Source organism: Bidens hawaiensis, unplaced genomic scaffold (assembly GCF_021521415.1).
Source record: "Bidens hawaiensis isolate Kalapana, Puna unplaced genomic scaffold, B.hawaiensis_p1.1 tig00023470_1, whole genome shotgun sequence".
Taxonomy (NCBI): domain Eukaryota; kingdom Viridiplantae; phylum Streptophyta; class Magnoliopsida; order Asterales; family Asteraceae; genus Bidens; species Bidens hawaiensis.
Genome location: NW_027493691.1, coordinates 214,213 through 284,976, shown reverse-complemented (window position 1 = coordinate 284,976; position 70,764 = coordinate 214,213). Strand labels below are relative to the sequence as shown.

The 70,764-nt window shown below is 35.6% G+C and overlaps 7 protein-coding genes across 7 annotated transcripts; 3 read left to right on the top strand and 4 right to left on the bottom strand.

The window, feature by feature from the left end:
• The first annotated feature begins 9,099 nt into the window (after positions 1 to 9,099).
• LOC143567638 (sucrose nonfermenting 4-like protein) lies at positions 9,100 to 14,089 on the top strand. Its single transcript, XM_077054010.1, has 12 exons — positions 9,100 to 9,126; positions 10,064 to 10,236; positions 10,453 to 10,560; positions 10,654 to 10,713; positions 11,091 to 11,180; positions 11,306 to 11,440; positions 12,422 to 12,557; positions 12,641 to 12,814; positions 12,901 to 12,964; positions 13,043 to 13,112; positions 13,266 to 13,383; positions 13,785 to 14,089. The coding sequence occupies exons 2-12, from the start codon at positions 10,153 to 10,155 to the stop codon at positions 13,874 to 13,876; spliced, it is 1,131 nt and encodes a 376-aa protein (XP_076910125.1). The 5' UTR covers positions 9,100 to 9,126; positions 10,064 to 10,152; the 3' UTR covers positions 13,877 to 14,089.
• A 7,843-nt stretch (positions 14,090 to 21,932) lies between these two features.
• On the top strand, positions 21,933 to 22,286 carry LOC143567660 (nuclear transcription factor Y subunit B-5-like). Its single transcript, XM_077054029.1, has one exon. It carries the CDS (start codon positions 21,933 to 21,935, stop codon positions 22,284 to 22,286), a length of 354 nt encoding a protein of 117 aa, XP_076910144.1.
• Positions 22,287 to 27,897: 5,611 nt separating this feature from the next.
• Positions 27,898 to 32,195, bottom strand: LOC143567647 (serine/arginine-rich splicing factor SR30-like). The gene is made up of 13 exons (XM_077054020.1): positions 32,090 to 32,195; positions 31,889 to 31,954; positions 31,729 to 31,803; positions 31,541 to 31,637; positions 31,413 to 31,459; positions 31,111 to 31,168; positions 29,804 to 29,853; positions 29,610 to 29,666; positions 29,370 to 29,470; positions 28,795 to 28,887; positions 28,146 to 28,494; positions 28,011 to 28,073; positions 27,898 to 27,940 (listed from the first exon to the last, which is right to left on the bottom strand). Exons 1-11 carry the CDS (start codon positions 32,171 to 32,173, stop codon positions 28,464 to 28,466), a joined length of 759 nt encoding a protein of 252 aa, XP_076910135.1. The 5' UTR covers positions 32,174 to 32,195; the 3' UTR covers positions 27,898 to 27,940; positions 28,011 to 28,073; positions 28,146 to 28,463.
• Positions 32,196 to 34,663: 2,468 nt separating this feature from the next.
• On the bottom strand, positions 34,664 to 36,975 carry LOC143567637 (serine/arginine-rich splicing factor SR30-like). Its single transcript, XM_077054009.1, has 10 exons — positions 36,891 to 36,975; positions 36,697 to 36,762; positions 36,546 to 36,620; positions 36,353 to 36,449; positions 36,204 to 36,250; positions 35,950 to 36,007; positions 35,729 to 35,778; positions 35,600 to 35,656; positions 35,382 to 35,464; positions 34,664 to 35,297 (listed from the first exon to the last, which is right to left on the bottom strand). The coding sequence occupies exons 1-10, from the start codon at positions 36,972 to 36,974 to the stop codon at positions 35,117 to 35,119; spliced, it is 798 nt and encodes a 265-aa protein (XP_076910124.1). The 5' UTR covers position 36,975; the 3' UTR covers positions 34,664 to 35,116.
• Positions 36,976 to 39,726: 2,751 nt separating this feature from the next.
• LOC143567646 (serine/threonine-protein phosphatase PP1-like) lies at positions 39,727 to 41,910 on the bottom strand. Its single transcript, XM_077054019.1, has 3 exons — positions 41,724 to 41,910; positions 40,584 to 41,143; positions 39,727 to 40,037 (listed from the first exon to the last, which is right to left on the bottom strand). The coding sequence occupies exons 1-3, from the start codon at positions 41,908 to 41,910 to the stop codon at positions 39,819 to 39,821; spliced, it is 966 nt and encodes a 321-aa protein (XP_076910134.1). The 3' UTR covers positions 39,727 to 39,818.
• Positions 41,911 to 47,431: 5,521 nt separating this feature from the next.
• On the top strand, positions 47,432 to 51,253 carry LOC143567645 (dihydrolipoyl dehydrogenase 2, chloroplastic-like). The gene is made up of 15 exons (XM_077054018.1): positions 47,432 to 47,794; positions 48,126 to 48,272; positions 48,468 to 48,602; positions 48,722 to 48,839; positions 49,044 to 49,168; positions 49,387 to 49,512; positions 49,592 to 49,672; positions 49,767 to 49,829; positions 49,919 to 49,993; positions 50,076 to 50,154; positions 50,243 to 50,343; positions 50,435 to 50,548; positions 50,636 to 50,749; positions 50,874 to 50,945; positions 51,043 to 51,253. The coding sequence occupies exons 1-15, from the start codon at positions 47,477 to 47,479 to the stop codon at positions 51,088 to 51,090; spliced, it is 1,716 nt and encodes a 571-aa protein (XP_076910133.1). The 5' UTR covers positions 47,432 to 47,476; the 3' UTR covers positions 51,091 to 51,253.
• Positions 51,254 to 52,758: 1,505 nt separating this feature from the next.
• On the bottom strand, positions 52,759 to 59,612 carry LOC143567644 (cysteine-rich receptor-like protein kinase 10). Its single transcript, XM_077054017.1, has 8 exons — positions 58,832 to 59,612; positions 57,814 to 57,951; positions 57,411 to 57,529; positions 57,101 to 57,311; positions 56,653 to 56,890; positions 53,497 to 53,647; positions 53,227 to 53,394; positions 52,759 to 52,910 (listed from the first exon to the last, which is right to left on the bottom strand). Exons 1-8 carry the CDS (start codon positions 59,610 to 59,612, stop codon positions 52,770 to 52,772), a joined length of 1,947 nt encoding a protein of 648 aa, XP_076910132.1. The 3' UTR covers positions 52,759 to 52,769.
• Between the last annotated feature and the right edge of the window lie 11,152 nt (positions 59,613 to 70,764).

The window sequence follows — 70,764 nt, the reverse complement described above, 5'->3', positions numbered from 1 at the left end:
ACCTTTGCATGTATAAAGCTATTATAAACATAATCATGATCAAGGTTTTGGGCTATACCCCTGACTATGGTCTAAGCCATATAATATAACAATAAAATAATATTTAGGCAGAACCCCTACCTTATGCGGTATTTGGAGTTTATATGCCTAAGCAATTCGACTTTCTATCGCGTATTGAAGCTCAAATCGTCAGAACTTTAGGGCTTGGAACGCACTTCGAGGTCGGCACGCTTCTCGATGCTAAGTGTGTGTGAGTGGTGGTGTTTTGGTGTGAATGGAAATGTCGTGAGCCTCCCCTTTTATAGCCGATTTTGGGAACCATCGCGTAGCGCGATGTCAGGTTTTGACGCGTGGCATGTTGACTCAGCCCTAGCTTCTGCCACGTGTCCCCCGTTGCGACACGTGTCTGGTGCGCGATGGTGATCTTTCTGGGCTCATCGCGTAGCGCGATGGGTCCTGAAATCCGATTTTCAACTTTTGGTCCCTCGTCTTTGATAACTTGTCACTTCTTGATCATACTTTCATTTCCAAAAATACTAAAGCGGCCCTTATGCGGCTCGCGGCGATGCGAGCGTGCGAAGTGCAAAGTGCGCCATCAAAACGCCACATTACGCCCATCGCCCGAGTCCGAGTCCGTGCGCGTCGGGTGCTTCGCACCCTCCGCTAGGACTATGGAGAGTGGTTAGCCACATTAAAACATTTTTATGGAAACTTGCTTCCTTATAAAGAGCTTCCATTTCTTTGTTTGTTTCCATGTGGGATGAAAATTCCATTTCTTATTTATACCCATGGAATGCTTCCCTTTTTCTTCCATCTATCCATGTGGGATGGATTTTCCTACTTCCTTAAACATAAGATGCTTAATTTTTCCGTATCTCATTTTTCCCATTACTTGGTTTTGAGGTTATTTTAATCCTCCAACTTTCAAAGTTGACATTTTTAGTCCAAAATAAATATGGATTTTTCTAGGATGTTACATGGAAAATGATTTTTATAAGTATTGGGGCTGAATTGGTTGTCGGTTACTCAAACGGGTCGGTACGACGCGCATTCGCGTTTATTGAATAGTTGGTACGTTGTACTTGCGAGTTACCGACCCATTTGACTCGTGTAGCGTCGTGTGGACTTGTTGGCTGTGAAATTATCATAATGAGTCCAGACGAGGCTGAGTTGGATGTTAATCTCCTAAACAACTCTTAAACGCGCATGCTGGTGCCACCTAGTGCTTCCGGGGGTAATTTGGGAATTCTTTATTCCCGGGAGTATCTAAGGATCGTGTTGGTGAATGTAAGGCCCCGGCGGGCTGTTGTGATTGAGTTTGATGAGGTCGAGGCTTTAGGTAACTCGAACCATGTTAGAACGTCTCGTAGGATAAACGAGTCATCTCGATGTCAATAGTGTTGATTGTATGTAAACCGACAGGAGTTTGAGTTGTGGGGCTACATAGGGATCCTCTAGCTTGTGGTGAAATCATACCTTGTGTCAGGTGAGTTCATGATGCCCTTTTTAATCTTTTTATGTTTTGGGCTAGCATACACACCTTATTACAAATTTTACCCGATTTTAAACGCTTAAACTATTTGGATGGTATTACGTGGTCTTATTCGTGATTGTGCATTTTGAAAGCTATGTTTGAATTATTTTCTATGCCTTAGGATATTTTAGACTCATTTACGGTCTTATATTCCTTAAGGTTACATACATTATTTATGGTCTAGGCTCGAGGATACTATTAGGCCTCGTATTAATTCCAAGGTTATCCATTATTTATGGATTGAATGTGATGATATGGTTTAGTTGAATGCTTGAATTAGATGTTGGTAAGTGTGTATGTGGATGTGTATGTGTGGGTAAATTGTAACCGGGTCAAATATATTACTCGGGGAAGACCCGGGGTGAGGAGGCCCGTGTTGCATGTTTATGTCCCGGCGGGTCAAATATATTACTTGGGGATGACCCGGGGTGAGGAGGCCCGCCGTCCTGCTAAACCGTGGTCGGGTTAAATATATTACTTGGGGAAGACCCGGGGTGAGGAGGCCCGTATCACGTGTTTAGGTATGTTAAACCGTGGCCGAGTCAAATATATTACTCGGGGATGACCTGGGGCGAGGAGGCTCGTGTTGCGTGATTTTTGTTTTATTAAACTGTGACCGAGTCAAATATATTACTTGGGGATGACCCGGGGTGAGGAGGCTCGTGTTGCATGATTTTGTTGGTTTTTGTTAAACCGCGGCCGGGTCAAATATATTACTCAGGGAAGACCCGGGGTGAGGAGGCCCGTGTTGCGTGTTTGATCAAGAAAAGATACTTATTATTTTATTTATTTATGATTTGATTAAGAAGAGTTATTAATGATTTTATTGACTTATGATTTTACCAAGGAAAGTTATATATCTATTTGCTTATGATTTTCTCCTACGTTTTATACCTATGGAGTTAATTGTTTAATGGATGTTACTTATTGAAAACTTGAACTCACTCAGCTCAAGCTGACTTTGTGTGTATGTTAGATTGATTTTCAGGTTGAGGATTGGGATTACCGCTTGGACGTGCTAGAGACTACTCGGACGGTTGAAGGCATATCTAGTCGAAGAATTAACAACGCAAACTGTTTCTTTTAATTTATTACTATAAGTATTTAAATTTTGGTTTTGGGCACTTTTCCTGGTTTTTGGGAATTTTGATGTTTATTATTCCGCTGTTTATTACTCTGAATTGATTTTAATAAGATGAACATGTTTGGTTTTTAAATTTTGAGAATTTTGGGATATGATTACCAACTGTAGGATTCCCGAGGTTCGGGGTCTTACACATGATAAACGCCAATCAAGCTCAAGTCGCAAACGACGTTGTGAAGGGTATGTTTCTAGTGAACGAACATTTGGCTTCAATTTTATTTGACACTGGTGCCGATAGGAGTTTTATTTCATTAAAATTTGAGTCTATACTTGCCGTACCTTGCACGAAACTCTCTAGACCTTTTTCCGTCGAAGTCGCCAATGGAAATTCCATCACAATCAACTCGGTCATTCGTGATTGTATTCTTACTCTTTGTAAGCGAAAATTTTCGATCGATCTTATCCCGATGCAAATGGGAAGTTTCAATGTCACAGTAGGCATGGATTGGTTATCTTTGCACCGTGCCGAAGTCATTTGTTACGATAAAATCATTCGAATCTCGCTTGTAAACGGTAAAACACTCAAGGTCCACAGCAAGACTACTCCTAAAAGGCTCAACCTTATGTCATACTCTCAATCCCAAAAATATTCGCGCCAAACGTATGTTCCGTTCCTAGCTCAAGTGGTGGTTAAAGACCTTAAGGAAAGAAAAATCCAAGACATCTCCATCATCTGTGACTTCCTCGATGTCTTTCCCGAAGACGTCACCGGTCTTCCACCCATTCACCCGGTAGAATTCCGAATCGATCTTGTGCCCGGAGCAATGCCCGTAGCCAAAGCTCCTTACTGTTTAGCCCCGTCGGAAATGCAAGAGTTATCAAACCAACTCGAAGAACTTTTCGACAAAGGCTTTATTCGTCCAAGCTCTTCTCCTTGGGGCGCTCCCGTCCTCTTCATGAAAAAGAAAGATGGTTCGTTTCGTATGTGCATCGATTATCGTGAGCTTAACAAACTTACTATTAAAAATCGTTATCCTTTGCCACGAATCGACGACCTCTTCGATCAACTTCAAGGCGCAACGTGTTTCTCAAAAATCGATCTTCGATCGGGATATCACCAATTGCGTATTCGCGAAGAAGACATCCCAAAAACCGCATTCCGTACTCGATATGGATATTTCGAATTTCTAGTCATGCCTTTCGGTTTAACAAACGCACCCGCGGTATTTATGGATCTCATGAACCGTGTTTGCAAACCGTTTCTAGATAAATTCGTCATTGTCTTTATTGATGACATCCTCATCTTTTCCAAAACCAAGACCGAACATGAGTATCACTTGCGTTCCATTCTCGAAGTCTTAAGAAACGAACGACTTTACGCCAAATTCTCAAAATGTGAATTTTGGCTAGAGGAAGTTCAATTTTTGGGACACATCGTCAACGACAAAGGTATTCATGTTTATCCCGCAAAAATCGAAGCCGTCAAAGATTGGAAGACTCCGACTACACCCACGGAAATTCGATCTTTCCTCGGTTTGGCCGGATATTATCGGCGTTTCATCCAAAATTTTTCCAAGATCTCTTTACCCCTCACTTCCCTAACTCACAAAGGAAAGCCTTATGAATGGGGATCCAAACAAGAAGAAGCCTTTAATACTCTTAAACACATGCTTTGCAATGCTACCGTTCTAACCCTTCCCGATGGAAACGACGACTTTGTAGTATTTTGCGATGCTTCTCATCAAGGTCTCGGTTGCGTTCTCATGCAACGAGGTCAGGTTATCGCGTATGCTTCAAGGCAACTCAAAGTCAACGAGAAGAACCACACGACTCACGATCTTGAACTTGGTGCCGTTGTTTTCGCATTCAAAATTTGGAGACATTACCTTTACGGAACGAAATGTGTGGTTTTTACCGATCACAAAAGCCTTCAACACATTTTTGACCAAAAAGATCTCAACATGAGATAACGACGATGGGCTGAGTTACTTAGTGACTACGATTGTGAGATTCGCTACCATCCCGGTAAAGCGAATGTCGTGGTCGATGCCCTTAGTCAAAAGGTTAATGTCAAATCCGTCTTGCTTCTTAGCGTCACCGTTCAAACCGATCTCCAAGCCAAAATCTATCAAGCCCAACGTACTTCCGTTGACGAAGGCAACATGTACGACGAAATGTCATGTGGAGCCGAGCTTCAACTCGAAACAAAACCCGATGGCTTATTGTATTATCTCAATTGTTTATGGGTTCTCGATCGCGATGACCTTCGTACTCGCATACTCGACGAAGCTCACAAGTCATGATATTTTGTTCATCCCGGTGCGGATAAAATGTATTTCGATATTCGTTCTACCTTTTGGTGGCCGGATATGAAGAAAGACGTAGCAACGTACGTTTCGAAATGTCTTACTTGCTCTAAAGTCAAAGCCGAACATCAAAAACCCTTTGGGTTACTCGAGCAACCACCGATTCCCATATGGAAATGGGAAGACATTGCTATGGACATTATAATGAAACTACCCACTACTCAAAAAGGTAACGATAACATTTGGGTGATTATTGACCGATTAACCAAGTCAGCTCACTTTATTCCAATTCGAGAAAAATACTCCGTTGAGCAACTTGCCCAAATCTACGTTCGCGAAATCGTGTGTCGCCACAGTTTACCTTTTACTATCATCTCCGATCGCGATGCTCGATTCACGTCTCATTTTTGGCGATCACTTCAAGAAACCTTGGGAACTCGTTTTGATCTTAGCACCGCTTATCATCCTCAAACGGATGGACAATCCGAACGTACGATTCAAACACTTGAGGACATGCTTCGAGCGTGTGTACTCGATTTCGGTGGGAATTGGGATTCTCACATTCCTTACATTGAATTCTCTTACAATAACAGTTTCCATTCTAGCATCGGTATGGCTCCTTTCGAAGCTCTCTATGGTCGCAAATGTCGTTCCCCGATTAGTTGGAACGAAATCGGTGAAGCTCAAATTACTGGACCCGAAATGGTCCAAGAGGCCACCGACCGTATCGACCAAATCCGCAAGAACGTACTTGCCGCTAGAAGTCGACAAAAGAGCTACGCCGACAAACGGCGAAAACCGATCGAATTAAATGTCGATGATCTCGTCCTTCTCAAGGTATTTCCTTGGAAAGGAGTTGTTCATTTTGGAAAGAAAGGAAAACTAGCTCCCCGTTTCGTAGGCCCATTCAAGATTCTTGAGCGATTTGGAAAAGTAGCCTACAGACTTGAACTACCGGAAGAACTCACCGGTGTTCATCCGACCTTTCATGCTTCAAATCTCAAGAAGTGCTTAGTCGAAGGTAATCTCCATATACCTCTCGACGAAGTACATGTCAATGAATCAATGATCATTGTTGAACGACCCGTTGAAATCACGGACTGCAACGAAAAGAAAACCAAACGACGTCGCATCAAGTTAGTTAAAGTTCGATGGGAATCACGGCGTGGCGCGGAGTTTACATGGGAACGAGAACACTCGATGAAGGAGAAATATCCACATTTGTTTACATCATCTTAATTTTGGGACGAAATTTCCTAAAGTAGGGGATACTATGACATTTGTCAATTTCGGGTTATTTTATACTTGTATTCTTAATGTAAACCCGACCCGTTTTGTATCCCGAACCTTTCGATATTATCAAAATGATGAATTTTATGTTATATATTTGTTTTATAGTTGTCGGATCTAAAAAAAAAACCTTTTCGGTTCTTAAAATGCCCCGAAAACGCTCAAAACGAACTCCAGGGACTAAAACTACCAAAATGAAGACTTGAAAAACCCATTTGTAGTTTGTGCTTTCTTGGGTCTATAACCAACCCATTTTTATGAAACACCCTTTATGAAAGACCCATTTAACTTACCCTATATATACACACCCATCTTCTTCATTTGTGCTTGCTCATTTCCTCACTTCTCTCTCAAATTCTTGAATTCTATGGTTGTTCTTCATAGTTTGACTCTCAAGGTCAAACTAAGCTAATATTTCATTTTAACTAACTTCTCGATACTTAAAGCTTGATGTTACAACATATATATAATATACATTCCTTGTTTACCTTCGGTCTTTCATTTCTCCGGTCTCGGCCGGTTGAAATGTCGGGCTAGTAAGGCAAGGTTACATGGAGGACTTTGTAGTCCTAGTTTATATATTTAACAAATCTAACCATATAACTTGTTATACTTGCTTAACTTCTGCATATTTTAGTTTATTGTTCATATTTGTCAAGTTCCATGGTATCGGGTATGTGGTGACTAGCCTCGGATTCATCCCGAGTTGAGAACTGAACCAAAAGCGAACTTTCGTTTAAAAGCTTTATTGTTAACTTTTTGAATGTAAAACTTGAGTATTATTATTTATAAGTTATTTTACAAGTTCCATGGAAATTGGGTATGTGGTAACCATCCTCGGTCTTATTCCGAGTCAAGGACCGAACTAAACCGAGTTCACTCGCTTAAGACACACAAGTTTGTTTTTAGCCACCAAAACTCATATTTTTCTTCAAGATTATATTTTAAATCAATTTTAGTTAATTTCTAAACATACTTGGCATGTCGGTAACCAACTTGATCTTATAACAAGTTCGGACCGATAAAGTCGTATACTCGCTTAACGAACGTTAAGGTTCTTCACAATAGAACGACATACTTGGTTAAGTCTATTTTGATTTTATTGAGTTATCTCATAACATTTATTATTTTGGGAAGTTAACTTTGAGCTTGGTAAATTATCAAGTCTCGAACCGACAAACCTGAACACTCGTTTAAACCTCGTTTTGGTATTCTTATAACCCAGGGTTTTTCAATATTGTATTTTAACCCACATTATTACTTAACATAGGTTGAGTAAAAAAAGAAAAAAAAAACTAATGAATAGAATACCGAGACCCGGTTTCGAGTAAACTTATTTTACAAAACTCGTTTCTTTAATTTATCAAATATTTACATTTTAAATCCTAAACTTTATTTATTTACTTTATTTGTCATGTATTTTATTTTAAACCCTTCCAAGACTACCTACTAACACAAGACCCGTTTAAAATAGGTCTTGCTCGTTAAACCGATCTCTCCGATTATTCACGACACTATCTTTCAAGTTACTTGTTAATGTGAGTGCTTTTTCATTCCCCGTTTTCATCTTTCATTTTGGGGGTGGCATTGCATACTTATTCAAATTCAAATGATTTATACTTGAGTCTTAAACTACAACACTTATTGTATATGTTTACTTAAATAAATGCTCGATTTGGTGTTATATGCGTTACATGATTATTTGCAAATTCTTGAATGCTAACGCGGGTAGCCTCTTGAATGCTATGGCGGGTAGCCTCATCAAAGTATGATCATACGTTAATTTCGAGTATATATGGTATCCCCATATAGAAAGATGTCGTCAATGTATTCCTCTTGACGATTTCATTATTGTCGTCAATGTATTCTTATTGACGGTTCGTCAATGTATTCTTATTGACGGTTTTACTATCTAAATTGTCGCTATTATTTATTGTTTTCATATACTAGTTGTGGATTTCATACTATATACTTATTGTCCAAAACTATGAAAATTGCTTACCAACCTTTGTGTTGACAAACTCTATTTTATGTAATATTACAGGTTTGATGTTAGCTTGATTGGATTACTTAAAGAAACTTATCATCTTGGCTTTAGGATATTAGAAAATGAAAGAACAAGTTATTTGTTTATCTATCTATTTGACATTTTGTATGAACAATTGTTGTGTTATTTATGATGATATGGATTTAAATGAGTTGTTTAAATATTGTAACTTTGTAGTGTCGTTGTGCAATGAGCAATCATGTCGCGCCTCGACGTTTCCGCATTCATTGGTCGGGGTGTGACATATATTGTTTCAAGACCCTCTCTACATATATCGATCAAGAAAACAAGAAAGATAGAGTTTACAAAGCCCACACAAATAATATTTAGAGCAACGAACTTAAACACCTTAAACTTAGTAGTCAAAGGAAAAGAAAACAAAGACAGGTTATTGGAGAGCAATAAGCTGTTGTGCATCTATTACGTGAAAAAAACATGAAACATAATAAAAATACTACGGACCATTTGGATGTTTACTTAAGACGAAATTGAAATTCCTTGAAATTTATTAAAAAAAAAGGCAAAAATCATATAAGTTTGATTAGGTCATGAGGAGAATAGTTAGAATTAGAATGAGAATCAAAAGCTGCCTATAACACTGTTAAATTGACCATATGATATGATATTATTATTATTACGTTGCATTCTATTAGGTAACACTCGACTCCAATCTCCAAATCCCCAATCTTCTTCTTCCTTATAATATATATATATATATATATATATATTTATATATCATCATCATCATGCTTCTCGATTATACGCCCTAGAATCAGTCAATCAATCAATCCTGCTTTCAATTACAATTGCAATCACACCTTCTTCTTCTTCCTTACACTCGTTGTTCATTGCTTCAATTTCTTCGGTTAGAATACCTAATTTAATTCTTTATTTTTATCTCAATTTTGTTAGCAATTTGTCCTTGCATTCGTTATTTTAACAAGTTATATTATTAGGGCACGTGTTGAGGTTTAGAATTATATTTTGGGAATTATTATTTTACAAATTGAAGGTTTATCTATCTATCCCTGACTGAATTGATTGCAATTAGGTTAGCTTAGCTTAGGTTTTTGAGATAATAATATTGAAGGCAGATTCTGATATAAAGATTCCACTTGCATAAGCTAAATTCATCTGCTAATTGTTACCTTTTATTTCCCTATTTGTGAATAATCATTTGTAAAGTGAACGAATTTGCCGGTTTCATTCAAAAACTCAAGGAAAGACATGAACTTGAATCAGTTTTCTGCTTGGTTTCATTAATTCCAAAACAACTGTAAATACATGAAAATAAGCAACGTGCAGATGCGTACTATACCACTACGTAGAGACCATGGATGATCATGACTAGAATGCAAAATAAATGGTTTGAGTTAACCCCAATCGCATATCCGGGTCGGGCTGTATCAGTGTGGTTCTGCTTTGGAATTGAGTTGCTAAGAATTTCTTACTATCTGTTTAGTTTAAGAAATAAGTTAAAATTATGGTGATCTATCATAAATATTGAAACTTGTGATGAGTTTTCAAGAAATTATGCATCTAGGTTTATAGCTAAAGTGTTAGGTTTGAGATTTGACTCTAATAACTAAAACATTTATCATCATGTAAGAAAACTTATATATGCAGTCTCTGTTTGATGATTGATTATTGGTACCCAATATCCTATAGCTCTCGTTATTAATAACTTGGTTGTAGAAGTTTAATGCTTAGTTATCTATTCATATGTTTTACAAAAACTGCATTTGAAAATTGCATGATAGATGCTTAAAAGGTTTACGCTTATATTTGTGAATTCTGTGCAGTGCATTTTCTTTGTTAATGGATGGTAAACTGATGGACAACAGTCCTTGATACTGTATTGAGCACAATCTTTGTGGGCAGAGAGTTTGATATGATTCCTCGGTTTCCAGTGTCGAAAACTCCTGGCCTTAGTGGAGATAGTATGGAAATTGATGGTGATCCTTTTCATCACTCAGTAAGATTATCTTTCTATAACTGCCAATCTTTTTATGGGTTAAAGTATTAATCTTTCCAATCAACTTGTTTAATTATTTCATGGTATTCGTGTGATCTTTCTGTTCTAAGAGATAGTCTATAATGCATTTTAACTTACTGTTCAATTCAGTTTTATATTATGCTATATAACATTATATGATATGCATATGTATGTTTGTGTATTGATACTTTACAGGAGGCGGTTCCAAAGATACTGGATGCTGATGTGGAGTTATCTCGCCATCGCATATCTGTATTTCTTTCTACACATACTGCATATGAGTTGCTCCCAGAATCTGGCAAGGTTTATTGTCTGACATTCCCTCATTGTGAAGTTATTTTGATATATTTGGACTGCTGTTGTAGTTGTTGAGTGTTTGCCCTTTGCATTGTTTAGGTTGTTGCCTTGGATGTCGCCCTACCAGTTAAGCAAGCTTTCCACATTCTGTATGAACAGGTACCACTGCATAAATCATATTTTTGATACTTACATAGAACATTGAACACAATCTAGTTGCTGCGTGTGCCAATGAGACATTGCATTAGCATATTGATAAGTTGAATATACAATGACTGCTAAAATACTAGGTGGTAGACTTATGTGTTTTATAAATATAACGTATTGTAATTACACAATCGAATACCATTTTACAGAAAACACAATTTATAAACCATCTCCAGAGTCCAGAATCCTTTAATGGCAGTAAAGTAAAATAACACATGTCAGTTGCGATTTCATGATTTCATCATGTTCCACTGATTTTTTATATCATTTGCATTCATTTGAGTAAAATTGGACAGTTATATCTAAATTTTGAGCATGTTTATTAACAGGGAATATCAGTTGCCCCCCTTTGGGACCATGATGTTGGTCGATTTGTTGGAATACTTAGCCCGTTAGACTTCATCTTGATACTTAGAGAGGTATAAAACTTTCCAATTAGCTTGTATACAATATCACAATTGCTCTTTCATGATGATTTTGCATAATCTTTTCACATAAATTGGGTTCCATTACAATAACAAAGTGTGTTTTTATTAATCTTCAGTTGGGAAATCATGGATCGGACTTGACTGAAGAAGAGCTTGAGACTCATGCCATATCAGCCTGGAAAGAGGGGAAGTTACAGCTTACCAGGAAATTTGATGGTAATGGTTCTTTGCATCCAAGACGCCTCATTGATGTAAGTCCCCCTTTTGTAATTATTATAATTATTCACTTACTAGGGGTTTAAACAAGCCGATCTCGGCTTGTGAGAATTTTTTCAAGTTTGAGCTTCGCTTCTTATTTATTAAATCATTTATTTGTTTTATTCGTATACACGTATCACTTATATATATATATATATGGTTAAAGTTATATGTATAGCATAATTTATATTAGGGGTAGCTTCACATAACAGGTACTAAGTTTCTCAAGTGTTCCACAAGTTACTCAGATTTTTTTGTTCTTCTGAAGTCACTCAACTTTTATTAGGTGTTCAAATCCTAGGTAATTATTTTATAAATGTTAAAAAGGTTTAAAATTAAGTGAGGCAAATGAAACATATATGGGTCTTGGTTACTATTTAGTGGCTATTTTTTCCAGTTGAATTAAATTTAACAGTTATGAAACTTGGTTATTATTTAATGAAAAATTTACTATTATCTCATACATCAAGTTAATTGGAAATTGGTTATGAATTTTTCGGTAACGAAGATTCATATATATTCCATTTGACTCAATTTTAGAAAAAATACATTTATAAAGCATTACATAGGATTAGAATATCTAGTAAAAGTTCATGACTTTAGAGGGATAAATAACTTCGAATGACTTTAGTGGAACACTTGGGAAACAGTCACTAATGAGCGAAGTTTTCTCTTATTGGTGGTATTTTTATCATGATTATTTATAATAATAGTATAGTATTTATTATTTAGTTATGTATTTGTTTATATAAAATATAAATAATAAGCTTGTTTAGCTCAAGTGCCTAGTAGCATGGTATACGGAGCTTGCGCTCAAGGTAGTTCATTAAATTAGCTTTGATTTAGGCTCGTGCTTGTTAAACTCGGCTCGGTTCAAGATTTTAGTGAGGCAATCTTTACAAGGGGCTTGGTTTGTTTACACCCCTAATTTACACTAAGAATGATTACAGGGCTAAACTAGTGTTTTCATGCAGGCTGGGCCTCACGATTCATTAAAAGACGTTGCTTTGAAACTGTTGCAAAACAAGGTTGCTAGTGTTCCAATAATCACACATGATGGTTCGGTCCCTCAGCTGCTACATTTGGCATCCCTAACTGGTGTTCTAAAATGTTAGTTTCGTTATGAATGCTGGTTAAATACATATGTATATGAATATGATACGTCTTTACTAACAGAAAGCAACCAATTTCAGGCATCTGCAGACATTTTAAACATTCACCTGCCTCTTTGCCAATTCTACAACAGCCAATCTGTTCAATCCCGTTGGGCACGTGGGTCCCCAAGATCGGGGAATCAAATGGACGACCCTTTGCAATGTTGAGACCAAATGCATCACTTAGTGATGCCTTGTCTTTATTTGTTCAAGGTGCTTATTGAAGTATACCTATTAAGTTTTTTTATTCAGTATTCTATATATTTGCAGTTTTCTTTAATCTTTCTTTTTTATCACAGCTGAGGTGAGTGCAGTACCTATAGTGGATGATAATGACTCCTTGCTTGATATATACAGCCGCAGGTAAAGTTCTGTGTACTTTAGGAATGCCTGAGATCTTGTTTCTATTCTTGATGCATTTTTGGCATTTGACATTGACAGTGATATCACCGCTTTGGCAAAAGACAGAGCATATGCACAAATTCACCTTAATGAACTCAGCATTCACCAGGTAAGTAATTCAGGCTCAACATTAATTTTAGAGTCATTTAGTTCATGATTTGTGGCTCTGTATAATTAATGTCTTTTGTAGTGTGTGTTCCATTCAAAATGCAATGCTATATCATGTAGGTTTATATCCTAAACATGTACCCTGTATATTCAGGCATTACAACTCACTCAAGAAGCAAGTGCAACACATGGCTTTTTTAATGGACAAAGATGCCACATGTGCTTGAGATCTGATCCACTGCATAAAATTATGGATAGGCTTGCTATTCCTGGTAATTTATCTCAGTAACCAAGTTTAAAATCCTCACCTCAATATTGATTTAACAATTTCGACCCATTCACATTCACCTATAAATGGGTCAATTATGACTGTATTTCATATCAAACTGGTCAACTCAATGAGTTGGGTTAAAATGAGAATGGGTCGAATTGGTTATTAGGCACCCATTGCCCATTTGAAAGCACACAACCTCAAAAGATTTATGCTCGAGTAAACATAATTTACACATGACAAATTTATAAATGTTCCAAGGTGCATATGCGTGCTCATGGGTCAACCCCAACCATTTTTGAGTAGTACTAAAGATGACCCATATCTGTGCTCTACTCAGATGTTTTGTTTTTTATTTTTTATTTTCTCATAATCTCATTGTTTTTAATCAATTACTTTCAGGAGTTAGGAGACTTGTTATAGTGGAAGCAGGAAGCAAGCGTGTAGAGGGCATCATTTCCCTAACCGACTTATTCAGGTTTTTGCTTGGATAATCCAACAATCGTTGTAGTCCTCATCATAACCGCTAAAGGAAATCAAAGTTGTTTGCTATGATGAGTTTTCGGTTGGTACAAGTCTTGAGACGTTTTCTTTTTTAATTTGTTTTTTATTTATTGTACTAGTTCAAACAGAAATTTCTGTAAATTTCAACAAGATTCAATGTTTTTTGTTGTCCTGGCTTTAATGCAAGGCATCATTGTCAAGTCAACTTTTTTTAATTTTATAAGCAATTTCTGTAAATATCAAGAGGATTCAACTTTGCGGTTTTTGGTTGATAATTGTTTTGCAAAATATTATTAAGATTGGCAAAACGGTGGGTCGGCTTAGGTAACGGGCTGAAAGGGGTTGGATAAATTTGGTCTGAGTTGACATTGTTAATGTTTGCTAAGTATTGTTTAGATTAGATTACGGTCTCTTTTGTTTCTACTCATAAACCGAGACGGGAAAATCCAAATGGTACTTTCAGAGTAGCTTTTTAAGTTTTTAAACCCAGTAACGTTTATATGATAAACCGGAATAAAAATTCGATTTATATTAGTAAAAAATCAAGTCTTTATCATATAGATACAAATGCTACTATTTCTTATCATCAAAATAACAATAACGTTAGAAACTTTATATTGTTTGTATGTGATTCAGTGATTGTGTTGATTGAATGCAACCCATCTTGTGTTGTGTTTGTTTATTTTCTATTTTAGTTGTATTTGGTTTTTAGCTGTTTTGAATGCTAGCAATTTCTGTTGTAAAACCAAATGAAATGGATCATTGCGAAAAAGAATTAAAAAAAAAAAGTGTTTGGTATGGAAAAAAGTGTTTGGTTGCTTAACGGAATGAAATCATCTATTACTTCGTCTATTCCGTTCCCTCTAAAACACCTAAAATTCACTCCCCCCCAACTTCTTTCACCATGCATCACCTCCACTATCTTCACATCACCACTATCGACCACTGCCTGTTGCCCCCCCACCGTCACACAGCAGCGCGACCTCCATCACCCCCCACCACCACGAAACCATGAGTACTTAAGCCTCAAACCATATACTTGGGTCTATGTGTTCATGGACAAAGTGGATGATTCCGAGGCTCTCAGGTATGTCGATCCAAAGAGAAAATGTAGATGACTGATTACATGTGTTATGCCTTATATGTTGGCGTTGCGAATCCAACGGTCCAAAGTATGACTGAGGATCGAGTTGAAGGAAATGTTCCAACAACAGACTCGTTTAGGGCGCTTTACAACCATGAAGACTTTTACTTCATGTCAAATTAAGGAGGGTAGTTATGTAAGCTCTCATGTTTTGAACACGAAGAACCACATTAATCATCTTGAGAAATTCGATCTTCCCTTAAGCATTGAGCTAGTTGTGAATTCTGAGTTCTATGACAAGTCATATTGCAGTTCATTAGAATTACATTATGAAAGGTTGGAAAGTATGTCTTAAAACTTTCTTAATGGGAGAAATAGAAAGCTAAATGCCAAGAAAAAAAGGTAACAAAGACAAGCGCATAACAGTTATGTAACAACCCAAGTAAATCGTGTTAGGATATTGCCTGCTTTGCCCCTGATGGGTTGCCCATCGTGGAACTCATGGCATCCCGCAACAGTCATATAGCTGAGCTTATAAAGGGACCAATTGGCCGGTTAAGGTACTGAGGTAGGACATAGTTGTCATCAGAGCCATGACCAAAGCTTCCTCAAGAAGCTTGAGCAGGCAAAGCAATAATGAATAACAAACTAGTGATCAGTAACTTCGTTAGGGTGTGTGAACAATTATAAAAGAGAATTAAAGAATGCGTTAGCTCAATTGTTGTTTGGCCTGAGAAAAGACCTTCTTAATGATCAAGCTAGGGTTATAGGTTTCTTATTAGTTAAGTTTTAGTTAACATTATAAATAGGCAACTGAGTTAGAGTTAATCAAAAGAGAAACCGAGTTATGGCCTGAGTGACTATAATTGAAGTTTTGAGTTATTTTTTTGGTAATAGAATTGGAGAGTTTATTCCAAAATTAATCGTTTGACTCAAATGCGTTTATATCCGTTCACCACAGTGAGAGTAATGCATACATGTATTGATCTTGCATTCTATTCCACAAAATTTATGAATGTCCTTTATCATATATAAATTACTTGAAGTAAGTTTTAAGTTGGAAGTTAAATAGCTTTCTTTCAGTTCAACTAATTCTTTCCTGCATTTCCCTCCTATTTACTATAAAATCACACATGCCTCTCACATATGCTCCTTTCTGTGTTTCCGATCAATAGAAAATTCGACTGACTAAGCTAACAGTAACGTACAACCTAAAATTAAAGTTCAGATTGTAATAAACATATCAGATTATATGCAGACTTTTAAACAAACATACATTTTCTAGCTTGTCTAATTCAATGTATATATAGTTACATTTTAGGCTTCTTCATTCATAAAATTGTAGGCGAACGTACTTAACACAACTCAAACGTGCAATGCCATACGATAAAAGTAGAACAAAAATCTTGCTTGAACATCAAAATGGGATCATATATTCATATCACCTAGATGCACTATATGATATATGATAAAATAAATAGCCAAAAAATAGACAAGAAATCTTTGTAAGAATAAAGCAATCCCTATTGCCCAAATCTTAATAGATGAAGTTGTTGGTTATGAGGGCTTTTTTTTATGAGATATTGAATGATAATTCTTGATCCAATATTCGCTAAGTACTTAAGCACATGACACTAATTAAAGTGACAGTATTTAATACTAATGAAGGTTCTGGGCGATATGGGAATAATCTCTTTTAGAGTATCCAAGATTCTCAAAATCTCTCTTCATTACAAAAGCTAAAATAAAAAATCATTTGAGAAGCACTCACTAAGAGATAAAGGTTATCTATAATGAGAATGATTTCCAGAAATCTCAAAATTCACGGTAACAACTGTAACCAAAGGCGGCGGAACATGCCGAGGTGTAACGATTGTCCATAAGCACATGACACTAATTAAAGTGACAGTATTTAATAAACTCATTTCATTTCACAACATCGAAAATATCACATAACAATTATCCATAAAATAACCATAAACAAGATATCACAAAATATGGCAAATTTGATATTGTTCATTTTTACTAATATCCTAAGATCTTTGATGTCGTTTTCTTCACAATCATAAATCAACCAAGATGCAAACCTGCAACATTTCATAAAATAAAGTTTGTCAAGACAAAGGTTGGTGAGCAATTCATAAGTTTAATCATATTAGTATATAATAAAGATAGCCACAAAACTTGCATACGAAACGATAAATAAAAGTGGTAATTTGGATAAATAGATATCGCTAAACACATTAGCGACACCTATCTATAAGGGGATGCCAAATAGTCTAGGATTTTATAGTTATCGTTAATTGCATTACGTTAACGACACCTTGCTATAAGGGGATGCCAAATAGTCTAGGATTTTATAGTTCCACCAACCAAAAGCGATAAACACATAGGCATATAAGCATAGAACACCAAATCGAGAAATTATTTAGGTAAAGTATACAACTACGTTTGTGATTTAAGATTCAAATATAAAGCATTTTGTTGAATAAGTATGAAATGTCACCTCCAAAATAAAAGATGGAAAATGGGGTATGAAGTACTCACCTTCAAGTAGTAAACTTGAAAGATGATAATTTGGAGATTTGTCGGAACGACGAGTTTAACGCACAATGCCTAAAAAGAAAAGAAGTCTTGAATTTAGAAAGGTTGTCTTGAAGGTCTTTAAACAAAATAAATGTTGAGAAATGTAAATAATTAAAGTTCAAGGTTTAAAATGTAACTATTTAAGAATTTATAATAATAACCCTTTAAAAATGTAAGTTTGTTCGAAACCGGGTTAAAGTATCTAACCTTAATATTTACTCAACTTATGTTAAGTAATAAGGTGGGTAAAATGCAAGAATGCAAATCCCTTTGGAATAAAGATACTAAAACGGTTTTTTTTTTATCGAGTGTTCGGGTTGTCGGTTCGGGTCTTGATAATTGGTCAAACCCAAAGTCAACTTTCCAAAATATTGAATGTTATGAGATAACTCAATAAAATTTAATAAGACTTAACTAAGTATGTAGTTCCATTTTTTTAGAACTAACAACGCACGTTAAGCGAGTGTTCGGTTTTGTCGGTCCAAACTTTGTTATGAGATCAAGTTGGATCCAACATTTCCATGTACTTAAGAAAATATTTAAAAATCAATTTGTAACTATTTTTAAAGAAATATACAAGTCTTGATGACTAAAAAAAAACACACTTGTGTGTCTTAAGCGAGTAAGAATCGGTTTGGTTTCCACATGTCCAAACACTAAAAAACTTGTATAATAATGTACAAATAAAAAAAATACTTTAAGTTTTACAACCAAAAGTTAACAATAAAGTCTTTAAACAAAAGTTCGGTTTTCGGTTCGGATCGCGTTTAGGGTTAAGACCGAGGTAAGATTCTACAAACCCATAACCATAGAATTTGTAAAAATGATTTTTAGAAACTTATATCTAACAATAAGTATGTTTAAACAATTATTTAACAAAACTAGTAACAAAGTTCGGTTTACGGTTTAGAGCTATTTACGGTTAAACCGAAGCATAGACTCTTAAAAACCCATAACCATGGAACTTGTAAACATGAACAACAAACTAAAATAAGCAAGATTAATATGTATGAACAAGTTATAGAGATGTATATATATCAAGGACCGAAGTCCTCCATGAAGCCTTGCCTTATAAGGTCCGAAACCTCACCGACCGGAATCGGAGAAGTAACTACCAAAGGTAAACAAGGGGTGTGTATTATATATATGTTGCACAACCATAAACAAGTATTAATAAGGCTACATAAACTAATTAAGATGAAAGACTAAAAACTTTCAAGAACACTTAAGAAGATAACCTTGAATCTTTGATGTTTGAGAGAGTTTTTTTTTTTTTTTTGGAGTTGTAGCAAGGGAAAATGAAGAGGAAAGGTGGTATATATAAGGTAATGTTGGTGGTCAAATATGGGTGTGAGACACAAGAGTTTTCATGCAAAATGGATCAAGACAAAAACACAAAACAACAAAAAAATAATAATAAAATAAATAAATAAATAAATAAAAATAAAGGTAGGATGTTTTCAAGACCCAACAAGTGTGAAACAATATTGTAACATAAATCCATCATTTTGATTATAACATAAGCTTCGGTTTACAAATCGGGTCGGTTTATATAATAAACAAATACAAAAACGAATACAAACAAGACCCGAAATTGACGAGTGTCACAATTTTAAGAGCGTCCCTTTCGGTTTAAAGAGACATGTCATGCGGTTAAATCTATCTTGGCTACCAAGTATTGGATGATTTGGTTATCTAGAAATGACAACATTTTTAAAACGTGCCTTTCATGCACTCTAAAATAGTGATTTGACATCAAGGCAACCTCATTCTTATGGGTGAAGCAAATGAGCAAAAGATTAAAAAGATGTCGGTTTAACTTCGTTAATTTTCCATTATAATTAGTTGTTCGGTTGGGTTGCATTGTGTTTTGTTACGCTTCTTTTATTTGGGCTACTTGCCTCTTGTAAATAGTCTCTCTTTTGGTTTTAAATAAAATCGGCCAATCAAATTAAAAATTGTAACACAACAAATTCATCGAATATTATGCAGCTGTAAATAAGATACAAACTTTGACACATAACTTAATTCCTCTTTTGCTTCTTTGCAAATCAGGAATTTGAACCAAAGGCAATTATTTCATTTAGCACATTAATTTGTTTACATGATTTATGTAGAATAGTGCGTGTACATGATTCATGTTAAAATAGTTAAACCTTTCTAAAGACATGATGCTTTGTAATCATGAAAATCTGTTAAAAACTTAGTGGACCTTGTCAACACTTGTTTAACCTATGGATCATCATGTAAATCCCAACTTACACCGGGGCATGTGGCTTTCAAAGGTTATGACAGGAAATCGTGGGAAACAAATTCGAGCATCTTCTATAGGAGAACATAATGTTTACTAATTATGATTTGACCACTCTTTTAGTGTAATCGTTTGGATGTTTTTAATGTTATTATATAGTAATGCAATTCGCATAAAGAAATTTTGGAATTTTGACAATACTGCTATGCAAAATCATTATTTCTAAAGGGATGTGTCAATGAGCTTAGCTCAACTGACATTGGAGTGGAAGTGAAGATTTGGGTGAAGACCGTAGGGCTTTAAGTTTGAATCCAATTTTAACTGGGTTTTACCACAGTGGGCTTACAGGTGACGGGTTTTTTTGAAAACAGAAGATGATGGGTTCGGACTACCAAACGCTGTCTGTGATGTATAAGTCAAACTTTTATTATTAAGTTACTCCAGATAGTCGAGCTTTATTAATTAGTTAAGAAAAGAAATTCTAAATGGATGCGTAAATCTAGTATTATAGTCATTTAATAGATACATAATTATGTTTCATTGGTATTGTCACAATTGTTTCACCAATCACATGCTGTGTATGTGCAACTAAAAGGTGGCTAGCAAGTGATGTGCTGACATAATTAGTTTATATGATATAGCAATCTCATCTAGCTAGGATCATATCTTTATAACCTAATATAAATCTATTAAAGGAATTCTTTGTTCCCATATTTAGGGACAAAACCCTAAGCAAGCCTATGTTGATTTTCATATATCCATTTAGAAAAAGTACACATATGTTGGTGGACATTTCAGGTCCACACACTTTGGTGTTAAAGAAGTATAAGAAAATTTATAGGTAAAGGGTGTATGCTCACCTTTATCCAATTAGCTGATCATACTAGAAAGACCAAACAACTTACCCTGAAATCATGAGAAATTAATAGCCTAATTTACATAGTTATCTTTTCATTTACTTAATTTTCATAATCATATTTGTTGGTGCAGGCTAAATAATGTTTTCAAGAGTTGTCAAAGCGGATCGACTGACCATCAAACGTCATCCGTATGGGCTGTTAAAACAGCAAAATCTTTAAGTTAAGTTATAACAATAATAATTATAAATTAATAGTGACATGTATTCATGTAGTAATGCACAGAAGAAACACATGCTGGAAAAGAGTACTTTAAATTCATGTGTAGCCCTATTAGCACTACAAGCTCAAGATCTTATTTGTTTACCATGACACCCAAAAGTAAACTAAGAACATCATCACTTTTTGTATGCAGTTTAAATGGTTACCAAGGAGACAGGAATATAATAGAGTAGTGGAAATGATGACCTAAGTAGCTTTGGACACATACATATTAAGGAATGTGATTCACATATAATTCTCTTTTAGTTAGTGTCATCCTCTTTTTTGTCGTTTAAGCATCTTTAGATTTATATATCACAACTGATTAACTCGTTTAGGGTTAGTCTGTTTTAGATCAATAGAGTTCCTTATTCCACCTAGCTAGTCATTGTTTTCCTCTCTATTACATATTTTACTCCGAGTTATGCTAAACGTATTCTCATAATTCTATCATCTGATTTATTCCAATTTTTCAAAGCACTTATATGCCCACATACCACTTGCATGTACCCGTATAATACGTACCCACATAAAAGTGCCATGCTCCCATATACATTTTTCGTATGCCTACCGATGTGGCACAACAAGCACATATAGGGAATATATATATTTCGCTAAAACCTTTTCTAGATCTCCAAGAAGACAAATACACTTGCTAGTTGGTACTCTTCTATTATATATTCAATTTTCTTAAGCAAGGCAACAAGCTGTATATTTTAATTTAAAATTCGTCTGTATAGCACAAGAGAATATATATGTGGCCTAAAGAGACCCGTCAAACATGACAAACAGCAAATCTATAACGCACATAAAATACTTCAATACATATATATGTGAAGATACCCACGCATGTACATAACAGGCCGGTATCCATGTACACTATATAAGCAAGTAACATGTGTGCATGCGTTTTAAAGATCTAGAGAGTAGAGACTAAATCTAGATAAAAGATATATATGATGAATGAGCATGATAAACTGCTGCCCATAGCAAATGTGGGCAGAATCATGAAACAAATCCTGCCACCCACAGCCAAGATCTCCAAACAAGCCAAGGAGACTATGCAAGAGTGCGCCTCGGAGTTCATAGCTTTCGTGACCGGGGAGGCATCTGAAAAGTGTCGCAGGGATAATCGCAAGACGATAACCGGAGATGACTTATGTTGGGCTCTTGCATCTTTAGGGTTCGATGACTGCTCGTATGCGGTTATGAGATACTTGAATAAGTTTAGGGAGTTTGAGAAGGATAAGGCAGCTGCTACCCAAATCACTGAAGAACATATTAATGAAGCTCCTGCAGGACCAGCTTCCAACAGCTGCAAGGAGTTAATATCATTCCATGTAACTCGTCATTATCTTTGACAAGGATTCAGTCCTTGAACAAATTCATCAATAAGGTAAATGCGCAAGTTCTATGCTATTAAAACTTAAATGTACACTCCATCAAGGCACCCCCTTAATTTGACCGAGCTATCATTTTCATTTTCATGTTTATTGTTAGAAAATGATTCTACGTGCATCTATAAACGCTGACTTCCACAAACCGCTACATCATATTCCAAACTAATCTCAAAACCTCTCATTTTCTTCCACAACACTAAAACTTCACAAACCTCATTAAAAAATATTATAATTGTATATGTATAATATATGCATGTGAGAAGGAGGACCCACCACTTTGTCTGCCATGAAGTTTGAAGACAAAAGCCTTGCTTCATGGACTTTGTCCCACATCGCATCCTTCTTTCGCCTCCTCGTCCATCCCTAAACTTGTTCGGGTTGAAAGCGCTTCTGGTAAGACCTCAAAACCGGTTCGTTGTTGGAACCGAACTGGTTTCTGAAGTGTTAAAACCTAAACAGATGGAATCAGTTAGGTTTGGTTCGGGTTGGGACCAGTTTGTATAGGTACAAGTTTTCCATTCATTTATTTTTTTGAAAATAAAGATAAATTCATATCATAAACCACAAAAAATCATTAGAATTAACAAATACATAAATCATTAAAAACATAATTTTTAGAAATTACGATATGAAACACATTTTTTTATAGTTATTCTTGGTCTTCGGCGTAGTAATTTTCAAGAGTTGTAGTGTTAAACTTCTTGTAGTGTTAATCATCGACGTCACTTATGTGTACTGATGAATCGTATGCGATTTCTTCATTGGGAATTGAAGACGATCATCCGGTTTCCACCTCCAAATTAAAATTCTTCCTCAATTTGTATTTCGTCATTGAGAGTTGAAACATTTTGGATTGTCACGTCCAAGCTAGAGATCTTTCAAACGCACATTTTCATTACCGCAGGAGTCAACCTTGTTCTTGTAAATGATAAAACACTGCCAGTAGTAGAAAATGTGCAGATTCGATGCAAAGCTACCGTAGAATCTTTGACGCTTAATAAATCATGGGTTATGACGGATAGAAACGGAAATTAGGAACCCTTTTCTTTTCACCAAGCCAAACTATCAAAATTTGCATACTCTAGCGGACGAAAAAATCCATTCCAGTATACTTTCCGAGCTTGCTACTTGAAGTGTTACTCCGAGCCCGTTTACTATTGTCATTTCTCAAATTTTTATATAAATTTCTAAGCCACGGGTTCTTTGTTGAGCCAGTTGTTCCCGACGCCATTGATCACTCGTGTATGCGTGATGTGAAACCTTATTTTGATGAATAATTATCAAACATATTTTGAAAATGTACGTTTTGTATTTCTTGCAAAATACATGTATCATTAGTTACGTTGTCAATTAACAATGCAACATCGAATGCAGTGGCACAACTACACCGGGAGGTATCTCACTAAAATATTTTTGTAATTTTGCTTTAATCATTTCCAGGTGATCATCAGTTCCAAGCCAGTTCCTGTTCAAATCCTACAAATCAGTCCCAAACGTACTGCTGGTTATTTTCGGTTCTAAACCGGTTTGGAACCTGGTTCCTGGGTCATTAGCTTATTTAGTTCCATGCAGGTTTGGTTTCATCGGTTTGGTTTAGTTAACCGGCTTCGATATGCAAAATTATATTTTACACATCTATAAGTTAAATTATAGGCAAATAGTACAACACATGTTGGCAAATATCATTGAAGTTTATCTACAAAAAAATGTCATTTTTTGTTTTCATTTTCTTCTTCATTTTTCGTAAAATGATCACATGTTGGTAAAGAAAAGAAAATATAAACATCTTCTACTTATATACACACCAGCCCTTTTTGTATTGTATTCATATATCTACTCGGTAGATCGAGCTCACATGAACTTCTTATGTTTTGCAGATTAATCCACGTACAACTCAAATTTATACCTAAAGCAATTGTGTTATGGTGTCCCTGGTAGAGTACCCGGCAGCTGGTGGAGTCGATCATGCTGGAAATATATATTAATAAAAATGTAGGCAGTCGGTCTTAGATTTCTTTGTAATAACTAGCATAAATTGGACCAAATCCATCAAGTATTTTTAGTTCTTAAGTGTACATGTAATCTTTTATTTCAAGTACTAAACATTCTTTAGGTGGACGATATAAATATTCAGTGGCGAAGCCAGGAATTTTATCTTATGGGTTCGACAATTTTTTGATGCTTGATTATTTTTCCAGCGTCAAAGTTTTCGGGCCCGAATGTGTCAGTTCGGGTTGATCATTGGGTCTGATAAATAAAATACAATATAATTATCATAACAAAATATATTGTTAACAATCAATAAAATACAAAGTCATATTAAATAAAAAGATACTACATATCATAATTGTTCTCTATGCGTTTTTATGTTTTGAAAAACAATATCTTCAATCGTGACTTTAAAAAAGAATTCATTTTTAATATAACAAATACAAACATTATTTATATAATTGTCATCCAAATAATTACGCAAATCCCTCTTCACGTGCTTCATTGAAAAAAAAACCATTTCACAAACGATAGACCAACGAATATTTGTTGTTGGCGATCGTTGAAACCTTGAGGTGAACCGGCAAAGGCGATGAGGCAATAGTCGTTTGGTCGACATAAAGAAGCTGATTGGTTGCTGAGGCGATGGCCGATGTTTTTGTTTGATTGTTTATTTATTATTTAGGTATTATGTTTGAAAATATTAATTGGGTTGGGCTTACAAACCCATTCTATGAGTAATTTTGGGCGTTTTAATAATCTATATATCGATTATTATTGATCCACATATGATGTTTGTTAATAAAATTTATAGTTTTTTTATAAGTTTTTTGTATTTTTTAAAAAGAATATTCATTACTGAAAGAATATAACTAAAGTTTTCACAAACAACGGGTTCAAATATATTTTTTTAGAACGATACTGGGTTCGCTTGCCGAAAAAGAATGGGTTCGCTCATTAATTCGACACTATAGGTTATATATAAAACCGAAAAAATACCGGGTTCGGCCAAACCCGGTGAGACTAATGTGGCTCCGCCACTGTAAATATTTATTCCTTATTATTCGTATTATTAAGGGTGGTAGGAGTCCTTCGGGTACCCCCTTGTGGTTGCGCCAGGTAGCCACACCTATACCATTGCCAATACCATACCATGCCGCATCTAAGCGAGCATGTTCCATGGGTTTTAGTTGCTGGCAAAAGAAGAGGAAAGAGAGAGCGCTTGTATGTGTGGCCCAGAGGAGAGAGAGAAAGTGAAATGGTTCGTGGGTAGGTGGTAACACCATCGTCGGATTATAGTTGTCATCAGGTTCCTTTGGTTTGCCATGAGTTGTCCACCGGTGGTTGGATCTTCACCGGCTTCTTTGGAGCACCCCTACCGCCCTAATCATCATTCATCGCTAGGCTACAGTGACTTGGTTCTGAATATCAAAACTTTAACAAAATAAACACGTCGCAATCCACATTCGGTAACCAAAGAAAAGTTTTCATTATAAAAATGAGTGTAAGATGGTAAGAGACACGAAAGCGTGTTTAAAAAAAACAGTAAAAATATATCACTATCTGTCCTGGCTTGGTTTTGAACAAATTTAACATTGAAACGAAGACCGGCTTAATTTTGAATGAAGTAGACCAATTTGGATTTGAACAAAGTTTGTACCAAAACATAGATAAATATAAGCAAATTGCAACGCTTTTTTTTTAATTAATTATAAATATCAAAACAATTAAAATCATTTATTTTGTGTATTAGACTAAAAAATACAATTATGAAACATACTTTAAAATATGTATTATTATTTAACAGCATTGTGATCGCCGTTTATAAACAAAAAAGGTTTATTGGATTTTAATAATCCCTATTAACTGGTATTGGCCGATAATAATCCCTATTAATTTTATCACCACTGGCGGTCCCAAATTTAAAAAAGTTGGCCCATAATGCTCCCCGCTAAAAATGACTTAACGGCGTTATACTTTTTTCCGAATTTCAAACTAATGTTTTAGTTTTTGATCGGAAGGAAGATACGAGTCAATTGATGTAACGCTTTGTTCGAAACGGTGCTCCAAAACCACGAAACAATGCTTCAATTTGGTTGTTTGAACTTACAATTTACCAAATAATTCATTAATTTCATGCTACTAGAAGTTTGTTTTAATGTATGTTATATTCAGCTTACATCGAAACAGAAGGCAAGCGGGCAACAAGCTGCGCCGCTACCCATTTTTGAATCGCAAAACCCAACTTACAATTAACAAAAATCAAGTGGTTTGAAGCACCGTTTTTCGAGCTAAGTTTTACATCAATCGACTCATATCCTCCTTCCGATCAAAAGCCCTAAAACATTAGTTTGAAATTCGGAAAAAAGTATAACGCCGTTAAGTCATTTTTAACGGGGGAACATTGGGGGCTAACATTTTTTAAATTTGAAACCGCCAGCGGTAATAAAATAAATAGAGATTATTATCGGCCAATACCAGTCAATAGGGACTATTAATATCCACTAAACCTAAAAAATTGTTTTTTTGTGTTATTATTATTTTTATAAAATGAAATTAAGTAAATGACACACATATCCCACAAACTATTAAATGTTGTTACTAAATTACATAAATAGTCCTTATGTGTAAAATCACTTTAATATCCCTAGACTTATCAGAAAACTTTACCAATTTATCGTCGGAGGCTGAAATGGTTACAAAATTCAAACATTAGAGGTTGAAATCTTAAAATGTTTCATTTTTAGGCTGAAAGGTTAAATGTGCGAAACTTCATGGCCCAAAATAGTAATTTACTTAAATTTATATTGTGACAGATGAAATTGTAACATTGAAAAAGAATGTGTGAAAATGTCATTAGATGAGACATCATTCAGCAAGTTGCTAGTTATTATTAGATAGTCAAAACTTTTGTAATTTTTTTTAGAAATCGAATTTAGAAGAAACGGATTATAAGACAAAATAGTTATTTATTGTATCTGAAAAAATAGAAATAATATAAAAGTATAGAGATAGGGATAAGAAATGAGAAGTGAAATTGATTTGGTTAGATTTATAAAAACGATGGTTTTAGTTAAATTATAGGGATTATGATAGAAAACTCTATCAATGTTGTGATATTTTAACACACATTAGTTACAAATAGGTTGGCGAAAGAACCAGCTTCAACATTCAAAAAAAAAAAAAAAAAAAAAATCTATCATTCTCAAGTGAAATCAAACAGAAAGGAAATCTGATTTCATGTAAAATCCATCAAGCTGTTTTCAATGTATAGGGGTTACAACTTACAACCCGACTTCAACCATGTGGGTCGGGTTAGTTCCAAGCCGACAGGTGTTTTGTGTACCTCTAACCCAAAGTTAGGTGTTTGGGCTTCGTTTTGCCCGGCAGATTTATAACCAAGCTAAAATATCATAACCATAAAGAGGTTAACATGTTACAGTAAGTTACTAGGGTCTAATAAATATCTTCAACAGTAGGACGACTACGATTATTTAAAAAACGCAACACAAAGCATATAAAGATTACACACTAGTTTTGTTCAATTGTTCCTTCAGAAATAGGACAAACACTGGTAGAAGATTTTTATGCGTAGTCCAGCATCTTCTATTTTAATCAGACCTCACCTGTTATCAAATTAGCATAATATTAAAATTAAATAAAACTTCATCAACAGTTTTCATTAAGTAAATATACCGATGGTGAACGAGAACGAGATATGCTCATACTTGGGCTCCTATATCCTCTGCGGTGACGAGCCTACCAAATAATTATACGTGAATTAAACACAATAACAACTTTCGAAACAAGTAATTTGATGTAACAACTTACATATGACGGTGGTGTACGAGATCTTGACCGAGATCTGCATAAATTTCCATGAAAATAAAAAGAAAAAGAGAAAGAAACCAATTCATTAGCCATAATTCCATAATCCAAAATATTGCATCCGCATTTCCAAGCGGGTTTTGTTGTAATAATAATCCAGAGTTAACCAACTTTATTTATCTTGTTTAATCAGGTTTAGTATATAAAGGTTCTTTACCATGATTTGCCGCAATGCTACGGTCAAACCCATGGAGTTATACATCTTTACCTCTATATATCCAGTCAAGTTCCCAGAAAGCCAACTTTGCGCTCAAATTACCATCATGCCCCTACACCATGGTGGAATCCACATCTAGAAAACACACAAGGCGCAAAACCAAGGGCACCATTTTAAAATCCTTTCACAAATGGAAGCATGAAACCCCCAATCATCTTTTACCACAGTGTAAAAAATAATATTATTGGTAAAAACATTGGTTTAATAAAAAATTACAAAAATCAAGAAAGTTGTTTAGAAGGGGCCAAGTTTAAAGAAACCAACTTGTTTGAAATTCGACTCTGAAAATAATTTTTCAGCACCATATATGAAAAACAACCTACAGCATATATTTGGATATTATATTATCTAGAAAATGTTATTTGGATTATGTACCTTGAAACAGGGGTAAGTGACGACTCAGATCGGGATCGTGAAGAAACTGATCTGGATCGAGACCTGCGGAAATATTTTTCCCTAGGAGAGTAACTGCAAGAAAATATTTAAGTATTGGATATTATATAAGTCAGTGGATACCTATCATCATCATCATCGTACTCAGTATATCCCACCAACAGCAATGCTATGGTAGGGTCTGAGGAGAGTAAGATGTAGACAGCCTTACCTCTATCCCATAGGGATAGAGAGGCTGCTTCCGGTGAGACCCCCGGCTCGATAGTAGTTTTGAATTAAGCCTTGGACATAAGACACATAACACTCAATCATCGGGACACCGGCTGATTGGTGCATGTGCCCTTGTCTTTCGGCTATCAACGCCACCACATGATGCCTGATTAACCTTCCGCCACTTTTAACGTTATTTTCACGTGATTAGTAAAATAACGTCAAAATTAGTGCAATTTTACTTTTGCCCACCCAAGGGTTCACACATATATACATTATATGTGCGCACCGCAAGCAGGGCGTAAGTCAGTGGATACCTAGTAAAGTCAAATAAAATAAGAACAAACCTCCTGCTATCATGGCTAGGACTTCTGCTTCTTGAATAATATGGACTTCGACTTCGGCTTCGGCTTCTAGAGTAATCGTACCTTCGATCATACTCGTCTACCTGTAGCCAACAAATCATTGAGCAATTGATGATTGTTTTTAAAAAATATCTGATTATTTGGTTCTAATTATAAGATTAAATTATTGCTTTCAAAACACACATCCAGACACCATATAATAACTAGATTTTCAAGACATACCCGAATGTAACCTTTAGAAAACTGGTTACGGAAAAGCGAGTCATCAAGCTTCCTTATCTGAAACAAAAGGTACAAATATATTAGAAAAACTGTATAAGATTCAAATAAGTGTACCATTTAACACCACATTCAAGCTCGTAAAGAGAAACAGTAGGTTTTTATGCATAGAGAACTATTATCCGAGTCAGACTGACCGCGTATTTCATATCATCATAATTTGTGTAGTCCACAATTCCTCTCATGCCTGCAAAAGAAAAATAAGCGAGCCTCGTAAGTAATTGCAGATCACATAAAAGAAACTATTAGCAATGAGTGACCATATCCTGCTTTGTGTGAATTATGTGATAATTATCCACAATTTTACATTAGTAGAATTTATACATAATACTCTGTTGTAGAGGTAGCATATGGGCAGGTCAGGCGGGTTGGGTGACCAGTCATAATGGGTATATCCATATATGTTTTTGTAGATTGGGTTGATCTTAAAACTCATTTTTTAAACCAGTTTAATTATTTAAAAAAAAATAGTGTCATCAAGTATTGACATCTATTTCTTGATAGAATTGAGTTAAGAGTGACTACACATTTAAACACTTTTCAGCCCGTTCATACCATTTGTTCTGTTTCCTTAGCTAAACGTAACCCGACTTGATCCACTCCTAAGTAAACCAATCAAAAGCACCACAACACATCTACTATGTTTCTTCACTTTTCAGAGGTGGACACCAAGCATATATGCATATAACAACATTGATGGGCTACATACAAGGTGTCGGGTTCAACCAATACAATTCATTTTCGTGTATCATATAGAACGTGCAACACAGAAATCTTTGAACGAACCCAGTCTTTATTAACGATTGAAATCATTGGTTTTATGAAGAAAAATGGACCAATTGCCCATGAAAATTTTACCAACTAATTCTTTTTTTATATAAAACTTTAACTAAATAAAGTGGTTATTATTAAAGTTAACTAATCAAACCATTAGTCTTATTTCCAATTTAAAGAAGCCGAATTATTTTTTTAAAATAAGCCCAAATCTTTTACCAATTAACAAGGCCCATTTTGTTATTTCCTAAACAACCCAATTCCCATCTTTTAATCTAAATACAAAACAAAAAAAAAAGAAAAATCAACTGAATAATTGAAGCCGACTGGCAAGCAACCTTAGACCTGTGGCCTTCATTATGTCATTTTCCAATGACAATGTACTTTTATTAAGGCATTTTATTATGTGACCCCACCAGAACCAAAAACTCTAACGTTGATTTATTAGAAATTTGATCATCGAAAAAAACTAACACCATAAAAAACTATCGAGGCGGAGTCCGCCACTGTTTAACAATCATTTGCATTCTACCAGCAATGCATGAGTGTAGATTATACAATATTAGCAAAAACTATAACATGATTTTACAAATTCATTAATTTTGTATATCAATCAATAGGTATTGAATTTCAGATAATTCAGTAGAAGAGACACAGTAAGCACACTCACCATCACGGTCACGGAAAACTTGAGAGAAACAAACATCACCGGCTCGACGCATGTGATCCTGGATTAAGAAAGCCATAAATAAAATTATATCAACTCTTGAGAGGATCGAGGCACTTATACATCATAACACAAACAAATATTTTACTAAAAATTGAGTTACTTAAGAGACTCTATTTATGTCTATCTGTTCAGATTGTGTCGCGTAATGAGCTTACAGTCTTAGACTGAACTTCTAGAACCATTTTGTAAGTCCATGAACCATCTCTTAACATTTATTTGTGCTTTAAAAAAAACAAACTGACCTTCAAATCTTGCCATGAAGCAGAAGAAGGTAATCCAGTGACATAAACTACAAACAAAAGTGTTAGTAAAATTTTAAACAGAAAACAAGAATACAAGAAAAATAAATATTTTAAGGAAACGAACAAACCACGATAGTCAGAGCGCCTAGATAATCCCCCACGACTACTTCCACTGCTGTAGCGATCAACAGAAGGTGAAATTCTCCCACCATGTGCAAGTTCAACCTACACACAAACACAAAATAAACAGATGAAACAAAAACAAAACACTGCAAGCGGGTCAACTGATAAGAACACGTATGTTTTATTGACTAACTCGTAAGCGTTGACCAGCAAACTTATAGCCGTCCCTTCCACGAATGGCATCTTCAGCATCACGATAATCTTCAAACTAAAATTAATCCAAAAAACTTAATTATGATGCGTAAATGCATTCAATAAAAGTAAAATCCAACCCAAAAGAAAGCACTTTTTACCTCGACAAAGGCAAACACAGGAGGCCTAGGTGGAACTTTCAGGTCGATTTGAACAATTGGCCCATACTGCACACATAAACAAAAGCAATATGATGATATAGAACATAACTTATACAGTATTTGGTAATCGTACAAATGATAAGAACATTTCAACATGCCAGCTAGCAAGTGTAAATATCATAAAGACACATAAGAGGAGACCTTGTAAAACAAATCGTCGATTTCTCTTTCACGAATATCACTAGGAAGGTTACCGACATAAATAGTACGACTTGAGCGACCCATGCTTCTCTGAAAAAAACAAATGAAGTAATTGGATGCAATAAGAGCTTGGTTTAAGATTATGTTATAGAATTACACATACAACAAATTGAAATGTCTTAACACATCATCAAAAAATAAAAGAATAACAATTTCAAAAGTTAAAACAAGATTTCGTAAAATTACAGTCTTACAGATACTTATCAAGTTTATACGAAGGATTAAAAACAGAGGAGCAATAGTAAGGTTTTAATTGTGTCGCATAACTATAAAATAAAATAAAATAAAATAAAATAAAATAAAATAAAATAAAATAAAATAAAAGATATGCTACAGTTCACAAATCATTAACAAAGTTATTTAAATCAACTTTGGTGGTAAACTGTTAACTATCATATCAATTTGAGCCGAAGTGATGAAATTACAGAGGAAACATAATCTGGCGAATAACAGTTCAGTAGATGCTAATTCAACAACTAAAGAAACAAATAACTCGATGATTCTGAGAAGAAAGCAATCGAGTAACAAAAACCCTAACAGTGCAATTAAGTTCAAATAAGGAAGTGATTATATGTAAAGAGATTATAATATAGAGCAATTGAATTGAATTGAATTGAATTGAATAGGAATTAGGTCGAAGATGATAATAGATCACGTTACCTGTTGACGTTGAAATTTGGGGGTGACGAGTCCAAGAAGAACAAGCAAACAGAATCGTAGAGTTTTCTGGAGTTATGCTTCTGTTACTGCTTTATATCATTATATATATTATATATAATAATAATATAATATACTCTTAATTCTTCATTTTTAAGATTTACCATTAAGACATTTTTGTCCTTTTCAAATTTTGTCCTTTAGCAAAATAATGTACCATTAAGATGTCTTAAGTTTTAAAACAATGTAATTATTTTAATTTATCAAAAAATAATTAAATGTTTGTTTCTTTTAACTTTAATCATATTTTATTAATTTATAGAATAATTACATATATATATACCTCCTATTTTAAGCCAACTACACTCACGACGTTTAAATGTACTTTTTCACAAATTAATATTTTTTTAAAAACATTATACCGTTAAGGACTGGCAAACGGGTCGGGCGGGTTCGGTTGTTCGGGTCATGAGTCTAAAAGGTTATGGTTGGAATTGGTTGATACAAAAAAGGTAAATTTAGTTTGGGCCAGGTCAGGACGGGTTCGGGTCAAAAGGGGTCAAGTCAGAACCGATTTCCGGTTAGAACAGTGTTAGACGGAATGGGTTGCGGGTCAAGACGCGTTCAATGTAATGTTCCGTGTGCACCGACACCTGATTGCGTACGTACAGTCATCATGTGACATGATTACTAATGCCATTTAAGCTTCCAGTGTCACATTACGAGCATACTATCGTTGGGTTATGCACGTACTGCTGTGAAGTCACGCACGTGCTAAAATGGTGGCACCGGTTACGCGTTCGATGACAATGTCATGTTTGTGTGTATGCCCGCTGCATCGTGCGGGCACCCAGCTATATAATAATAATAATAATAATAATAATAATAATAATAATAATAATAATAATAATAATAAAGTAATCAAATTCTGTAATGACAAACTATAACTAATAGGTAATTTACATAATGGTACTTTTAGTAATTACGTATACATTAATGGCCCTCGTAGTATTATGCGTGATTATATGTAAACATGTTTTTGTATATTTTTAGTTGAATTTTATTATAAGTGCTTTTTATAAACGGTTTATTATTGCGATATTTTGTGCATGTAACAAAAATGGTTGAGAAACATATAACACCCGACGAAAGGTCGACCGGTTGAATGACAAAATGCATAGGGGCCACACAGTTTCCGCCACACACGGTATTGAAGCAAATATTCGTTTGCATTATGCTACTAGGTTTTCATCCTTGGCTACCATTGGTGTTCAAGAATGAATGACTTAATGTATAAAGTGAATAAGTGATGTTGTATATCTAACTTTCCTCTATAACAAGAATTATTTGGAAGTATTGTAACGACCCTCGTCCATCAAACTAACTAATGGACCGAGATTTATGGACCAAGATTGATTCTCTTCTTTTAATTATTTTATTATTTCCTTGTATGATCCCTAGTTGTCAGGCTCATAATTAGCTTTTTTCTTTAATTGCTGTTGACCCCTTATTATCTTATTATATAAAGGTGTCTTTCTTGTAGAATATATATTTAATCACTGGAATTCTAGTATCGTACCATGATAGCAAAAATTCTCACTAACATATGATATCAAAAGACATTTAAACAATACAACAAAATCAAAATTGTTACCCTGATATACAATAATTCATCTTCATCACTAGGAACAGATCTCACAAACATTTTAATCTGTTGCCCAAAAAAAAAAAACCTTAACCAACAGCTTTTTACCAAGTATACCGATGGAGAACTAATGCTATGACTTTGAATCCTAGCTCCACCACATTGACAAAGAACTATATTCAGCGTCAGTATGGACGATAATTCGGCATCATAATTTACTGGTGTACGAGTTCTTGACAGAGATCCGCGCAAACTTTCATAGAAAAAATAAAAGAAAAAGAAAGAAACCAATTCATGAGCCATAAATTCATAATCCAAAACATCCACAAACATATTTCCAACTGGATTTTCATCAAGTACGAAACGCAACGCAACTCCAGTCTAAAAGAAATTCCTACAGAACTGCAGATTTCCCACATTTGCAGAATATATCCTTACACATACCAACCATGTCACAACCTATAAATCATGGTCTGCCAAAGTGGTTCTCATATCAACCAAATTTATTCATCTTGTTTAATCAGGTTTACCACATAAACATTAACATTATTTACCATGGTTTGCCACAATGCAACGGCCAAATCCATGGGCTTATATATCCTTACCACTATATATCCAGTCGACTCCCTAACGCGCACAATTTCCCGTCACGCCCCTACTCGCATCTAAAAAAGACACAAGGTGCAAAAGATGATATTATTGGACAAAACAAAAGTAGCATCATACAAATAACAAACCCATAGAATTATGTACCTTGAGTCAGGGGTAAGTGGTGACTCAGAACGGGCCCGTGAAGAAACGGATCTGGATCGAGACCTGCAGGGATATTTTTCCCTGGGAGAGTAACTGCATGAAAATATTCAGTATATTCAATTACTGAATATTTCATAAATCAATGGATATCTAAAGTTATATGAAATAAGAGCAAACCTCCTGCTATCATAGCTATGGCTGCGAGTTGGACTTCGTGTTCGGTCTCTAGAAAATCTGTGCTTTTGTTCATACTCTTCTACCTGTTACCAACAAATCACCAAAGTAAAATTACTTACACCTTCCTTTAACCAACATGTCGTTTTGGGTCACTTCACGTATTAATTAACTAGATAATCACAGCTCTAAGAAGCCTCACTAGATTTCTCAAGACATACCCGTATGTAGGACTTAGCAAACATGTTAAAGAAAAGTGATTCGTCAAGCTTCCTTATCTAAAACGAAACGTAAAAATATATTAGGAAAAACGAACTTTATGTAATTTAAAACTGTTAACTGAAACGGACCGCATGTTTCATATCATCATAGTTTGTGTAGTCCACAACTCCTCTTACTCCTGCAAAGAATAATAAGTGAGCCTCGTTATCGTGTTGAGTTGATCTTAAACACTTTTGTAAAGTTTCTTAGAAAAGTGTCCAATATAACTAAAAACATAATATTATATTTCAACAAATATTTGTTTCTTAATAAAATGATTTAGATAGAAGACATGGAAAATACAACTCACCATTACGATCACGAAAAACTTGAGAATAGCAAACATCACCCCCTTGACGCATGTGATCCTAGCATTGACCGCTTGGTAATTTAGTTAAAAAGAACGCAAAAACAAAATTATATCAATTCTTGAGACGATTGTGGTGGCTAACTGGTAAATTAGTTACTTAAAAGGCTGTATTTATGTCTATCGATTCAGACTGTACCATAATGAGTTTAGACTGAACTTATATGTATATACTGGATTAAAATGACCAAACTGACCTTCAGATCTTGCCATGAAGCAGAAGGAGGTAAGCCAGTGACTTGAACTGCAATGCAAAGTGTTAAAACAAAACATCAAACTGCTTGTACTATAGATAAGTAGAGAACAAGAATAAAAGATAAAAGAAAAATATAAAAAATGAACAAACCACGAAAGTCGGTGCACCTAGTTATGCCCGCACGACTACCTCCACTGCTGTAGCGCTCTACAGAAGATGAAACTCTCCCGCCATGTGCAAGTTTAACCTACAGATAAACACAATATAAACAATTGAAAAATAATAAGCAATTATGAAATACAAATCATTAATAAAAACAAGACTGGTTCTATTAATGACTAACTCGTATGCGTCGACCATCAAATTTATAACCGTCCCGTCCACGAATGGCATCTTGAGCATCACAAGCATCTTCAAACTAAAATTAATCCAAAAACTGCATAGTTCATTCCTTAAAAGTAATATCCAACAAAATTGCACTTTTTAGTATTTACCTCTACAAAGGCAAAAGCAGGGGGCCTAGGTGGAATTTTAAGGTCAAGTTCAACAATGGGGCCAAACTGCAAGCATAAAAAAAAGCAATATCAATATGAATATGTATCAGATAACTTATATAAAGTATAAGAATATGGTAACAGTTGTAAGTGTAACATCACATTATAGTTTATAAAGAGACATGAGAGAAGACCTTGCAAAACAAATCTTCCACTTCTCTTTGACGAATATAGCCCGGAAGGTTACCAACAAAGAGAGTACGAGTTGAGAGACCCATGTTTTCTGTAAAAAAAAATAGACCAAGTGATTCCATGAAACTAGCTTGGTGTTTTTATAATGCTAAAGAACTATAATTTTTTAAATAATAAGGTTTTGATATCATTCCTATAATACATGAAAATACCTTAGGATTCAAACATAATAAGTCTAAAACTTGATGATCTGGTACAAACACAAAAGAATAACCAGAAGTCACCAATTACATAAGTAAAAAAAATCACAATAATATAGAGCAGTTGATACAAACAGTAATTAGGTCGGCGATGATTGTCACGTTACTTGTCGAAATTTGGGAATGGTGAACAATAAACAAAGTCATGGATGGTTGTGGACTTATGGTTCTATATAATGAATGAATCAACTTGACTTGTGGTACTTGAGTTTCTGCTTTATACATTCAATCAAATTGGCCGGCTAATAACTTTCTTCATTGTGTTAGATGAAAATCCCCAAACATATACTTGGCATTGTGATGCAATGCCATAATCAGTGGGTGTGTGCATGCACACCATCATAAAAGATGATACTTAAAAGATGAAAAAAATGATGTCATCAAAACTTTAAAGATAAAATATAAAATAATCATTAACGTAAACCTACCCTGCGTGCTGCTGCGGAGGCGTTGAGCCATGGAAATTTGGCATAGAATATGTAAGCAAATTTAACTACGTGTGCATAAGTATTTAGATGACATGTACACTATCACACAACGATGTTTTGAACAAAACTTACATGCATCATAAAATAAGTATGTCACAACTATATATGAAAAATTTTACAAAATTATCATATTTAAAAGTTATAAACGAAACAAAAAAGAACTTTTACGTAGGAGACTTGTCAATGTGTGGTTGGCAACAAAAAAATAAATAAATAAAAATAACATTGGAAATAGTATGTGGTTTAAATTATAAGTTTAGTTAATGTGGAAGGGGCGCATTTTATGTTTTTTAGGGCCATAGTGTATCATTGAAAACTAAGTTTCAAAATCATGCTTGATATGCTTGCATGTCATGCTTAAAGAATTGTATACATTACGATGTTACTAATGAGACAGTATGAATAACAAGTCATAGATGTTTTGTGATATCAGTGATGACAGTATGAATCGTGGAATCCCTCACAACATCACAATAGCCTCTACCATTTATCATCGCAACAGGCCGATAACCTCTACATCATAAATTAATTCGAAGTTACAAAATTTGATAACTATATTTGTATAACAGTTCATAAATATAACCGAGAAAAAGCATTAGTTCTAATATGTAACATCACCATATTCTCACATGTTCAAATTTAAGCAAAGTAGCAAACGGTAGTTTTTTTACGGAAAGAACCCCAATTTCATAAGACACTCTAACCCGTAAAAAGATTGAGGCCTTGTCACTCCGTTACTCTCTTACGAACGTTTTACCCAACCTTTCTTTCAACTATTTTATTGTATATCACTTGGAGATCATGGATGTTCCAAAACCGGTTGAACCATCCAGGCCGAACTAATTCAGAAGCCCACGCTAGGAATGATACAATTTGGTTTAAGGTTTTGATGCCGGGCTCCTTTTTCTAATTCCATTATTTTACTGAACTTTCAAAAATCTCAAAAACACTGAAAATGGTATGATTCCTACCATTCTTTGTAAAAAGTCCACCACAGCCTAACAGTAAGTTTGGTTTAATTTATCCAAAAATAGTATACACCAATTCGACCATAAATCTTGTCAAAACCGATAGAACCAGAACGTGAATGGTCCTGTCTGGGACACCGACACCAACACCATCAACTCATCATAACTAAATGACGCTAAAGTGTACGCTTTTAGCTTCCACCTTTACAGTTTCAATGTTTGATCTAATTCTGAAGGTTAACATAGAAACACAAACTTCAAACACACTCCAAATTTACAAACCATATACAACAGCAAAACCTAACCTTGGAGGGGCTCATTTTTCAATCTAAATTCACCACCCAACTGGAAACCAACATCCAAACATCTTACTTTCTGCAGATTAGATATTATTGCTCAGCTTACAGATTTCTTCATTTTGACATCAGATGCTTCTTCAGAAGAACAAATTCACTAGCATGATTTTGTCTCAGGATGTTCCAATTTTAGGTGGCTGTTAAAACAAGCAATAAATGCTAATTATTGATTGTAAAATATTCATGATTGACCTCCATAAACGATATAAGAGAATTTATTGTCTAAAAATAACAATCAGTGTTAGATGTGTGATGCTCACTCAGATAGGGAATTTCTCACTTCTCGGTCCCCTTCGGCTGGTTTTGATGAAACACTGAGCCGAATTGCTAACTATGGTTTCGAACAACGACAAACCAAACCAGTCGGGTTGAGTGGGTCAGTCGCATCAGCCGGTTTTGGCAATTTGAACCGATTTTTTCTTTTTCAAAATCATTAGTTTGTACATATTAACATAATAAAGATGGTTCATGAATTTAATACATATACCTAACCGTATTTCCAGAAATGAAAAAAGTAAATTAAGGTTAAAACAGTCAGTTCCAAGTTCCAGCCCACCTGCCAAACCGTTAACCGACAACCCGACAAAAGCAGAATTTGTTATCCAAACATTAAACTAAGATAACTAGTTCCAAGGAAAATTGTTGCATTAGCTATTGGGACAGTCAAAGTGTGATTAAAGTCAAAAGTCAAATTACAAAATATAAAAAAAAACAGCAACTTTGAAGGTCAAACAATCTAAAAATCAAATTGGAAAATTGTGATGGTAACTGATATACATAATAACAAAAAGCCTTGTTATTAATTCTTTAAATAATCAAGATCACTGCATCTAACAAATAAAGTAGGAAACCGAACATTCAGTTACTAGAATATTGACTTGCCTTTTTCAGCGGTACCTTAGATGTTCCCGGCTTTTTTGAATAATCAAGTGGCTTTAGTATCTCAAAAGAACACACCAAGGATTTATCAACACTCAATAGAGCACCCGCATTGTCAAATTCTCCCCCATAATTTGGAGCCGAAAATATCGTTACGAGCCTTCGTTTGGCAAAAAACTCATAACCGTCCTCTACCACCTGCAGTTAAACGGGCCATAATGTTGCTCATATGAAACATGTACAAACCTTACTAGAGTCAAGAAGGGATAAATTAGGTGTGTCAAGAAAAGTCACGTTTTGGCCACAGGTCAAAATGGGTTTGGTCCAGTCAGGTTGATTGGAAACACTTTTTTACCCAAATTCCAAAGTTTATAAACTTGCAAAAGAAGTTGGTGTGTCAAGTAAGATTTACAAGATTGCAATTTTGTAATCTTATTTTTCGAATCAATTACACAGTTGATCCTTGTGGTTTACTCATATTACAGATTTGATGCTTTGTTTTTAAAAGTTACATTTTAGTCCAGTGGTTTTCAAGCAGGTAACATCAATGAGTGATAAACGACCACTATAAATAGATAATAAAAAACCTTAAACTAATAATTAGTTATATATAAAAACCTTTAATTGTGGGCCCACTACAAACTTAACTATATATATAAAAATCAGAATTTATAATTAACCCACCCCACCCCACACCTCAGTGCTATGAGTCACATTATCTGAATTAATCAAACTACTATTTACCTGATGACCTCTGCAAATGAGGTCAAGATCATTCTTCTTCAAAAACTCAACAACTACATCAGGTCCAAAAGTACATGAAACACCACGATCACTATCAGACCAACCCTCGATGTTTGGGTCAGGATCGGACCACAACAAATCACAAAGAAGCCCGTTATCCGGGACCTCAGTGGGCCTCTCAATTTCCCTTATTTGTTTCAAATCCTCGAGTTCAGGAGAAAGACCACCATGCATGCAAATAATCTTGTCATCAACTAATGCAGCAACGGGCAAACAATTAAAGCAATCTGTGAATATCTTCCAAAGACGGACGTTGAATCTTCTTTTACACTCGTCATAAAAACCATACACGCGGTTGATTTTGGCATCTTCATGGTTTCCCCTTAATAAGAAGACTTTATCAGGGTATCTTAATTTGTATGCAAGAAGCAAACATATGGTTTCTAAACTTTGTCGGCCTCGGTCAACATAGTCACCGAGAAATAGGTAGTTTTCAGAAGGAGGATAACCACCATATTCGAAAAGGCGTAATAGGTCTTGATATTGTCCATGTATATCGCCTGTTGTTAACATAAACTGAACAAAATTAGCTGTAAATCAATTTGGAAATTTCTGAGCATTTAAAGAAGAAACAATAACAATCTGATAAAAAGAAAACAAAACCATATAACCAAATTGCGGAGTTATATACACAGCACTGACATACTATCCACACACTATTGACAGATTATAATCCTGCAGGCCATATAACCCTATACAGATCATATGTTAGGTCGAAAATGTATACACGGGCACACACAAGAAATAAAGGTGTTATACAGGCACCTATAGCTTTAGTGAAACTAACAGATGTGACTATGGTGTTTTGTGTATGATGTGAAACTTTGGTTTATACGGCCTAATGATGAAACATATGTGACAAGATAAGAAGTCTTGGTCTGCAAAATACAAAACCCATTTCCCATACAATCACAATCACAATCAAAAAAACCCTAAATAAATCAGATGAAAAGTAGGGTAAATCATATGCACAAATCCAATAAATCCATCTCCAATTGATGATCATAATGAAAACAAAAACCTAAAACTAAAAATTCATATGATGATAAATGAAAATAAAGTTATGTATAATGATTATACCGCAGATCCTAATAGGAGCACTGAGGTGAAGCAGATTGGGCTGGGAAAGAAAGACGTGTCGGGCGTTGACGCAGAGCTGGCGGATCTCGGACTCGGATAACTGGACCTGTTTGCCGCCTTTGCCGTCCAGCAACCGCCTAATGATATCGTCTAGCACGCCCTTGTCCATCGTCACAATCACGCTCATTTTAACACGGAATTAGAGAGATGAATTAACATGAAACCATGTGCGATGGATTGATCGGGTCATTAGAAAGAAGATAAGGGTTCGTGTGGTGGCTATTTCTATTTCATTTCTCATACAAGCATTATATACGTTATTAACTTATTATTATGTTTATGGGTAATGGTATTTGTATGTATGACGTTAGGGCTTTAAACGAACCAAACGAACACAAACAAGACCTTATTCATGTTCGTTCGTTAATGAAATAATTTTTTCATGAACGGTTCACGAACAGTTACCGAACGAGATTTTATGTTCGTGTTCGTTTATTAAGGAAATGAATGTGTTCACGAACGGTTTATGAATACAAATAAAATCGGCAAAGCCTAGAAATTGAGACTGATATATTCATCAACATGAATAATAAATGCATGTAAACAATTCAAACGAACATGAACAAGGGTATGCTAGTGTTCGTTCATTTAACTTTAAACGGAAACGAATGCTTAATCGAACGAATATTTAAGTTTTTGTTCGTTTATTTAAAACTGAACACTTATGTTCGTTTAACATAATTCAACAAAGATAAACGAACATAAATGAACACAAACAAACGTAAATGAACACAAATTCACAAATACAAAACTTTTTAAATAAAAAAAATATTTCATTATTTTCTATTAACACATAAACGAACATAAATAAACAAACATAAACGAACGTTCATGAACATAAATGAAAGAACGGAACATGTGTTCATGTTCGTTCGTTTAATTAAACGAACACAATTTTTTTTGTTCGTGTTCGTTTATTAAATAAACGAACATAAATGAACTTCCCGCCGAACGGTTCACGAAAAGTTCACCAAACGTTCGGCTGTAAACAGGCTAATATGTCGTCACGTTATCTTCAAGATAAGTGCTCAGGTCTTGAGGACTTTTTATGGTAATTCAATTCTTACTCTTTTGTAAATGTATCATACGTATGTATGGTATTTCATTTCATGGTCTTACGCTGCAATTTTTTGATTTAAAAAACAAGAAAAACAAATAATAAGATCGGATAGGAAAATAAAGAAAAAGAAATTATATATTTAAAAAACATTCTCGAGTTAAAACAAAATAAAAGAAAGTATAGCAACATTCTCGAGTTAATTATATTCTTGAGTTAAATATAAAGGAAAATATAGCAACATTCTTGATTTAGATAAAAAGAAAAACATAGGTAAATTAGTAATATATAAACTTTTCCTTCACAATCAACCCATATTTGATTGAAAAGTTCTAGAGGAAAAAAAGTCTGACTTTTCTTTTCATTCTCTTTCTTTTCTTAAAAAAAAAGAATGAAACAAGAAAAATTTTTTTATTTTTTTTCCAAACCCTTATATAAAAAACTCAAGAATACAGTGTTAGGGTTTCTTTATATATTTCAACTTTTTAATGGAGTTTTAATTTAAGAAAACAGATAAATAGTTAAAGACTTTAGAATATTTATTTGTTATAATAGATTCAAATTTATAAAATTATAGTTTTTATAACTAAAATACATATAAAAAAAGATGTTATCTATTACTGTTTTGAGTCAGGTGACGAGTAGAATGAAAAAAAAAATCAATTATTATTCATAGAGTGTAATAGATATGACATGAAAAAAACTCGATCATTTTAATGATCCAAGAGCTAAAATACTGTATTTAATTAATACTTATTTAATGATTTTCATTTGAATCTTTCTCTCTTTATATGTACGTGTATAATCTTTACAACCATTTAAAGGGTTGTTTGGTAGCCTCTTAATGGTTCATAACCTTTTAATGATCATTAAGAGGCTACCAAACAAACCCTAAGTTTTGCAAGATCTAGTTATGATCTCCTTTGTTGACACGTTTTCTTAATTTTGCTTTTTTTCAAGTTACCTCCTCTTTGTGGTGGTGTGGTCTCACTTATTTGGATGATTTCTCATTTTACTTTTTAAGTTTTAGAAGATAACACTCTCACTTTATACCTTTCTTATGAAGTTGGTTTGCTTTAAATTCCACGAAACTTTGTGCAAAGTGCTTTGACATCCCCTTTTTGATTCCCGGTCCAATATTAGTTCTCCTTAACCCTCTAAAGGCAATTAGGAAACAAAAAAATAAACATTCCTTTTTTTTTCACACTTCACATATTATATGTCTTTATGATACATTTTTTAGGATAAAATGTGAATGTAAAATTTTAAATCTCGGGCTCACGGCTTGCCAGGTTAACCTTCAAAATCTATATACAGCAATAATAATAAGAACTAACTAAAGGAAAAACACTGTAAAGCAGTAACAAAGTTTCAAGTTTGTTATAATTAAGTCACTCATATTTTGTTTTGTATCAATCAGATCACTCAACTTTTAGTTTGTCTCAGTTAGATCACTTAAATTTCAATTTGTGTTTTAAAACGAGAGGGACAGGTACTATATCATCGTAAGTAATATATTTACTAATAAAAAATAAAAAAACATGTTGGTTTTAGTGACGTTTTAGTTATTTATGAACATATAATATGAAGGTAAAAAAGATAGTATATTTATTGAAAATTAAGTGACCTTATTGAATTAAAATTGAAAATTGAGTGACATAATTGAGACACATTGAAAGTTGAGTGGCCTAATTAAGAAAAAAATAAAAGTTGAATGACCTGATTAAACAAAATAAAATATGAGTGACTTATTTGAAACAAAATTAAAACTTAATTATTATTCTACAAAGTTGCCCCTTAATTAAATCATATAACTTATGTACAACTCAAAAAATATTTACATATATTCATTAAGTCTTACTTTAAATACCTTGAATCAATTAAATGTATCTTCAAATCTCTTAAGGCCTTAACACATGAGTCAATCATTACACTGATGACAAATGCACAAAGGGTAAAAAGGGAATGACATGATCGATGCTATGTTGAGTCCTACATCGAGCATCCATAGTACAATTAAATATTGCAATGGAGCTTCACGGTCCTTACTATGACCAAACTATATAGCTTGACTCTTTCAAGGACCTTAAAACTACGTGTTGTAATAAAAAATGTAGCCTAAGGTCGATTTCACGGCCTGACCATGAATTAGCCGTAGTTAAACTCTTAGGCAAATAAGCATGTTTACTTCTAGGTTTTGCCTTTTGTTGTGTGTTAAAAAGATGGGTTCCAGAAGCAATAAATCTAAGTTTTTTGCTTTTGGAATACCAAATTATAAATATACCCACCATTCTGTTATCTGTAAAACTAGTAAATATATAAGAATGTCATTTTTGGTCAATTTACATATTTTTTGGTTTTTCAACCACGAAAGCTAATTCAAACACTTTTTTTAAAAAACTACTTTTGAAAAAGCCATAAATAAATACACTTTTGCCCAAAAAACACTTGAAATTAAATAAGCTTAGCCAAACACCCTCTTAGAGATCCTAGTTAAACAAAAGAAGAAACATAAGCTTCTTCTGATAATACAACTCAACAAACAAAATGACACTAGAATAGGGATGAAATCGGTTTAGTACCGGTACCGACCCGTCCCGGTCCCGAAAATCTTAAATTTTTGGTACCGGTCCCGAAATATTCGGTTCGGTACTGGTACCGGAACGGTATTGGTACCAAAGGTGAAAAATTCAGGAAATACTGGTACCGGTCCTGATATCGAAGCTCAAAACGTTGGCACCGATTTGGTACCGACGATACCAAATCGGTACCGATTTCAGTACCGGTACCAACCGCTACCAGTACCAAATTTGCTTGTCCCTACACTAGAATGGTAAATAGTAATGAGTATTAAAGTAATCATTTAATAACACATCTTATTAACAACATAATTTAAGTTTCTATAGATTAATTGAAGTTTAATCAAACAAGTTCTTTAAAAAGTCATACGTTTATGAAGGAATATTTCCAAACATAAGTATTTAAAATTAAAATATTAAGTCAAAGAAAAAGAGTTCACACATATTGAGAAGTGATCAACCCATTCGGACGGATACAAAGCTCATTTTCTAACAGTAAGCAAAAAAATAAAAAATTAAAAAAATTTACTAAATCAAACGAGCTTTGATCTTTCTTCTCTTTTCCATATCAATGCCTAATTGCCTATTTAACTAGTATTGATTTGTTCACCAAGAAAAATAGAAAAATCAATTTAGTGTATGTGAGAGACTAGACGCTAAAACCTAAAATCTTCTAATCATTATTAAAAGTTATAACATAACTTTCAAGGAAATCACCATATGTAGTGGTGTACGGGTGTTGAATGGGTATGTTAATCTAAACCAGAACCTAATAATAATTGATTTGGTTCGTGCTATTGCTATTCGAGTTTTTGTTTTTTAAAAGTTTAACTGAAACTCCAACCTAACAACAACCGGGCTAATTGGGTTTCAGGTAGGAGTCGGGTTTTGGGTATTAAGAACTATTGACATGGAACTATTGCTAAGTCACATGGATAACAAAAGCAAGTCAAAGTGTTAACTGTAAAGTTTTTGATCAGGCTATTAGAGATTTTTATGCATGGTCTAACCGAAACCCGATTCTAATAATAATAAGGGCGTGCTTGTTTCACAAAAATCGTGGAAATTCAAAGGAATTGAAATTAAAATACCATGACAAGGCGTGTTCGTTTTGTTGAATTGGAATCTTAATTCCATTTTGGTGTGTTTGGTTGTCAAGGAATTGGAATTGGGATTCAGTTCCTTCAAATTTATAAAAGTATTCTAAATTCTTCCAAACTATGGAGGATTTCAAGTGAATTTGTTGGAATTTTTTATTGAGGTTTTATTTTATTTATTTATTTTTTTAATGAGAACAACGAATAAAACATTTTAGTTTTTTTACCTTTTTTTGTTTTTGATTTATATTTTGAGTTATGAATTTATTATTATTATTATTTTTATTATTATTTTTGAATATTTTTGAGGGCTTTTTGATTTTAATAGAAAACCCATAAAAATTCAAAAATAATAATAATAATAATAAAATCATAACGCAAAATATAAATAAAAAAACAAAAAATCTAAACAAACTAAAATGTTTCCACCGTTATTCTCTTAGAAAAAAAACCCGATTCCAATTCATTTGTTAAACAAACACATAAATAATGGAATTGAATTTCAATTTCTTCAAATTCCAATTCCTATTGTAATGCTCAGATTTCAAAGCCAATTCCTTCTAATTCCAAAACCTATGCAAATTCCAATTTCAGTTTCATTCAATTCTGTAAAAAAAAAAACGCGCCATAAGTTTAATCAATTTTTGGGTATATTCGGGTAACAGTTCTTCAGGATCGGGTGAAAAGTGAAGTCAGTTAGAGTCAGGTCAGGGTCGGGTTAACTGGACTAGTAATATGCCCATGAAAAATAGGCCGAAATGAAAGTTGGAATTAACTGCTCCGGTAATCAGGGACCGCAGTCACGACCACAGTCCAACAACCAGTCCTGTCACTCATTGTTATCTCCGCCTCTTTCCGGCGGACCTCACAAAGCTCTCCATACATATAATATATAAACCCCCATCTCCAAAGCCTAAGCAATAATATTATCATCATATTTTTTTTATCTCCACTTTCAATATGCATTCCGCAATCTCTCTCTCACTTTCTTCGCCTTCTCCGATCACCGCCAGATCCCACGCCGGACCAACCAATGACGTGTTTTTTGGAAATAACTCTGCTCCCAACCAGCTCCGGTTTTGTGGACTGAGAAGAGAAGCGTTTGCTGGATGTAAGTCGTCTGGCAATGCGGTTGTGGTGAAGCAATTGCGTCGTGATTTGAAGATATCGGCCTCCTTGTCGGGTAACGGAGCTTCGGCTAAAGGTTTTGATTATGATTTGGTTATTATTGGAGCTGGTGTTGGTGGCCACGGTGCTGCTCTTCATGCTGTTGAAAAGGTATAGGCATAGTTAAGTTAATAGTATTGGACTCTATTATCAGAGACTAGGGTTTATTAGTATATAGATATCACAAGGAACCTATGGCTTATACTAATAATAAATCCTAGTCTGATAATACAACCCGGTAAATAGATCGCAGGCAATTCTTTTTCAGTATCTGATTCCATGAGAGAAGAAGAACGTGTTGGTTTGATTTAGGTTTAAATAATGTTTGAAGTTGAGATGAAGATTTTAGTTTGCCTATGGAAATTATGTTGTAGGTTTACTGTTCTGTTCTCCCTGTTAATCTGTGTTTTTGATGAACTGAACATGAATATGACATCTACAGGGTCTGAAAACTGCCATCATTGAAGGTGATGTGGTTGGTGGAACGTGTGTTAACCGTGGTTGTGTTCCTTCCAAGGCACTTCTTGCGGTTAGTGGTCGTATGCGGGAGCTTCAGAATGAACACCATATGAAGTCTTTTGGTTTACAGGTATGTCTTTAATGTGCTGCACATACCCTTTTTAGTTTGTTGATTATAGTTGTTACTAGTTTATTTTTAGGTTTAGACAAACACTTATGTTACTTAGAGACATATTGGATTCTATATTAAGGCAGAATAACTTTCCAGAATTAAGCACGATCTAAAAATTATTAAAATTTAGCTTTCAAACCTTGGTATTTTCAGGTTGCAGCTGCTGGGTATGACAGACAAGGTGTAGCTGATCATGCTGAAAATCTTGCCACCAAAATTCGAAATAATTTAACCAATTCTATGAAATCTCTTGGTGTTGATATCTTGACTGGTGTTGGCACTGTTGTGGTATGTTCTGTATTTCTACCCGTTTGGATCAGAAATATGATTCATCTTTTCTTGTAAAGTTTCGTTGGATAATTTCCTACAAACGCCTTTTGCGCAGTTTACTATAAATATGTTTACAGGGTCCACAAAAAGTGAAACATGGAATAGTTGGAGGCAGTGAAACAGTTATTACTGCAAAAGACATAATTATAGCTACTGGATCAGTACCATTTGTTCCTAAGGGAATTGAAGTTGATGGTAAGTACTTGCTTTGAAATCTGTTCATTTATGTTATTATTACCGGTGTCTACATCCCCACATTTATTAGGAATTAAAAAGATATTAGTTGAAATTTGCATAAGTGACTGCAAGTTTGAAATGCAAATGAGTAATCCATTAACTAGGTTGATAAAGGCTACTTTCTTAACTGTTAAAGATACTGATAAGCTAAGTTACCTGCAGGTAAGACTGTTATAACCAGTGATCATGCACTAAAACTAGAGACAGTACCAGAGTGGATAGTTATTGTTGGAAGTGGTTACATTGGTCTTGAATTCAGTGATGTTTATACAGCACTTGGAAGTGAGGTGGGCCATACCAGTCCTTATTTAACATATTTGTTGTGAATTAAATGACAATCAAACCTTCTCATAATCAAATAAACGTAAGAAATGACAGTGGTTCAGCTGTTACCACACCCTTGTGGAAAACATGGATATTAATAACACATTTAAGTTTTCTTTTGACATAAAACGATAAGTAGTAGTTGTTCAATTGTATGACAAAGCTTCTGATTGTCTCACAGGTAACATTTGTAGAAGCTTTAGATCAGTTAATGCCTGGATTTGACCCTGAAATTGGAAAATTGGCTCAAAGGGTGCTCATAAATCCTAGAAAGACTGACTATCATACTGGTGTATTTGCATCCAAGGTTCTTATACACCTAATACCTTGTCTGTTCTCATTTCATCAATGTTCATGTTTGTTAAAATCGTATTATTTATTTACAGATTACTCCAGCAAAGGATGGTAAACCTGTAAGAATTGAGCTTATTGATGCAAAGACAAAGGAACCTAAAGATACATTGGAGGTGGGTCTACTTTGACTTTGACCATCCTCAAGTCAAAGTAATTCCATCACATATATCTACGCATCTTACCTTTGTGTTTTGCCTTTTATTACAGGTAGATGCTGCTCTCATTGCAACTGGACGGGCCCCATTTACACAAGGGCTCGGTTTGGAGAATGTAAGTGAACCCATCACTACTACATCTAAGCTTCTATATGTAAAACAACAATTTAAGAAAACTGAATTGTGTTGGATTTCACATTATAGATCAATGTAGAAACACAACGTGGTTTCATTCCTGTTGATGAATGCATGCGGGTTATTGATTCAAAGGGCAAATTGGTAATTAACATTATCCATCTCACCGTGCACATACATTATATTCAAAATATTATGTTTCTTTAACCTTAATTTTGGTGATCAGGTTCCTCACGTGTATTGCATTGGTGATGCTAATGGAAAAATGATGCTTGCACATGCAGCAAGTGCACAGGGCATTTCAGGTCACCATTGTGTTGACTTTTAATCAGCCCATTGTTCCACTTTATTGCCACCTCTAACGCTGACCTGGCACTTTGGTTTGTAAAATAGTTGTCGAGCAAGTTACTGGGAAAGACCATGTTCTAAACCATCTCAGTATCCCAGCTGCATGTTTTACTCATCCTGAAATCAGCATGGTTGGGTTGACCGAGGTATGTTACTGGTTGACCAGATATAGCAAGACTCAATCTATTATGCCAAATGAAATACTGAAATATGTTTTTCTATTTTTAAAATTTGCAGCCTCAAGCAAGAGAAAAAGCTGAGAAAGAAGGATTTGAAATCGGTATTGCTAAGACTAGCTTCAAAGCTAACACTAAAGCCCTTGCTGAAAATGAAGGAGAGGGGATTGCTAAGGTAATTAAGTACAAAAAGATCCCAACTTTTTTGTTTTAATCGTGCTACTTTCTCAGAATGGTTACAAATTTTGCTTTTTGGTTGCAGTTGATTTATAGACCAGATACTGGAGAGATCCTTGGTGTTCATATATTTGGCATGCATGCTGCAGACCTTATCCATGAAGCATCAAATGCTATTGCTTTAGGAACACGTATACAGGTATGGATTTATCATATCATCCAACTTCGATTTGGTGATATATTTGTTATTTCTTTTTTCTTTTTTATAGATTTAGAATTTCATGACGTGAAATACTAAAATTGGTGATAATGTAATCATGTAGGACATCAAGTATGCTGTTCATGCTCATCCAACCTTGTCTGAAGTGATCGATGAACTATTTAAATCAGCAAAGGTAACCGCCTCTTCCTTCAGATGATGTATCTTCCTGAGCTGCCCACTTTGCCAAATGCCAACTCTAACCTTAACAAACAATGCACATCGTTGTGCAGGTTAAAAATGAAGTTTCTAGTCCAGTTGCTGAACCAGTTGCAGTCTAAGCTTGTTTATCGATTTTAGCAAGAAGCCGTGGATACGGAAAACTAATGCACAAAGACAGAGACATTATTCTGGTGCACAGGCTGTTGTTACTTGTTACCTATCAATTTTTGTTATTTGAAATGCTAAATTATGTTATATAGAGAACACTGAATTTTGGAATAAGAGGATAAAGGGTCATAATCAAATATATCTGGTTGATCAAAGCTAGGGATAAACTCATCATTCAATGATTCTTACATCACCCCATTATCACCATTGTTCTCACCACCACCTTGGCCACCGACATCACCATGATAAGGTTGAAGAAGAAGAGTGACTGGGAGAGATATACGACCCAGCTGGTGATGTGGTATTCCTCATCAATGAAAATCATTGGTCAACAGATAGTTCGTTAATTGATATTTAACAATGTAGTCCCTATACAATCAAAGTATTACAATTAGCTACCTCAGGAGATTACATTTTGACTAAACCATATCAATATTCCCCCAATTAATATTTGCTTGCCCTCAAGATATATGTCAGGTTGGAAGTCTGCATTGGAACTCTTCTGCATATTTCTATTTGGCTTCTGAATTTGGTAGATGCTGCCATTGATTAAGCCATTTGTTCCAGTCTGATTACCCTTTTTGAGTTTTGACTATTCACTTCTCTGGTATGGTCATAAGTTGAGAGGGGGACCATAAACCTTGGGTGATACTATCACTGTCAAATGTTTCCTGGCAGACAAAAGTAACAAGAAGGGTGAATTTCAATAACACTGAAGACCACACATCGAATAAAGAAAAAGGACTTCAAAATTGGAAATAGAATTCGTGAAGCTAATTAAAACTGAGGTCTTTGCGAATAAAAATCATAAAGAAAAATTGCACCAGAAACATTATCCATCTGCTTGACAATGAAGGATCCAGTTTAGAATTATGGGTAGATTGTTGGCGATAATTCTGAGAAGAGAAAGGAATTCGTTAGTGTAGGAGAAAATAAACATCAAGAAAGGAGATAATTCAAGTATTTGAATTATAAGATCAAAATATGTTTTATCGGTTCCTTGATTGTAATCCTAGTAGGTTACAGTTTAGTCTATTAACTATAAACATGAGATTATGGTGATCATATACGTACTGGTAAGTTGTTTTCTGATTTATTATTTATAAAAGAGTCTTGACCGGTGTGGTTACATAATCTTGTGTGTTCTGTAATTATATACCATTATTTTTATCATATTACTCATTCTCAATTTCTCATTGAGGTTCAAAATATAAGGCTGGAAGAGCCACCGCTAACTTTTATCCAAAGTACCCAAAACGTCAACTAACCATCTAGTGCCACCTTATATTCACCCAAAAGTACCCAAAAGGGTCGTGGCAGTGTTCCTAAATTACCCAAAAGTGCCAACACATAGTTTTCAACCCAAAACTAATCAATATGATCGGCCTCAAATTCGGGTTCGTGACCCCAAAACCTAACCCGATTCCCCAACCCGATGAACTTGCGCCAATCTTCCTGAACGAACTTGTATCCAAGGGCACCCCTTCCACCCTAATGTTAAATGATAAATTTAAATAAGATTATAAAAGCAAACCAACAAATGTAAAGTGCATTCGAAACACCTATCTAGAATAGACATTACATACTGAAACATCATTTACTAACATTTAATCACGTGATCTTGGCCTTGCTATTGATAGATTAGGGTTTCCAAAATCACTACTTCCGTTGAAGAAGTATACTCTTGAAGGAGTAGCCTTTCAGGATTGATGTTAGTTTGCCTGAAAGATGCTGGTTCGGAGGGTACAGGAAGTGTGATAGACAAGCTATTCATCATCATCATCATCATCATCGTACTCAGTATATCCCACCAATAGCAATGCTATGGTAGGGTCTGAGGAGGGTAAGATGTAGACAGCCTTACCTCTATCCCATAGGGATAGAGAGGCTGCTTCCGGTGAGACCCCCGGCTCGATAGTAGTTTTGAATCAAGCCTTGGACATAAGACACATAACACTCAATCATCGGGACACCGGCTGATTGGTGCATGTGCCCTTGTCTTTGGCTATCAACGCCACCACATGATGCCTGATTAACCTTCCGCCACTTTTAACGTTATTTTCACGTGATGTGATAGACAAGCTATTAAGCATAAGAATTACCATTGCCATGGTTGGCCTATCAATAACATTTTCCTGAACACATAATAGCCCAACGTGAATACTTCTAATAATGTTGTGCAATGAGCTTGAACCTGTCTTTAATACTGGATCTATCATATCTGACCCCTTCCCGTTGTTCCAACTATTCCATGCCTATAAGGGAATAACATGTTTAAATTTCAGGATGCGCAACATACCAGAATAAACATTGACTTTTGCAAGGAAACTACTTGCTCACAAATGATGTGTACTTACAAAGCTAAGAAGATCTTCGATGTTCTCCCCATTCCGAAAAAGCTGTCTCTTTTGTCCTGTTACCATCTCTAATACTAACACTCCAAAGCTAAAGACATCCGACTTTGTAGAGAACTGGCCACACATGACATATTCTGGTGCCATATAACCACTACATAACAAGCCAAGAATTGGAAAAGGTTCGCATATTCTTGAATGTATTAACTAGCTAAAAGTTAAACGAGTTACAAAATCTTAGTGAATCACTGAGAAAACCTTGCGTGTAATGACAAAACGTAGGCATTGTAACATGTTGTTTAGGCCATCGAGTCTGATGCAAGTAAAGCATCAAGCATTATCTTGTTTCATCGGATGTCATGCTTTTCTCACAAAATTAATAATTGCTAGATTTTTAAACTATATTCTTCTACATTTGTGGCGGTAACAAAAATTACATAAAATCTACAAGAGCATTGAGTCACAGGAAAAGGTAATGAGCATATTAGCAGTCATGTCAAACTGCACTTTATGAAAGATATTGTGTTATGAAGACATGCTTGAATTCATTCATGATGTATAAACCATGAAGGCTTAAGCCTAATGGTTCACATATGAAAGGGCTAGTATGATTAAGCCAAGAAAGAATAGGGTTTACATGGACGCGTTGTCTTGGTTAATTAAGCTAAATAATCATGAAATAAAGAATGCTGGAAATCAAGAGAGAAAATAACCACACTAGTTTATTAGGAATTAGAGAAAATAAGATAAAGCTTAGTTTAATTATATAATATATTGTTCCCGGTGTGGAAAACTGCTATTATAATTGATATGGACCGTCAGATGAAGCTGAGGAGAAATCTAGTCCATCCAAAGTCATTGAAAAGTTTCTAGAAGCAGAGGTTACAGACGGTTCCTTGCTTCCGTTGTATTCTCCCACGTCTCCCTTTTCTTCTCCTTGATATTATTTAAAGTGACATAAGACAGAGCACATATATAGTGTGATTTTGCGCAGTAATTGTTATAGTGTGATTTTGCAACCTAATTAGGTCGTGAAGTAGCAGTAAAGAGGTTATCAGAAGATTCTGGGCAAGGTGAATTAGAATTCAAGAATGAGGTTTTGCTAGTTGCAAAGCTTCAACAAAACAAGGTATATAGTGTGATTTTGCGCAGTAATTGTTATGTACTTATATATGTTCAGTTTGAGTCTTAGGTGTGTTATTACAAAAGTTTTATCACATCTTTGTCATGTACTTATGTTCATCTTGATGCAGTATGGGGCCATTGTAAAGGATCTACAGAATGATGATGGTAGTATCGGGTAAACATTTCTACACGTGCTGCAATTCTTAGGTTTACTACACTTGATGAGAATATGACCATACAGGCAAGTAATCATCCATTACCAATGACCGAAACCTCCAACGCCAAGTATGAGTCATTAAAAAAATACATTCTTTGTTTTAGGCGACAAAGAAACGAAAGATATCTTATCTAGCCGACTGACAAGATGCTAAAAGGCGCCACATTTTCTGATATGTATTAAACTAAGTTTTCTGTTTCGTTTAGGACCTGGATATGCAGCCACTGTTGTGAGTACTACACTTCCCCTCATTCCCACTTCCTTTGTTGTTGCTATTGTGAAGGTTGGTATTAAAACTTACAATTCGGTTACGGCAAACAAATAATATGTGGGATTTTATTTGGTTACGTAGGAACCTGAAGTGAAAGCCAAACATCAACAATTAATTATCAGGGTAGCTATATTGTCATATTGGGTATGTCATATTGACATATGTATGGGGCTTCATAAGCTTCTTAGTTCATTCCACTTTTGCAATGATACTCTTTTACATGTTTGGTACATCTCCAACTCCCATTTGATATACATTTTAAGGTATATCATAAGTATTTAGATTAGTATTGTCTTTTATAGGCTTAGAACCATGTATTGGAAGGGGTTCTCTGTTGCCTTTACAAATATTCAGCAGGCATGTCAATTGATTTTTATGCTTTATTCTTTTTAGCTTTCATGCGCATTTCCAACGGTAAAATTGTCATCTCACAAGCATAGAGATAACGGGTATAGTTAGCAGGCATGATTTCATAGATGATCGAAAGTACTTATGTTATTAAAAAATTATTTGACCCATTTACATTACTACTGATGTGGTTATTTAGAGATTGAAATTATGACCGTTTACTTTTGAATAAGTCTATTTGGATTATATCCCATTCATAATGTGTCAAGAAAAAGATAAACCCATTCATGAATACGCGGGCCGGATTTACCATATCTAGCTATGCTATTTTTTCTTATTTGATTAGCGATCACTTGCAATAACAATTTATACACATCAATATCGTTTTTATCTTAGGTTGGATGATATTTTGCAATCACCAAAAATGGCGGATTCATGGTTTGGATGCTATTCTGGTGCTAAACAAGAAGATATACAGCGGGCAATAGCCATACACTATGAAGGAGTTATGAACCATGGTTAGCATACTTGAGGAAGACATTTTTTCCACATTATTACGGCAAAGTACCCGACCACTAGGTTACTTATGTGGAATATGGGTTTGTAATGCAAACACGAGATTGAGTAGTTGCTACAGAAGTAAACTGTTTTGCACTATATATATTACATACTTTTTTGTATGCAATTTTATGTTCTTGAAATGACTAAAACTATTTTGACATCTTTTTTTTATTCTTGTGATGTAATTGGTCAACCTTTTTTAGTTGTAACTTAAACGAGTTGTAGTCGGGTCTTAAACTAATTTTGTTTTTGTTTAGACTACAAAGAAATATGTTCATGACATTATGACATTAAACAACCCGTTCACCGAATGGGTATAAAACTAGTTTATTTGGTTTGTGCTTGTAATTATTAGGCATGGGTTAAGATAATTGTTTAGTTTATTTATTAAGTTTCTAATAGTTTAACGTCCCTAGCAGTTAGGAATTAGAGTTGGAGCAGGATGCAGGTTATTGCATAATATATAGAGCGTTAAAGGTCATTGTATTGCCCGGTGTTTGTTCATATTAGTACATATAAGAGTCAAACAAATTTGTTCACTATCAGTGTGCTAATCGTGTGTGATATATGATTATGGGCCAATAACCAATTATATTGGTATTGCGCAATGAACTATATTCAAAGAAAGGAAACTTACTAGGTTCCGACAATTCGACTTGTGTTGCCATGAGTTTCCTCAGGTTTAAATAACTTTGCGATGCCAAAATCTGCAATTTTTGCATTCATTTCTGCATCTAATAGTACATTACTAGCTTTCAAATCACGATGAATTATCTTTAGACGAGAATCTTCATGAAGGTATAAAAGCCCCTTTGCAACTCCGTTGATGATATTGTATCTCTTTTCCCAATCAAGAGATGCACGCTTAGTTGGCTCTACAAGCACCCCATGAGATGGTGGTATATCAGTAACAGTATTTAGAAACAAGCACTTATCAAGGTCATTGTTAAACCGACCAATTTTTTTTTGGCCAAAATATAGTTTATACAACCACCAAAAGGCCGGCGTAATGCATAAGTTATAATGTAATTAATTCAGCAACTGACCTTGTGGAATGCAGAAAGAAGAACGCTTTAGGAATTTACCAAATAAAAATTTATCAAGGCTGGCATTCGGTAAGTACTCATATATGAGAAGTCGTTCACTTTCTTCTATGCTGAAACCAAGCAGCCTAACCAAATTATTATGTTGAAGCTTTGCAACTAGCAAAACCTCATTCTTGAATTCTAATTCACCTTGCCCAGAATCTTCTGATAACCTCTTTACTGCTACTTCACGACCATCTCCAAGCTTACCCTATACATATCATATATGATTGATAATATGAGTATTGTTTGTTTTTTTTTCTGTTTTTTGTTTTTTTTTGCACATAACTACCAAGATTAAGTTGTTTACCCAGTAAACAGGTCCAAATCCACCCACTCCGATTTCTTTAGAAAAATCGTTCGTTGCATCTTTTATTGTACTAAAGTTGTATCGCAAAGATTCAGGAGAGCCGATATCAATAGTTTCAGCTAGCATAGTGAGAAAGAGGGAGTTAGCAAATGCCTTAGCGACCGAGTGTTGTCCCTTTTTTTTGTTTAAAGGGGACGGAACACCGGCAAAATTTATAAAAAAGAAAAAAACATGTTATGTAGTAAATAATATTTACAATAACAACAAAAAGTGTTGTGTATAATGCAATTTGTAGTGTAATAACTATATTGGTCATGATATAAGCCATTAATTGATCCTTAGGTTCTTCTATAAGTTATGAATTCGTTTTTTGGTTAGGATAATAGGATATCATGTAACTTACACTGATCAACCCTCGTGAACAATGGAGGTGAAGTTTGTTTACTCTTCTTTCTCAATCTCATGAAGACATAAAGTGACGCAATTACTATGACAACGATGATTGTCACCACTATTAGTATTACAATATTCCGTGTCTTCTCTGTGAAAAATAACAAGTTTTCAAGTGAAAAGTCATGCTAAAATAGTAAATTTGAGGATATCAATTTTAATACAAATTGACTTCATAAATGCCTGGGAGTCTGGGACATTAGAGAGAAAATTTTTAATTACCAGGACTCTGGGCAATGGCTTGTGACATAAAAAAACACACACATCAATAATTATGAGTTACTTATCATAAATCTGTAAATACTTTCTATAAAACTAAATAAATCATGACATGAATTAAATAATATTTAATTTATAAAAAATGTTTTATGAACCGACTTAACTTAGAAAAAAACGTTTTATATGAAAAGTATTATGGAAATCAATATCATTTAATACGAGAGAGGAGGAAATAAAAAATTATAAAAAGATTAAAAGGAATATATATAATCAATAGGAGATAGATGCGGGGGTATGAACATGTTAGGTGTGAATTAGAGAGAGAATAAATAGTGAAATGAGCGGTATTAAAAAAGGTACGGTGATGATATGAACATTTTTTTTTTGGTGTTTTAGGTTTTCTTGATAAAAGCATTTTAGGTGTTTTTAAAAAATGGATGTCTTTTGACGTGACAACCAACTAAACACACAGCTTGAATGTTTTTACGGTTTTTTTATTATAGATGGTCGAATTAAAAAAAATGTGTTTGTTAAATATATAAAGGATCTAAAAAGAGTCTAAAAGTTCAAATATAAACAAAATAATGGATTTGAGACCTAAGTTCTAGTAGATTATTAATATATTGGGCCCTTAACGTCGATTCTTCGAAAAAAGTTTATGTAAGGTCTAATTTTCATACTTGTTTTAGGCACTTGAAATCTCGAAGACTGCCCCAACTTTCAGAAACTTGGCTTAATAGTATTTTCATAACTTTTAGTATCCTTACCTGGTGGTGGGGTGGGAGTGGGCACATTACTCTCGTTCAAAAACGGATATACCTCGAATCTAAAATTACAAGTAGGTAGAATAATTTTGCCACCAATTTTCCCGTTATCATGATGCACTATCTGACTGATTTCATCCTCCAAACATTCACTACACTGCTGCTCCGTTAAGTAAGGAGAACATTGCACAAACGCATAAATCCTAGTGTAGACCGGCACTATCCTGTTCCCAGCAGCAAACTTTAGCAGCGGACCTCCAGCGGCTGCAGTACCTATCAGCTCGTCCATTAACGGTCGCAGAGCAGCGTTGAACTCGTTAATATCCGATGCAATCTCCAGATTAAATTGAAAAAAATAATCTTTTGTTTGTGGGTATTCCAATAAAGCATTGTTGGAGTATTGCAACAAACATATTTCGTAGCTTATTACTGCTTCCTTTTGGTTAGGGCAGAGTTTCTGCAAGTTAACAATGGAGTCACTAAGACAACTACCACAAGCCTCGATACCAACATCACCTCGACAAAGTGCGATAGAGTGGACCGTATTGTTGCCTTCTCCTATGGAAAAGTTGAAGAAACCTAAGCCGGAGTTTGCGGTGGGGAGGGTGGAGAGGGTAGCATAGAGATTTGTTTGGTACGTGCTATTTACGGTATAGTTTAACGAGTTGTCGCAACGATTGAAAACAAAATCGGATTGCACTAGGCTGATGGTATTGATTAAATATATGTAAACTAAAGGGAACCAGAAGAGTAGTACGAGTATAGACATGGTTTATTGTGGATGAGGAGGAAGAGGGTCCTTTCTTATTCCTTTCATGTATGTATCGGTATGTATATATATTCTTTTAATCATTTTCTATTAAAACGGCAGAATATACGTACCACACAAAGTTAAGCTGTTAAAACTATCCGATGAAACCAACTACATGATATATTACATTTATTGAAGAACGAAACAAAAACTAAACCGGTCGATGAAATAAAAAATCCCTAACAAGAGAGGGGAGGAAACAAAAACATTGTGTTAAAAATATGAAACATTTTAATGTCAATTCAATATTTATTTATGACTTTTTATATTTTTTTGTGAGGTAATATAAAGTTGGGCTTATGGATGAATTGAATGGCTAATGGGCTTCTGGCTGCGCTTATTTCTTGGAGCTAGGTGGTGTGCAGGCCCATATCAGTTTTTTGTTTATAAACAGAGAACGAAGTTTACGCTATGTTCCCGAGTCTCATTTAACGAGGGGAGGGGAAGGAAATGAGAGGAAAATGTAAAAAAGTCATGTTCCAGAGATTTTTTAAGGACATAAAGGAAGAGGAGGGGAGGAAAAAGGCTAGAAAATTTGATCCTATACTCATCCTCCCAAATTGGAGAGATTTGAGGAGAAAATGAACTTGCTTAATTTTAACTATATTTGAATTCCTAAATTAACCTTTTCTTATCTATTCTTTTTAAACATAAACTCACGTTGTTGTTGGCAGTTGGCTCAATTACCACAATTACCAATCAGGTTAGTAAAGTTTTTGATTTCTTCTTTTGTTTTGTTGGCACATCGTAGAAGTTTTGATTTCTTTTTTCTTTTTGCCACATCAATTATCCATTGTTTTAGATTAGATGATATAGATATGGACATGTATAGTAGAAGCTTGAGGCCACCACAATTTAGGAGGGGCAATTTTTCTTATCTAACTGTAGGTCCCAAGTTGGGTGGATCAAACAATGTCTTTGGATCAACCTAACTTAGTGCTAGCGGAAATCACACTAAGCAACCAAGAGGTCTCGGATCTTGAGTTTATTTTCGGTTAAGGAAAGGAGAGGTTAGAGAGAAAGAAAGTGATAGAGTTCTTGCAAAAGATTTTCTTTTGTATATCAAACTTCAACAACTTCAACTAACTTGCTTCTCATGGCATGCTCCCTATTTATAGTGAAGCATGCATGAGAAGTATGATATGTCAAATGCCCAATGGGCTTCTTTACAATGGACCGTGGCCCAATAATATACAAAATGACCCGTAGGCCCAAACATATAACTTAAACAATACAAAAGACTAAATATATACAAAAATGGGACTAACAATCTCCCTCTAGTCTTTAGTATTGAAACCCGTCGATGTCGTAAATCAGGCATTCGTCCTCGGTCAGTGGAAGTTCAACAAGTCTACGCACGAACTTGTTGAAGGCTTCCACTATCCGATCGGTATTCTGACGGCCTATATCCTCGACGGTTCCCAGCGGCTTCTTGTAGAGCTTCTTCAAATCTTCAATGTGGAGTCCCATAAGCTCATGCTCGTCAAACACTCTGATCTCGTGCATACCACGGCAGTGAATAACGGCCTCGCCGGTTTTGTTATCAAATTCCCAAGCAATGAAATCTCGAAGAGTGTTGGGAAGATAAGGCTCGCCATGATAGATCTCGTGACATTCTTTGGGCGCCTTGTATCTCCACATCTTGCGAGGCTCTCCGGTAGCCGGGTCCATCTCTCTTGGGTTCCGGTATCTGCGCCCCTTATTTGGCTCGAAGTCCTTGTAGTTGACTTTCGCTTGACGCTGCAGGTAAGTCGGGACCCAACTTTCCAGCGTACTCCCAGTAGCACCAGGACCTAAAGCTTTCTGAAAGTAATTTAGATCAAGCTCAGGTAGAGTCTTCAGCTAGTGATGAGTAAGATAAATAAGATCCCCGCTATAGCGTCTGATGGCCCACACCTTATTTCGTTGATCATATCTAGCATATACGATCAGCGAGTCATCGTGATATGGATAGTTAAGCACGCGGGCAGACACACAATCTGTGACGATATGTGTCTTACGCTTCTTCTTTGGTGGTGGTGCAGGGACAGGAGCTGTTGCAGGAGTCTCTGAAGCTTGAGCAGGAGGAGTATCTAGATTTGGCGAGTAATTGATGTCATCTTTTTGTTCATTCACCGCCATTTCCTTTTCAGTTCCCTCTATGAACTCCTCAAAGCTTATACTTGCATTAATAAAGTCAGCGATTACACCTGTATTGTCTGTCGGAGAGATGAGATCTTTGTATAAGCTGTCAAGTATCGAATCATCCTCTCTGACTTTACTGGCTGAGCCGGTGTTAGCAGGGTCTTGAGTATCATGTTGAGATTGTGGAGGTGATTGAGTGTTAGCTCCACCTCCACCTCCTGCCGTCCCGGCTCCTCCATCTCCTCCACCACCGTTGCCACCATCGTCATCATCATCATCATCATCAAAACTGTCATGTACGTCATCGTTGTCGTCATTTTCTTCATCATCATCATCCTCTTCGTCTCCATCATCCTCTTCGTCTCCATCATATCCACCACCAGCGCCGCTAGATTGGCCGCCCTGTTGTACTAACCGACCAACAGTCGCCTCTCCTTCTGTCACAGCAACCGATACTCCTCACATGGCCACAGAAGGACCTGCGGCTGGTTGCGATCCACCAACTTGAGAAGTCTCACCAGACCTTCTCCAAGTTCTAAAAACAGCATCAAGCCTATCCTCCAGACCATGAAATTCGTCTTCCTGAATGCCCATTAGGTCTGAGGCCGCTTGGTATTTGCTCACCATTTCTTCATTTGTTTTGAGCTGTAGCTCATTCAGACGCTCTTGATCTTTTAATCTTTCTTTGATGGCTTCCATGTCTGATCTGAGAAATTCAAGAGAGGTGGAGGAAGCGAGTTGATTTTCCAAATCAGCAACTCGTGAGTTTGTAGCTTCCTTCTCAACATCCCACCTTGTGGCATCTTCAATTTTCTTGTTAATGCTTGTTCTGAGAGCACTAGCACTTGGTAAATTTCTTTCAAGTGTGCCCAATCGATCTCCAAGTCTAGCGTGATCGGCTCTCAAATTAGCATTCTCGGACGCCTCATGATTAATCAAAGTTTGAAGATTTTGGATGCGGGTGTGGAAGGTATTTTTCAATAACCGTTGATTTTCAGCAACTTCATCACTTGCTGCTTTTTGCTCTTCCAACACCCGTATCCTTTCCTTTAGGGCTGCCTTCTCCTTTTCGTCCTTTAGAGCCCTTTGCTTCATCTCCTTGATAAGCTTGAGGAGGGCAATCTCTCGTTCTGCTCTTTTGGCGTTTGATTCCTCCAGTGCGACGATCCTATCTAGGATAGGATCAGCGTATACTGGAGGTGTCGCAGACATCCCTCGTGAGATCGGTTTGAGAGAGATAATGGTGGGGTTGTGGTTGTTATGGGTGGTGAGGTGGTTGGCAGGGGTAGGGTGATGGCTTGGGTAGGTGAAGTAAGGACGGTTTTGCTCCATATGCTTGTAGTTTGAATTGGGGAGCTGAAAACTGAGGAAGTGAATATGGATGATGTTGGCTGTGAAGGTGGTGTTGAGGCTTGGGTAGGTTCAGGGTGAGGTTGTTGTTGAGGTGGTGAGTGTGGTGAGGAAGGTATTTGGGGTAGGAAAGTTGGAATTGGTTGGTCTGTAGGTTAGGGTTCAGGTGAGGAATCAGGTGAGTCAGGGAGTAGGGTTTTGGTTTTCTTGGCTTTGGATTTCTTTCTGGTTTTAGTTGATTTGAGGGCAGGGATTTGTATTTTCATCACATCTAAGGATTTGAGGGCTTGATCTAGGGCTTCTTTGGTAATTTTTGGTTGGTCTGTGAGCTTGTCTTGTGAGGGAGACATGACATGAGACTTGGTTGACTTCTGGGAGTCTCCATGTCTCCTCAAATGCTTTAGGGGCGGCTGGTCTTCCTCCTCCCCCTCAAGCTCTATTGTTTTGCCCTTCTCTGCTATCTTTCTCTTCAAATCGTGTTTGGTCTTTGTTCTATCTTCGGCTGGCTCATCGGACGAATCTTGACCTCCTTCAGCAACCGGATCTGCATCACCTTCTCCTTCTTCAGATGCCTCATCCCCAGCAGGCTCCGTGTCTTCAAACAATCCAAACTTGGGCCCAGGTCGTGGTCCGGTGTATTGATGACCTCTGCCCTTGGTGCTCAACAGCACGCCAAATACTGACATCTTGATCTCGTGAACGTGAAATGGCTCGGGGTAGGACTTCTTGTCTTTTGCCTTCTTGTCTCCCGGCCGTTGAATGTCTGGGATCATATCATCCAATAATAACTGCACAAATCTTGGGTACATCAACCATGTGGCCCCACTCTTGATATTTGCGAGCATGCACAAAAATATGCGTCATGAGTAATTAAACTTCTCTTTGTTGGTCAGTGCGTACATGACTTGAACCCATTCTGTGCTCATGCTGTCAAAACCGCCTCGAATATCTGTGAAGCAGTGTGTAATGATGTGGAAGAGGAATCTCCAATACGGTGACAGATGGCTCTTCTCTAAACTTTTCCATTCCGTATCATACCCCATTTGTGTAACGAATTCTTCCAACATCTTCTTATTTCCTCTTTCATATTTGTAATCAGACTGGTCGTCGATCTTTAGCACCCTTCTAATATCCTCCTCTGTGATAGTTAATTCTTGTCTGGCAACTGTCGTGGTGAAGGACATAAAATCATCAGCAATTTTGGCGAATGCCCAGAAATCTAAGATCCACTTGTAGTAGATTGCTGGATCTGCGGTGATGGCATATGAAAGGGGCGATTGCCTGAGCCCCTTGACCATAGGAGTAAAAACCTTGTCACCCTTTGCTTTAGGCAACGCTAGAGTACAAAAGTTGTTATGACCCTGAAATGTAAAAACAAAAGATCATGAGAATCATCATTAAATTAGACCAAGACAAACTAGATATTTACATGGATATTAATAATTTATACATTGGATAAGTTAGATTTAGCATTATGTACATTCTAGATATAATAAGTTAATAAGTTAACTTCAGCCAAATTACAAGTTAATAGGAAAGGTACAAAGATCAAGTTCAGATCAGTCAACAATTTCAAACAGTGTGTTTGAGATAACAGATCAGTTGCATTGTGTTTGAATTTCTGAAAAATTTTCTAAGTATGAGTTTTTCGCATGAGAAAGAGTTTCGCTTCGCATGGTCAAGCGAAGCGAAACAGAAAGTGTTTCGCTTCGCATGGTCAAGCGAAGCGAAACAGAAAGTGTTTTGCTTCGCATGGTCAAGCGAAGCGAAAGACCCTTTAAGCGAAAAACCTGTACTTAGTCCCTTTTAGTCACTTCTTACTTTACTCAAGATCGTCTTTAAGCGAATTGGGTTTCTGGAGGGTTTGAACTTGAAGCCCTTATGATTTCTAGGTCAATTTGTCCTATGAACTGATGAACAAAAACTTAAATCTACAAACTTTGTACAAATAACCCTAACACTAATAAATAATGATGATACTCAAGGTTTACAAGTCCAAAACAGATTAATCTATAACAGATGAACTAATTTCATATGAAGATCATTTATGAATTGATCCGACGTCTCATTTGAACCGTCGTTTCAATCCACAAGAACCCAGAAAATATGAAAATGAATGATTTATGAAGTTTTGATGTTATACCGAAGGTGGATACACTGGATTCAACGGCATAATTGTAATATTGAGGACCGGAGGCTTTGAAGATTTGAAGAAAACTTGAGTTTGTGTTTGAAGATTAGAGAGAGAAAGGAGAGTTAAAAGTTAAAATCTTTTGGTGAATAGTAAAAGAGATTTTAGGTTTCCCTTATATATAGGGTCAGCCTATCTCGCGATAAGGTCAAAACATCGTGAGTATTCACCGAAAAGACACTCTCAGTCCTCGGTTTTTAACAATATTTGCATTTTCAAACCCGAAAAACATTTACCCACCGAATCCAAGCACTAAATTGTTTATAAAATTTTCTTTTGTTGGTCCATAACTGTTATCATTTGCATGATCGATCTCTTTTGTCAAAACACAACATAATAAAAGATTTTTTTTTTTAAATAAAATTTAAAATTAAAAAAAATTAAAACAAACATAATAATAATATTAAATTAATTTAAATAGTACTTTCTTTGATTAATTTTCAAAGAATGATCGCAATATGGAATCATATTAATTTGCAAAGCTCTATATCGCGTTTCCATTATGAAGTTATTGTGACACAAGTTCATCATTGACTGTAGATACTGTCCTTCTTTTCAACTTGACAAGTGTTTTGATGCCAAAAGTGATACAATTTAGGTACAATTAGGCACGGTGCTCATGTGGTCCCCACTCAATCGGACATGTTACTGATTCCGTCATATCTCAGGCCTACTTTGTGTTAACATATCACCTCAACTTGACTTAAACCTTTCTTAGTTGATCACAGTACACTTATTAATAGACTGACTTACTGTACACTGTACACAATACACATGACACTTTGTGCTTTGCACACTTGACTCGATCTTAGAAAGATTAAAATAAAGCAGAAGTTCAGGCCATAACAATCAGGTCGGATAATACCATAGTATCGCGAAGAGAAAGTCCAAGGCTTGAACAAAATAAAGAAAATAAAACAAAGCAGAAGGCTCAGGGCCTTAACGATCAGATCTTGTATGACTACAAACATAGAAAGTTCAAGGCTTGAGTCGAAAATAAATGAAGAAATAAAGCAGAAGTTAAAATTCCTAGGACTGACTCTTTTTCTGACTCTTTTTCTTGATTTTTTTTTCTTTTGTGACTCTTTTGTTTTCTTTTTCTTGCTTTTCTTGACGCTTTACTTGACTCAATGAAAATTTACACTGACTTTCATAAGTCGACTGTGATCAGGTAAAGAGAGGCTTGGGTATGACATGTGTAGTTACATTTTTGCCTTCATGTATGACTACACGGAATCATGCAACCGCTTCATACTCGTATATCCACTAGCACCGGCAAGAATTTAAGTTTATATCACTTGACGCTTACTTGTTTGTCAAGCCCACCTACACATCAATGATGACCTTGGAGCCTTTTGTTCTTTTCTTTTAACGCGCTAGAGTTATTACAAACCAATGTACTATCACTTTCCATATAGTCGGATCAAATTCTCTATTCTTTTAAATATCCGACTCCCTCTAAGCAGGAGCTCCCTCTAAACGGGACAATTCCTTTTGATTTTCTTAAAAGTAAGATAATTATTTATTTTATTTTTTTTTGTAAATCAAATGATTTGTTTTTGCTTTTCTTAAGATGAATTGAAAATCTTTTTGGGACAATCCTTTTTGAATTTTCTTTAAATTATAAAAATAAAATCTTTTTGTTAAGTCAAATGACTTGGTTTTGTTTTACTGAAAGTAAATTTAAAATCTTTTTGGTGAATTAAACTTAACTCATTTTCTCCCTCTAAAAGCGTGACATATTTGAAAAAATATTTACATTTTTAAACTAAAAGATAGACAATAAAAATTTACTGAAAGGAGATCATGCCCAATGACTCAACGAGAAACAAAAATCGGGCACGACAGAAGGCTTTTGTAAAGAGATCAGCAAAGTTAAAATCAGTATGGACTCGTTTTATGTCGACAAGCTTACGATCATAACAATCACGAATAAAATGTATTCGGATGTCTATGTGCTTAGTCTTTGAGTGCTGGACCGGGTTTTTGACAATAGCAACGGCCGCCTCATTATCACATTTGATCGTTGATCCGTAGAAATTCAAACCGTAATCCAGCAGCTGATGCTGGATCCAAATCACTTGAGAGCAGCAGCTGGATGCGGCGATGTACTCGGCTTCGGCTGTGGATGTAGACACAGTGAGTTGTTTCTTGCATTGCCATGAGATCAGCCGATCTCCCAAGAATTGACATCCACCAGATGTGGATTTTCTGTCCAAGTGGCATCCTCTATAATCACTGTCGGTGTAAGCATGAAGTTCCAAAGGAGAATTATTTGGGTAACAAAGACCCAAACGTGGTCTCCCTTTCAAGTATCTGAAGATACGTTTGACAGCAGTCATGTGGGATTCTTTTGGGTTATATTGATATATGGCACACTGGCAAACAGGAAACATGATGTCCGGTCTGCTTGCAGTGAGATACATCAGGGAACCAATCATTGACCTATAAAGATGTTGATCGACTGGCTTTCCTGATGGATCAAGAGCGAGAACAGGACGAGTAGCGATTGGTGTCATAAAAGCAGTTGAGTCCTTGAATCCAAATTTCTGAACAATGTCATGAACGTACTTTTCTTGGTGAATTAAAGTCCCGTCCGTTTTTTGCTCAACCTGTAAGCCCAGGAATAAAGTCATCTCCCCTAAGGAACTCATTTCAAATCGCTTTTGCATGATCTCAGAAAACTCCTTGCACAGAGTCTCATTCGTGGACCCGAAGATAATATCATCAACATACACTTGAACAAGAATCAAATCATCCTTCACTTTCTTGACAAAAAGAGTTTGATCAACAATGCCTCTCTTGTATCCATTCTTTACTAAATGATCAGCCAGTGTGGCATACCAAGCACGAGGAGCCTGGTAAAGACCATAAAGTGCTTTGTCAAGACGGTAAACGTGGTCAGGATAATTTGGGTCTACAAAACCTGGAGGTTGGCTCACATAAATTTCTTCTTTTACTTTCCCGTACAAGAAAGCAGTCTTCACATCCATCTAATATACTTTGAAATTCATATACGACGCATAGGCCAAAAAGATACGAATTGCTTCCAATCTGGCCACAGGTGCATAAACTTCATCGTAATCAAGTCCTTCTCGTTGCCAAAAACCTTGTACGACCAATCGGGCTTTATTTCTGATGATCACCCCCTTGTCATCTTTCTTGTTACGGAACACCCATTTTGTTCCGATTGGTTTCTTGTGATTTGGTTTCTTCACCAGCTTCCAAACGTTTAGCTTCTTGAACTGCAACAGTTCTTCTTGCATTGCTTCAACCCAAGAGTTCTCCTTCAAAGCAACTCTGTAGTCCTTGGGCTCTACCTGGGAAATAAAACAGGAAAAAAGACATCTGTTTATGTTACCAGAAGTGTTGCGCGTTTGGATGCCAGCGGATGGATCGCCAATGATGTTTTTAGTCGGATGTCGACGATGGATTGGTAATTGTGGAGTGGGTTCGACACTCACGACTGGTGTTGCCTCCAGTTCAATGGTCAGGCTCTCTATGGGACAAAAGACCGTAGTCACATCGACAGCAGCATTTGGTTGGGGGTCTCTTGCATCTTCTTCTTGATCAACTAAATGTTCCTGAGCGATGGTGCTTTCCCATAGGTTGTCGTAGAAAGGTACGACAAAATCAGGAACTGATGATGAGATGGTGCTGCGAGAATTTCCAACAGGAACGGTGTCATTTTGCACATTCTCTTGAATAGCTTCCTCAGCAAATCCATGAACGTCTTCTTCATAGGAAAGTATAGGAACTGATTCAACTATACTTGGATCATGAGCTGGGGAAGTATCTATTTGGTGGGTTTGTTGATCCGCCGCTTGAATGGTCTGGTCATTTCCCACATTGTCAGCTGACATAAATGAGTCGGTGTCTGAATCATCTGCGTCTTCGACAGCGGGCATTTCGGTAGATTCTGCAGAGGTTTGCACATTGACTTCCGGGACATGTTGATTAACCTCGTGTGAACCATTGAGTGCGGGTGCGAGTGTAGCAATCTGAATATCTGTCAAACCTTTCATAACGACGTGCATCAAGATTGAATGATCAACAATTGTCGGAGATGGTGCAGAAACAACAGGAGACATCACTGGTGCAGACAGTGGTACATACATTCCTCGAAACTGCCTGAACAAACCTTCATAATCAAACATCCAATCAGGACCATTGTGTGCATCGGTAGGGTTTAGTTCTTGCCAATCGATGTTGTAGGACTCCAAAATCACTCGGGATTTCTTGTTGAACACACGATAAGCACTTTTGTTAGCGGAATAACCGACAAAGTAGCACTCATCTTCCTTTTCAGCAAACTTTAAAGTTGTGGCAACATTAGATTGAAGCACTGTGCACGGACAACCGAATGTCTTGAAGAAATTAACCCTTGGCTTGTTTCCATAAAAGACTTCATAAGGTGTCTTATTCAGTCTTTTATTCAGCAACACGCGATTCTAAGTGTAGCACGCAGTGTTAATGGCTTCCCCCCCCCCGAAGAATAAAGCGAGTTTGGAGTATGACAGCATGGTTCTTGCAGCTTCAACTAGTGTACGATTCCGTCGTTCAGCCACCCCATTTTGTTCAGGAGTGTAGGGTGCACTGAACTGATGAAGAATCCCCTTGTTGTGACAGAATTCGTTGACAGCCTTGTTGCAGAATTCCGTTCCATTGTCACTTCTGATGCACTTTACTCGTTTGTCCGTCTGATTCTCAACCAACACAATGAATCTGATAAGAAACTGAGATGTCTCATCCTTGTGACCTAGCAGAAAAGTCCAACTGAAACGCGAGTAATCATCAGTAATAACCAGACAATAGGCTTTTCGACCTATTGCCATTGGTTGAACAAGACCAAAAAGATCCATATGCAACAGTTGACGAGTGGAGTTCATGGAATTGACCATCTTAGGGCGGTGAGGGAGTTTGTGCTGTTTGCACTTAGAGCAAGATAAACATTTTTCAGCACAATGAAATGATTTTACAGGCAAGCCCCTCACATGATCACCTTTAACCAACTTATTCAAGTTCTTAAAGTTTACATGCCCTAGACGTCGATGCCATAAGGATGAGTCGTTCTCCGAGGCCTTGGACATCAAACAAGAAGCAGTACGCATGGAATAATAGCTTCTCATGTCCAGAATGTATGCGTCATTGTGCCTCGGAGTACGTAACATGATCCACTCTTCCGGGACTTTAAAACCTGGTTTAAGAATAAGACATTCATTTTCAGTGAAAAGAGTTGAAAATTTCTTATCGCAGATCTGAGAGACACTGAGTAAGTTGTGATTGAGTTGTTCCACAAGATTGACTTCGTCGAAGGTCAATGTGCCATTGGAGACCTTGCCTTGTTTCGTGATTTCTCCTTCTATGTCACCAGCAAAGGAAACATGTCCACCATCGAAGGGCTTTATATCGAACAATAGGGACTCATCTCCTGTCATATGTCGG

What these genes read in the sequence shown, in the direction of transcription:
- LOC143567638 (XM_077054010.1), top strand. Translation starts at nt 10,153, where the DNA reads ATGATTCCTCGGTTTCCAGTGTCGAAAACTCCTGGCCTTAGTGGAGAT. An exon ending in GTGATCCTTTTCATCACTCA is followed by an intron (nt 10,237 to 10,452) that starts GTAAGATTATCT and finishes GATACTTTACAG; the next exon opens with GAGGCGGTTCCAAAGATACT. An exon ending in ATCCAAGACGCCTCATTGAT is followed by an intron (nt 11,441 to 12,421) that starts GTAAGTCCCCCT and finishes GTTTTCATGCAG; the next exon opens with GCTGGGCCTCACGATTCATT.
- LOC143567660 (XM_077054029.1), top strand. Translation starts at nt 21,933, where the DNA reads ATGAAACAAATCCTGCCACCCACAGCCAAGATCTCCAAACAAGCCAAG.
- LOC143567647 (XM_077054020.1), bottom strand. Translation starts at nt 32,173, where the DNA reads ATGGGTCGCTCAAGTCGTACTATTTATGTCGGTAACCTTCCTAGTGAT. An exon ending in CTTCATGGCAAGATTTGAAG is followed by an intron (nt 31,169 to 31,412) that starts GTCAGTTTGTTT and finishes TTCTTAATCCAG; the next exon opens with GATCACATGCGTCGAGCCGG. An exon ending in CCTAGCCATGATAGCAGGAG is followed by an intron (nt 28,888 to 29,369) that starts GTTTGTTCTTAT and finishes ATTTTCTTGCAG; the next exon opens with TTACTCTCCTAGGGAAAAAT.
- LOC143567637 (XM_077054009.1), bottom strand. Translation starts at nt 36,974, where the DNA reads ATGGGTCTCTCAACTCGTACTCTCTTTGTTGGTAACCTTCCGGGCTAT. An exon ending in CTGCTTTTGCCTTTGTAGAG is followed by an intron (nt 36,621 to 36,696) that starts GTAAATACTAAA and finishes GATTAATTTTAG; the next exon opens with TTTGAAGATGCTTGTGATGC. An exon ending in CATAGCTATGATAGCAGGAG is followed by an intron (nt 35,298 to 35,381) that starts GTTTGCTCTTAT and finishes ATTTTCATGCAG; the next exon opens with TTACTCTCCCAGGGAAAAAT.
- LOC143567646 (XM_077054019.1), bottom strand. Translation starts at nt 41,910, where the DNA reads ATGAGCGTGATTGTGACGATGGACAAGGGCGTGCTAGACGATATCATT. An exon ending in TGCTCCTATTAGGATCTGCG is followed by an intron (nt 41,144 to 41,723) that starts GTATAATCATTA and finishes TGTTAACAACAG; the next exon opens with GCGATATACATGGACAATAT. An exon ending in TCATTTGCAGAGGTCATCAG is followed by an intron (nt 40,038 to 40,583) that starts GTAAATAGTAGT and finishes GTTTAACTGCAG; the next exon opens with GTGGTAGAGGACGGTTATGA.
- LOC143567645 (XM_077054018.1), top strand. Translation starts at nt 47,477, where the DNA reads ATGCATTCCGCAATCTCTCTCTCACTTTCTTCGCCTTCTCCGATCACC. An exon ending in TGAAGTCTTTTGGTTTACAG is followed by an intron (nt 48,273 to 48,467) that starts GTATGTCTTTAA and finishes TGGTATTTTCAG; the next exon opens with GTTGCAGCTGCTGGGTATGA. An exon ending in TTGATTCAAAGGGCAAATTG is followed by an intron (nt 49,994 to 50,075) that starts GTAATTAACATT and finishes TTTGGTGATCAG; the next exon opens with GTTCCTCACGTGTATTGCAT.
- LOC143567644 (XM_077054017.1), bottom strand. Translation starts at nt 59,612, where the DNA reads ATGTCTATACTCGTACTACTCTTCTGGTTCCCTTTAGTTTACATATAT. An exon ending in GATTTGGACCTGTTTACTGG is followed by an intron (nt 57,312 to 57,410) that starts GTAAACAACTTA and finishes TGATATGTATAG; the next exon opens with GGTAAGCTTGGAGATGGTCG. An exon ending in CCTTGATAAATTTTTATTTG is followed by an intron (nt 56,891 to 57,100) that starts GTAAATTCCTAA and finishes GGGTGCTTGTAG; the next exon opens with AGCCAACTAAGCGTGCATCT.